Genomic DNA, 72,089 nt, shown 5'->3' on the forward strand with positions numbered 1-72,089 from the left:
GCATTGTTGAGTTCTCAGGGAAGCCAGCTGCTCGGAAAGCTCTGGACAGATGCAGTGAAGGCTCCTTCTTCCTAACCACATTTCCTCGACCTGTGACTGTGGAGCCTATGGACCAGTTAGATGATGAAGAGGGACTTCCAGAGAAACTGGTTATAAAGAACCAGCAATTTCACAAGGAGAGAGAACAACCACCCAGATTTGCACAACCTGGGTCCTTTGAGTATGAGTATGCCATGCGCTGGAAAGCACTCATTGAGATGGAGAAGCAACAGCAGGATCAAGTGGACCGGAACATCAAGGAGGCTCGTGAGAAGCTGGAGATGGAAATGGAGGCAGCACGCCATGAGCACCAGGTTATGCTAATGAGGCAGGATTTGATGAGACGTCAAGAAGAGCTTCAGAGGATGGAGGAGCTGCATAACCAAGAGGTTCAGAAACGAAAGCAGTTAGAACTCAGGCAGGAAGAGGAGCGCAGGCACCGTGAGGAAGAGATGCGGCGACAGCAAGAAGAAATGATGCGGCGACAGCAGGAAGGATTCAAGGGAACTTTCCCTGATGCGGTATATCTCCCATGTGCCTATGATGTGAGAGAACAAGAGATACGGATGGGCCAAATGGCTATGGGAGGTGCTATGGGCATAAACAATAGAGGCGCCATGCCCCCTGCTCCTGTGCCACCTGGTACTCCAGCTCCTCCAGGACCTGCCACCATGATGCCAGATGGGACCCTGGGATTGACCCCACCAACAACCGAACGTTTTGGCCAAGCTACTACAATGGAAGGAATTGGAGCAATTGGTGGAACTCCTCCTGCCTTCAACCGTCCAGCTCCAGGAGCTGAATTTGCTCCAAATAGACGCCGCCGATATTAGATAAAGTTGCATTGTCTAGTTTCCTGCAGCCCTTAAAAGAAGGGCCCTTTTTGGACTAGCCAGAATTCTACCCTGGAAAAGTGTTAGGGGTTCTTCCCAATAGATAGGTCTTCCCTGCTTGTACTACTCTAGGGAGTATGCTTGAAGGCAGAGGGGCAAGGGAGGGGTGGTATTTAACATGTCAAAGTCTGTGGTATAGTGCGTTTTCAAGTCTGTCTGGTGCATTCCTGAAGTATATTGACTGTTGAGGGTCTGGAGAACCATAGGAAAATGGACTCACAGCTCCATTAATCTTGATCATTCCTCTCTCTTTCTCTCTCTCTCTCTCTCTCTCTCTCTCTCTCTCTCTCTCTCTCTCCATCATGTTTTAATTGCTTTCTCATCTTTATTCCCCTCAACCCCAGAGACACTGCCATATATACCACAAAACCTAAACATCCTCCAATGACCTAGCCCCATTCCTCCATTCACTCCCAGGTAAGAATTCAGACAAATGTCCACAGAGGTTACAGCATACATACGGTTCTGTTATATCTCATATATGACCCCCTTCATGTCCTAAGGAAGACATTTTCTCTTAGAGGTTTTCATTTTAGTATATCTTAAACTCTTGTGTTAACTTGCCTCCATTTTTTCCTTGGGTAAGGACTACACTTTCGTGTCTCTGATGTTGCTGTTCACGGCTTTTCTTGATAGGCCTAGTACAATCTTGGGAACAGGGTTGCTGTGTGTTGAAGGTCTGACAGTAGCTCTTAGTCGTGCCTATCTTAGGTAGTTACGCTGTGCATTTTTATTGGTATACTATGATTTGTTGCTGATACCTTCAATTTGAAAATTTTTCTGAGAAATGGAGAAGTAATGCAGCATCATCTTATTAAAATACATTTGAAGCCTTTTCAAACAAAAAAAAAAGAACTCAAGAAGTTAAACTCAAAAAAACCCAAATAACCCAATTTAAAATTGAGATACAGAGGTAAACAGAGAATTCTCAACAGAGGAATTCTGAATGATGGAGAAGCACTTAAAGAAATGCTCAACATCCTTAGTCATCAGAGAAATACAAATTAAAACGACTGAGATCCCACCTCACACCTATCAGAATGGCTAAGATCAAAAACTCAGGAGACAGCACATTCTGGTGAGGATGTGGAGAAAGAGGAACATTCTTCCTTTGGTGGTGGGATTATAACCTGAATTATAGTCTGGAAATCAACTTGGCAGTTCCTCAAAAAAAAAATTGGAAATAGTTCTACCTAAAGACCCAGCTATACCAAAAAGATGCTCCACCATACCACAAGGACATGTGTTCAACTATGTTCATAGCACTGTTATTTGTAAAAGCCAGAAGATGGAAACAACCCAGATGTCCCTCAACCAAAGAATGGATACAGAAAATATTCATTTACACAATGAAATACTATTCATCTATTAAAAATAAGTATATCATGAATTCTGTAGGCCAATGGATGGAACTAGAAAATATCATCCTGACCAAGGTAACCAAGACTCAAAAGGACATGCATGCAATGTACTCACTGAAAAGTGGATATTAGCTTAAAAAGTACAGAATACCCATTATAAAACTCACAGACCATATGAAGTCAAGCAAGAAGGAAGGCCCAAGAGAGGAGGCTTCAATCCCACTTAAAAGAAGGAACAAAATAATCATGGGCGGCAGAGAGAGGTAGGGATCTGGGCAGAAGAGGGAAGGGGGGAGGGAAAGGCGGCAGCATCGAGTATTGTGGGAAACAGGGCAGAAGTCCAGAGGGCCAGGAGAAGAATGGAAATATGTAGCTGTGGGGGTGAGAGTCTAGTGGAACATATAGAAAGTCCCAGAAACCTGGGATGGGAGAAGTTCACAGGACTCATTGAATAGTGACCTTAGCCGAAATACCCGACAGTGGGGAGATAGAACCTGAAGAGACTACCTCTTGTAGATAGACAGCACCCTCCCCCCAGCAAGTTGGGACTAGCCACCCGTATTCATAATTTTTGACCCAGAATTGTTCCTGTCTAAAGGAAAGGCAGGGACAAAAATTGAGCAGAGACTGAAGGAAAGGCCATCCAGTGACTGGCCCAATTTGGAATTATCCCATGATCAGGCACCAAACCCTGACACTACTACTGATGACATGTTGTGGCTGCAGACAGGGGCCTAGCATGGCTGTCCTCTGAGAAGCTCTTCCAGCAGCTGACTGAGACAAATGTTACTTAAAGTTACTTAAAGTCAACCATTGGACTTAGGTTGGGGACCCCTATGGAAGAGTTAGGGAAAGGACTGAAGAAGCTGAAGGGGAAAAATCAACTAACCCAGATCCCTCAGTGCTTCCAGAGTATAAGCCACCAACCAAAGAGCATACATAGGTTGATCTGTGGCCCTTAGCACATATGTAGTGGAAGGCTGCCTTGTTTGGCCTCAGTCAGAGAGGATTGACCTAATCCTTTAGAGACTTGATATCCCAGGGAAGGGAGATGCTGGAGGGTATGAGGTGGAGGTGGGTGCGTTCATGAGGGTGGTGGGTAGGTGTGTGAGGAAGTACCCTCTCAGAGGCAAAGTGGAGGAGTATGAGGTAAAGAACTCTAAAGAGGGGGAACTTGGAAGGAGGAGCAACATTTGGGATGTAAATAAAGCAATTTAATAAATAAATTTAAAGAGAAAGAAAGAGAGAGAGAGAGAGAGAGAGAGAGAGAGAAGAATGTGAGAAACTCTCCTTTTTTTGTAACTCTCCACATTTAAGATCTGAAAAGAAACTACTTAATGTCACCACCTCTACTTTCTAGAATAAATGCTGAATGCTTTCAAAACAAAAAAAAAAAGGAACTAGCAAGTTATAGATAAATCAATTGACTAAACTCAAGTATTTATTTATAACAGCCTCAACAGCTAAGGCCAAGGATAAACACTATTCCCTTCTGAAAAGCAAAGCCCCTCTCACGTTATTATTTTTGCATCAAGATACTAATTGTATTGATTATGTACTTGCTATAATGTGACTGTACCATCTAAACTTCATGTGCTGAAAGTACAACACATCATATGACAGGATTGGAACACGGAAACTAATATTTAAGGACAATCATACATGGATTGTGTTATACAGTGAGCTGGTTATCTTTAGATTAAGTTTATTATAAAAATAAAATCACTTTTCACAAGAGGGGAAATCTCGCTCAGGGAGAGTGGTAGACATGACTGGAGTGGCTGCGTGAGGCTATCTCTTTTATACTCTTTGTCTGAGCAAAAGGAGTTGCTAAATACAAGGTGTTAGGCAGGCTGGGTTTGGACCAGGCTAATCTGCCTCAATTCTAGGTGTCAGGAAGCCATGAAGCCTTATGAAGGAAAACTGGCATCTGCTGGAACATTAAAATTAACCATAAATGTTACCCCTTATTTTGGGTGTGGAAAACTGCACAATTCTTGCCAGAATGAATGCCATCAACAGTCTCAGGGCACTCCTTGGTTTGACCATTCTGTATGTGGTTGGGTGTGAGGGAGACGGGCTAAGCACAATGTCTTTCAATAAAAGGCTCTTGTTTAAAACCTAAGGAGTACTGCACCTTCTCTCTGGGATTCGGGAAAAGGGAATTAAAATAGAAAACCCCGGGCTTTGTGTGAACTACAAGAAATGGTAGGGTTCAAGGCTTTTCTAGTTTCATGAGAACCTGTACTACTGAATTTGCGAATTTTGTTTTTTGAGCTGAACAGATCTCTGGGGGACTATGTTGAGTGTAATGACATTTCACTGTGATCCCCCAAGTTCAAGGCAGTCTTTAACCCAATGTTGGCTTAAGTTTCCCGGGAGCTGACATGTCAACTTTTCTTCAGTGACAGTTGGTATTCCTATTGATTTTGGCATATGTGCTTAATACAGAGTCAGTTCTGTATATGCTGTCCTAACTATTCATTGTATTAATCTTTTTTTGTTTTGTTATCTTGCTTGAAGATTGATTTGTATTGAATTTGTTAGAAATAAATGTTTTTCTGCTAAAAAAAAAAAAAGAGGGGAAATCTCTTTTCTCTTTATCCTTCTTCCTCTCTCCTCTATTTCTCATCTTTCTCTTCCTCTACTCCTCTTCCTCTCATCTCCTCTTTATTATTTTTTTGTTTTTGTTTTAATTTTTGCTCACTTTCCCTTTCTTTCTCCTTCCACTTTCCACCACAGATGATACAACAAAAAGGCCATTTGCTGTCTCATGCAAGCCCCTGATCATGGAATTTTTCCTGCCGAACTGTAAGAAATTAAACTCTGTTTACTACTCAGCCTCATGTATTCTGTTAAGATAGCATTAAGTAGACTACAATCGGCTGGTATCTCAGTGGCACAGCACATGACCACATGCCAAAGGCTTTGGATTTGATCTCTAGTACCACAAAGGGAAGGGAAGGAAAAAACAAAACCTGCAATAATCTTATAACAAGAAAGGAAGAGAATATAGACAAAGGCAATGTTCTAGACTAAAAGAATAACCTATTTACGTATTAACTAAACCTAAGAATATGGTTATTGTTGGCATTTACAGATGAGGAAAAGAAGTAGACAGGTTAAATATGATCTACCTAAATTCAATAATTAATGAGTGGCATAGCCCTGATAGAAATTCAGGCTGTCTACTCCAGGCTCTACCTATTAATAGCTATGCTGCAGTGCCTTCAAAACATCTAGCAAGAAAATGCTATTGAAGAAGTTCTTAAAATACTGCAGAGAAGACCCCCACCATCAAGTTGAATTATAATAAGAATTATGCACCAACAAATTAGTTTTATTAAGAATAAAGGTAAGGAGCTGGAGAGATGGCTCAGAGGTTAAGAGCACTGACTGCTCTTCTAGAGGTCCTGAGTTCAATTCCCAGCAACCACATGGTGGCTCACAACCATCTGTAATAGGATCTGATGCCTTCTGGTGTATCTGAAGACAGCTACAGTGTACTCATATAAAAATAAATAGATCTTTTAAAAAATAGAAATATATATAATATATATTTCTAAAAAGAAAAGAATAAAGGTAAATATTTTCTTCAAATAAATCAGGAGAGATTATAGATAAAATACTATGCTTAGAAATTCTTTGGCTAACAACACAAGAAAAAAATATTTGAGCCATGAGTAATAGCTCACTCTGGTAATCCTAGCACCCAGGCAGGTGAAACAGAGATTGCTGTGAATTCACAGCCAATAGGGTCTACATAATGAATTCCAAGACAGTTGGGGCTAGGTAGAGAAACACTGTCTTGAAAAAAATCATAATTAAAAAAAAGTTATTATTCTAAACTTGTGCCCAGATTAGCTTGCATATTTTATCATTTACATTCATTCCATGATAAATTTTACGAGTCTATTCTGGTTACCAACCTTATTTTAAACCAAGTTTTAAAATTCTTATCCCAAGAGGAGAGACAAAGTTTCTGTAACCTCCACTCTTTCTGGGAAGCACTACAGGTATATAAAGCAATCTCCTACTAAGCCATAGCTCTTTATGACTACTATGTAAAGTAAATTCTGTAATCTGTATTGTCTTACTGTACTAGTTACCAGTGAACTGAACAAAAGAATGTATATAATTTTGATTTTAATAATTTCTCTGAACACTGAGATCCCAACAAATCTCTTAGTTTCATAGAAAGCCTAAGAAAAAATTCAATATTGCATGTTAATTTTATTAGAGAGCTTAAAAATATTTGTGAATGTATATTTAGATTAATTTCTGTTAATATTTAATTTTATATAACCTATTTTGTTTGCCTTCAATAAGGATAGCTAGCAATCTTCATCAAAACAACTCATTCCCTCATCTTTAATTTTGTGAGAAAAATGCACACAAATGTTTTGAAGGCAAAAATATGAAATTCAATTATCACCAAAATGTGATCTAATAACCCAATTTTTCAATTCTGATGGCAGAGTAAACAAATATATTTATTCCCCAAGTGTCTATCAAAATCATATTTTTGTTTCAATCTGTGCCAACCAAATGTGCTCCACTATGTTCATAGCAGCCTTATATATAATAGCTAGAAACTGGAAACAATCCAGATGTCCTTCAACAGAAGAATGGATACAGAAAATGCGGTACATTTACAATAAAATATTACTCGGCTATTAAAAACAAGAATTTCACGAATTTTGCAGGCAAATGGATGGAACTAGAAAATATCATCCTTTGTGAAGTAACCCAGACCCAAAAGGACATACATGGTATGTATTTATTGATAAGCAGATATTATCCCAAAAGCTCAGAATACTTACAATACAACTCTCAGACCATATGAAGCTTAACAAGAAGGAAGGCCAAAGTGTGGATGCTTCAACCCCATTTAGAAGCGGGAACAAAATAATCATGGGAGGCAGAGGGAGGGAGGGACCTGGAAGAGAGAAGGGAGGGGGAGAGAAAAAAGGAGGCAGGATCAGATATGAGAAGAGACAGGAGAGAAGTCCAGAGGGCCAGAAGAATGAATAGAAATATGCAGCAGCGGGGATAGGGAATGGGAATCGGGGGTGGGGGGACCACTAGAAAGTCCTAGACACCAGGGATGCAGGAGGCTCCCAGGACTCAATGGGGATGACATTAGCTGAAATGCCCAACAGTGGTGAGAAAGAACCTGAAGAAACTCCCTCTAGTAGATAGACATGGCCTCCAGTTGAGATATGGGGCCACCCACCCATCTCAAATTTTTTAATCCAGAATTGTTCCTGTCTAAAGGAATGCAAGGACACAAATGGAGCAGAGACTGAAAGAAAGGCCATCCAGAGACCACCCCACCATGGGATCTATCCCATTCACAGACACCAAACCCAATACTATTGTTGATGCCAAGATGTACTTGTAGATAGGAGCCTGATATGATCCTCTGAGAGGTTCTGCCAGCACCTAAGAGATGCAGATACTCACAGCCAAATATTAGACTGATTCTAGGGATTCCAATGGAAGAGTTATGGGAAGAACTGAAGAAGTTGAAGGGGATTGCAATCCCATAGGAAGAACAATAATATCAACTAACCAGACCCCAGGTAGCTCCCAGGGACTAAACCACCAACCAAAGAGTACGCAGACTTTGGTAGCTCCATGGCTCCCACTACATATGTAGCAGGGGACTGCCTTAACTGGCATCAGTGTGTGGGAAGACACTTGACCCTGTGGAGGCTTGATGCCACAGAGAAGGGGCATGCTAGAGGGGTGAAGCAGGAGTGGTGGGTGGGTGAGGGAGCACCCACTTAGAAGCAAAGGGGAGGTTGGTGGGATGGAGACTTCATGGAGGGAATACTGGGAAGGAGGACAGTTGATATGTAAACAAGTAAAATAATTTAAAATTTTTTTCTGTGACTTTGACCTGGGTTTTTTTTTCTCTTTCTTCTATTCGTATTACTTTTAGATTTGGTTGTTTCACAGTGACCCAGCTTTTCTGAATGTATTGTGCCAGAATGTTTTCAGATTTAACATTTCCTTTGACTAAGGATACATTTCTTCTACTGTGTATTCAATGTGATTCTCTCTTCCATCTTTTGTCTTCAGTTGAGTAGGCTTGCCTCTAAGGTTCCTGTTTATTTCACTAAACTTTTTCCTTTCTATATTTCCCTCAGGTTGGGTTTTCTTCATTGATTCCATTTCTGCTTTCAATTCTTGACCTATATTATTCATTTCCTTCCACTCCTTGTGTTTTTACTGAATTCTTTAACGGGTTTATTCATTTCCTCTTTAAGGACTGCTATTATATTCATAAAGGCTATTTTAAGGTTTTTGTCTTATGTGTCAGCTCTGGTGCAATTCTCAGGGCCTACTTCAGTAGTGCTGCTGGGCTCTACTGGAGACATGTTGTCTTAGCTATTCCTGATTTTTTTTTAATGCTGTCAACTAGAAATCTGACTTAGGAATAATTGCAATTCTAGGTGCTGATATTTTGTCTTGGTTTGTTGGGTGGTTGCTTTGTTCATTAGATTCTGTTGTCCTCTCTGGTTCTTAGGATGGTGTGGTAGCTGTATGTTGTCTCATAGGAAATTCTGGGATCATGACAGAGGTGGTTACTAGGGTTTCCAGATATCTAGGTATTGGTAGATGACCCTCAGGATGAGTTAGGAGGATGAGACTGATGGAGTCTACAGAAGGGAGGAAAGCAGGATGTTCCATCAGGATCTTCTTAGTTCCCCAAGAATGAGGACAAAAAGTAAGGAAAGGCCACACAGTCTACTACAGAGCTGGGGATGAGACTGGGGAACTGGACTTGGAGAAAAGGAAGATCTGAGGCTCGCCTTCCTGCTTAGCTGACTGGCCTACTTGTTTCTATGCCAGGATTGGCTGACAGGTTCCCAGGGAATACCTGCTAAGTTGGTGGCTTAGGTAACAGGATGAATATGAAGGAAGTTTGGAGATCTTTGTGCTCAACTAGAGACTGGAGAAGGGTAGTTTGTTTGGGGGTGAGATTTGGAGATTGGTTTTGGAGGAGAAGTAAGATCTACTGTTAGCCTAACTGCTTCCACAGTGGTACTGGCTCAGCAGGATGCCATAGAACACCTACTGGTGTTTGTCACTAGGATAATGAGATTACTGAAAGGTTAGAGGAGAAGGTTTGCACGATCCAAAAGAGGCTGGGCAGAGAGGAAGGGGAGGCTGCAACAGGTAGTGTGCTACAAAGCTGGGTATAAGCCTGATGATAGAAACACAAAAGAGAAACTGAGAGAAACTATTCAAAATAAAATGAAGCTGGAAAGATGGCTCAGTAGTTAAGAGCACTGACTGCTCTTCCAGAGGTCCTGAGTTCAATTCCCAGCAATCACATGGTGGCTCACAACCATCTACAATGGGATTTAATGCCCTCTTCTGGTGTGTCTGAAGAGAATGACAGTGTACTCACACAAAATAGAAAAAAAAGAGACTAGAAAGTGAGCAGAATATCAGAGAGCTGTGGGGCAATTTCATTTATATACATATGGATAAAACTAAAGTCTTTAAAGAAAACAAAAAGAAAGTACACAAAAACTTTTAAAGAAACCCTGAAATATTTTTAAAATTGTAAACTACAAACTCAAATATCCGGAACAGCCAGGGCTGCACAGAGAGTCCCTGTCTCAAAAAAAACAAAAAAACAAAAAAACAAAAAAACAACCTAATTATTAAGATCAGAACTGACTTTAATACTTGCATGTAATTAAAATGGTATAAAAGCAAAAAAGAGGAGGGGGGATGGGATAGGGGGATTCTAGTGAGGAGAAATGGGGAAAAGGGATGGCATCTGAAATGCAAATAAATAAAATATCCAATTAAAAAAAAGAAAAGAAAAAACCTAATAACTAATTCAATACTATGAACCAAATAAAATAAAAAGATTTCAGTAATTAACAGCCATAAATGGCATTCTACAGAACAGAGTCTAGAAAGCAGTGACTGAAATGATGGCACATAGAACTATAGTCCAAGTATGCCACACCTCAACTCAGCTAGGAGATGCCCTGAAGAAAAGCAGGTTTACTGTGATCAGATAGCTCAGTTTTCCAGAAATTGAAAAATGAATTTGTCTGTATAAAAAATTCTCTACTGTTAAGTACTTGCCATTAATCCCACTTTCCAGAACAACCCACACAGACCAAACAAAATATACCTTCAATCATGGGTTAACAATTAAATTGGCTATCTAAAATTTCTACCCTATATTTCTGTTTGACTCCTGTATAAATTTAGGAATTCAGGATCCAAATACCCAGATTAATACAGCTCCCCAAATATCTGAAATGTTTGAGCCTACTTCTTTGAACTGTGACTTTCACAAGAAAGAATTCCTTTACTTTATCTTGTTTTTCTCCCTTCCTATCATGTGGTTCTAAGAAACACTAGATGACAAATACTTCTAACCTTAAACTCCACTGAAATAGAATATACTCTATTAGAAACATCCTATCAAAGGTGACCATCATCAGGTTTGTGTAATCATAAATGCTCAAAACAGCTGTTCTAAGGTCTACACATTTTACAAGATTGTTTTGAAATGCTTTTAAAAACCATAGTTTCTAAAAATAAATAAAATTTTGAAGGGGTTATAATTATGGAAACACAAGGAGAAAAGAAAAAATTTTAAATCTCAGTTATTCAAGAGTTGATAATAAATGCTCTACTTTTTATTCTGTTATCTTTCATTCACCGCAAAATAAATATAGCATTTATGAAATAAGGAAATATCAGCCTATTTGTTTAAATAAGGGGTTATAACATTGGGATTTAGCATCACAGTGATAATCAAAATTGTCTATTATGCACTACCCATAGCTGAAGAAATAAGAGTCTTGAGATGAAAACCTACTACTTCCATTTTCCTAAACCAATATAAGTTCTAGCTGTGCTTTCAATGCCTACCCTAATACCTCAGATAAGTGTAGCTCTCACCTCTCATCAAAGAATCTTCTGTTCTCAATAGATAGAGACTATTACAGAGACCCACAGCTGGTCAAAATGCAGAGAGTAAGGGACTCTGGGATGTAAAACATCAACTGATAACATTTGCAACCCAACCTCTACACCTGAAGCTCAAAATATATACGTGTGTGTGTGTGTGTGCGTGTGCGTGTGTGTGTGTGTGTGTGTGTGTATCATGTTTATATATAATATATAATAATATTATATAATATATATACGGAAGGAGTGAGGGAGTAGGCTAGTTAAGAGCCAGAGACTCAGGACAGTACTTACTAGATACTTTCCCCTATGCATTTCCCTAATTTCATGGAAAACTGTACCTACAAAATCTCAACACTATGGTTGTCTGAACAAGACAAACATAATAACAATAATAGTTAATGTGTGTAAACATGGAAAAGGAAAATTCCATGTGATTCCACCCCTAGATGAAGAACCACAGATGGTCATGGCTTCTGAGAGAGAAATCATCTCCAGAGGAATGAGCTCCTGCATAGGAAGTCCAATCCTAAGTAGTTAGCAAACACTGTTTACATCATGAAAAGATTTTTTTAAGCATTAAAATAAAAACTATTTTGTTGGTCTCCTAGGCTCCTTAAACTCAAGAATGTATGAAAACTCAAGAAAAGTGGGCTGGAGAGATGGCTCAGTGGTTAAGAGCCCTGGCTGTTCTTTCAGATGATAGATGGTGACTCCAAACCATCAGTAAGTCAAGAGGATTCAATATCCTCTTCTGTCCCCCACAGGCACCAAGCTTGCACATGGTACACACCCATAAACATTAAATAAATAGATTATGGATACATAGATGATAGATAGGTAGGTAGATAGATAGATAGATAGATAGATAGATAGATAGATAGATAGATAGATAGTTTTTTTAAGAACTCCAAAAAGAAAGTTAAAAGAACAAATTCTCCAGACAATCAATGCAAGAGCCAACTCTTGATGAAGAAAATTTTCAAACATATTGTGGAAAGTGGAATAAAGTTTAAATGTTACCAGAACATTTTCTGTTTTCAATGATGTGTTAGTTTGGGTTTCTATTGCTGCAACAAAACACCATGACCAAAAACAAGTTGGGAAAGAAGGGGCTTATATGTTTACACTTCCAGATCATAGTCCATCATTGAAAGAAATCAGGACAGGAAATCAAGCACAGCATGGCAGGAATCTGGAGGCATGATCTGATTCAGAAATCATGAAAGGGTACTGTTTACTTGTTTGCTTCCCCTGGCTTGCTCAGCCTACTTTCTTATAGAACCCAGAACTACCAGCCTGGGGATGGCACCGCCCATAGTGGGCTGGGCCCTCCCCCATTGACCACTAATTGAGAAAATGCCTTACAGCTGGATCTCCCAGAGGCATTTTCTCAACTGAGGCTCCTTCCTCTCTGATGACTCTAGATTGTGTCAAGTTGATCCAAAACCAGCCATAAAATCGCAATGCAAGATGTGGATGTCAACTGAAGGGCAGGGTGGTGTAGAGCTCCTTCAAAAACCATTGATAATTTGTCTATCTTCCCCAGTAGACAAAAGTTCTGTAAGGGTAGAAGCCGGGACAGTTTTATTCATCCTGACATATTCAGCCCCTAAAACATAGTTAGGTACACAGTATTTTAATAAATGAATAGAATAAAAAGGTACATCTGGTACTGGGACATATACTATAAATCTACTAAATATTATAAAATGAAATTTCTAGTTAAATAATAAAAAATACAGAAAAAAAGTCTTTATCAAGTAGAGGCAGTTTTAAAAATGAAAGGACTTTGAAAGCTGGCTGATCAGTTTCCTTCCTAGATGTTCTTGGGGGATGCACATCCCCCCTTCCATTTCTCCACTTAGTTGTGATACATGATGAGACCCCTTGACAGAAACCAAATAGTGGCTGACTCATGCTCGGGAACCTTTGGAACATAAGATAATAAACTTTTTTCCCACAAATCATCCAGCCTCAAATAATTGTACTAGTCCAAGAACTTGCCACAATGACAGTGAGCTGTTTCAGAAATTACAAGTGAAGCCCATGGCATACCATGTGAGCAAAATGGTAGTCACTGTAATTTGAATAAGCAATAATTTTAATAACTAAAGTATAAAATCCATATCATCAATCTTTTTGGCTCACCCTTTCATACTTCAGAGATCTTCCAGGGTTTTCAGTTTGAATTGCTAAGAAACACAATGGTAGCATAAGTAGCTGTTACGAAAAGACCTAACTGCCAGTTATGAGGATCCTTGTAACACACTGGAGTCCTATGAACCAATCTACATAAGGACATTAGGCAAACATCCTTTTAAAAATTTGTAAGTGGAAGAATGAACTAAGAACTCAGATATGTACTATATGACATCATGAGATCACAGCTACTCTCAAAGAGAACAGATGCACCAGGGAAGTTTGGGAGTCCAGTGTGAGTCGGGGGTAGAGTACAAGCATCCTTGCAAATCAGCAATAAGAGACAATCTCCTGAGAAGGGGTCATCAAGGGGCACAACAAAAGAAAAGAAGGAACTTGGCCATATGAATATCATTCTGCAAACAAATGTGTAATTAAGATTGTCAATTTGTTAGTTTATAATTAATTTTAGTTAATCGTTCAATAATATTGATCCTATTTTCACTTAGAGCAAATTTTTATAACCTGAAAAAAAAAAAAGAAACAATAGTCAAAAAGAAAGCTGAAGCTGAGAAAGGGTAGTGCCAGTGTCTCAGGAGGCTGAGGCAGGAGGATGGCCTGAGCACAGGAATTTAAGTCCAGCCTGAGCAGCATAGTGAATAAAACCCCATTTAATAAAAATGCATAAAAATTTACAACTGTCACTTAGTGAGCACTCAATTAGTATGTTAAATACATACCTTTAATGAGGCAAATTAAATTAGCATGCTTGAATTTCAGAGACCACCCTTCACCAGCTTCAATGTCTTGACAGAGTTCATATACCAATGTTGTTTTTCTAACATTAGTTTAAAATGTGGTCACTATTTTTTACCATAACATAAAATATGCCTATGACTCTAAATAGGCTGACTAGCATATTTGTGGTTCTTATGAAGCAAGGCACATACACTGTAGAGTCTCTATTAAAAAGTATAATTAAAAAGAACTGACAAATAAAAGTATTGGGAAAATTACATGGATTGTTTTCAGTACCCAGATCTTGATATGTGTTCCAAAATAAGAAACTAAACTAAACTAATAAAATAATAATTTAAAAAATTTCAAGAGAAATCGAGAAAGAATAAAAACCACATAAGACTAGAAAAGTTCAAGAAAGAAAATGAATCATATAACAGAGCTCTGAACTCTCAACTAGTTCTGAAAAATGTTCATGTTGGATTGTAAAATAATATTTTAATATCCTCCCTAGCACATTTTAGTATTTCCCTGAACCAATTTTATTCATGTGTAATTTATGTTTCTATGTCAAACACCTGCATGTTATAAATATATTAGTACAAAAACCTATTTTAAAGTTTTTATTAAATCAGAAGTATGTATGAGCGCACTTACAGCTGAAGAAGTTAATGCAAGAGTTACTGGCTAGTTATGGTACAAAACTGAGCCAAGAAAAACATTCACTTATTTATATACTGCAGCACTTAAAAATGTCTCATTTACACTGTGCCCAGAACCACAAAATTTATCAAATAAATTTCCATATCCCCCAAATCTAAGCAAAAGATACTGTGAAACTGGCATTACACTAAAAATAAAATACTAGTACTATGCAGTCCTATCCATATACAGGAAGAAAAAAAGGTCATATTCTACAAATGATAAAAATAGTAACTTGCAGAAGATTTTTATATAAAAAGTATCTCAAATAAAAAGTAGGACAGTAATGAACCTTATGAGTATTTTATGCAAAAAGTGAAACACCACATAAAATAAAACTTAAAACTAAGGGGGGTCCAGTTATTAAACCAACTGATGTTATTGTTTTTTTTTTTTATTTATTTATTTATTTTTATTTTGGTTTTTCGAGACAGGGCTTCTCTGTGGAGCCCTGGCTGTCCTGGAACTCACTCTGTAGACCAGGCTGGCCTCAAACTCAGAAATCCGCCTGCCTCTGCCTCCCAAGTGCTGGGATTAAAGGCATGCGCCACCTCCGCCCGGCTATTGTTTTTTAAAAAATGCTAGAAACATCTTCTGATTAAATTAGTTTATTTATAATATCTACAACCAATCTTTTATTCTAGCATGGAAAAACTAGAATGTCTGACTGCTTTTATCAACTCCATTAGCATACGGAGATAAAGTTCAGCTAAAGGTCATTTCATGATAATTCAGCACTTTGGAACTCTATGTAACCTTGTCCTTTTCCCTGGGAGACATTTATCAACATCTAGAGGACATGTTGAGTTGCCATACTGGGGTGGAAAGAGGAGATACAGCAGTCCCACTGGTAACTAGTCTCTTGTTGATATAGAGTAGGACTAGTGCCAAACACTCAACAGTAATCAGGACAGTCTTCAAAAAAAAAACAAAAAACAATAACACCAATAATTATCCAGCTACAGATATTAACAGCAACAAATTTTGGTCATCCTATCTCTTAACTTTTCTGTTACCATATAATAAAATACCTTGACAAATGCAGGGAGAAAGTGTTTATTTGAGCCCACAGTTCAAGGCCACACTTCATCATGATGCGGAAGACATGACAGCTAGTAGAAAAGACATGGTGGCAGGAATAGGAGGCTGGTTTGATAACATTACATTCACAATCAGAAAGCATAAAGTGGACAGGAAATGAGGTTGGGCTATAAGAACTCAAGGTCCATCTCCAGTGATCTACTAACTCCAGCAAGGCTCCGTCTCCTAAAGATGTTATACCTTTCCCAAATAGCATAACCAGCTGGAGGCCAAATATTCAAAACATCTGAGCCTATGGGTGACTTTTCATATTCAAACCATAATGTCTTTGTTTAAAACCCAATCCCTTGCCTGGAACAATCAACTACGACAAGAATTTCAAAGTAAAACAAAGGTATAATCTTCATAAAGAAGTTCTAAGCAAAGGACAATATATAGAAAGTGCACTAGCCTGGATATTTCAGGAAAACACAGAGTGTGCTGCTTTTAGCCACTATCCACCCTTCCTACATGACTAAAAGCTAATATGTTCAACTCTTCTCTCTGTGTTTTTTTTTACTTTTTATTTGAAAATTCCCATGTATTCACAAAATAAAAGAATATATCTACCATCCAACTTCAGCAAGTTTCAACACTGTATCATTTTTAAATGTATGCTTCTTTCATTCAGAAAATTGGTTTTTCTTAGATATTAAAAGCAAGTGCCAAAGAACATTTTTTTTTTTACCAGCTGATATTTAAGATTTTTGTTTGTTTGTTTCATTTTGGTTTTTTTGCTTTTTGTTTTTTTGGTTTTTTTTTTTTCAGTATTTACCCTTGAAGAAAGCTGATCGGGATAAGCTATTTACAGTACACATGAAATGAAAGCTCCAGTAAAAGAGGGTTAATTAGATCATGTGAAGAAGGGATGTTAGAAACCAGAAGAGACATCTCAAATGCAAACAAATGGTAAGAAACGCTCTCTAAGGATTCACCACATAAGCACAGGACTGGACAGAAGATTGAAAGGCACTGGTAGTAGCAGGTGCACTTAGGTATAAAGGCAACACGTAAGGAATCTGGACCGAAAGGCAGAAGTCAGATGATGCCACACAGATGCAAGCAATAAAGGTTCTAGATCAGGAATGTTAATAAATCCTAATGTCCCAGCTTTAACAGTTTGACAGCTATGTGGAGTAAGATGATAAAACTGATACTCAGCAGAAAGAACAAAAATACAGGTGAATGCAGTACAGGGAAATGGTCACGCCTAAACTGCAAGAAACCAGTTGGGGTTTATTATTTAGAAGCTAAAATAGTAAAACTGGATATAGGACATATAGTACTCCCCTACCAGACGCACAGATAAAGGGGCAGAAAGAATGTAAGAGCCAGAGGAAGGGTCTGTTATTTCCATAGCACTTGTTTTAGTCAGGGTTTCTACTCCTGCACAAACATCATGATCAAGAAGCAAGTTGGGGAAGAAAGGGTTTATTCAGCTTATACTTCCAATTGCTGTTCATCATCAAAGGAAGTCAGGACAGGAATTCACACAGAAGAGGAACCTGGAGGCATGAGATGATGCAGGCCATGGAGGGATGTTACTTATGAGCTTGCTCAGCTTGCTTCCTTATAGAACCCAGGATGACCAGCCCAGAGACGGCACCACCCATAATAGGCCCTCCCATCTCTGATTACTAATTGAGAAAATGCCTCAGAGTTGGATCTCATGGAGACATTTCCTCAAGGGAGGCTCCTTTCTATGTGATAACTCCAGCTTATATCAAGTTGACACACAAAACCAGCCAGTACAGCAATCTTAACATCTTAAACAGCCTTAATGAAACTTATTTACACACACACACACACACACGAATAAAAATAAATTAAAGTAAGGGAATAAATGGGAGGTCCAGGAGGAGATGAGCTTTAATGTAGTTTTTCATCACAGTGCATAGTACCTTGGACTTACTTCATCTGGCTTCCAGGTTTCTTGGATAATGTTCACCTTTTTCACACATACCCTCCTGTAAATAAAGTTTTAAAGCCATTGAGAATGTGATTTGGTGCCCCCATGCCAGAAAAAAATGTATTTGCTTTTTTAACTTGTGTGTGTGTGTATATGATGTGGTATATATGGATAGCATGAACATGTGTGTGAATGTGGGCATATGCATGACATAGCATATGTGCAGGAGTCAGAAAACAACCTCAGTTGTGAGGCCTCTCCTGTCTTGTCTGAGACTAGTTCTCTTTCTAATTCACTACTCTATATGTTATACTATGTCTATACACTCCGTTCTCCTCTTGGGAGTATTGGGATTATGGGCACACGCTAATGTGCCTAACTTTTATGAGCTCCAGGGATTCCAACTCAGGTTTTCACACTGGCACGACAAGTATTTTACATACTAAGCCATCTCACCTGCCTCAAACCACTTATTCTTAACTCCCACAGCCAAAAGAAAAGAACCTGTACACTTCAAAAAGCAAGATGAGACTTTATGGATGTAAGTATTTACTGACATTCCTAGGAGATACAATTTGAGAACAAGTTCGTTGACCCTCTGACTCTTATCTTTCTGTTCCCTCTTCTACAATAATCTCTGAGCCATACCTACAGAAGCTATGTTGTGTAATCTATCCCTTGGGCTCCACAATTCTTGAGTTTTGATTGGTTTAGGCTAGGATTTGGTTTTGGTTTTAGTTTCAGTTTGCTTTGTTTTTGTTTTGCTTTGTGGTTTTTTTTTTTTTCTAAGACAGGGTTTCTCTCTGGAGACCTGGCCTTCCTGGAACTCACTCTGAACACAGGGCTGGCCTTAAACTCAGATATTCGCCTGACCCTGTCTCCCGAGTACTGGGATTAAAGGCAAGCACCACCACCACTTTGCAGGTTTGGGCTTTCTGTAATGGTCTCTGCTGATGCAAAGAAAAGTTTCCCTGATGAAGAGTGAAGACAACACATATCTAGAAATAAGAGCAAACATTTATAATGTAGTTAGGGATTATCCTAGTTTAATAAAGTAGTGGTTGTAAATTCTCCCCCAAGACCCACAGCCTCATTAGCCATGTGTAGTTGACTAGGTTTCCAGTACCAGGTATGATTTCTCTCCTGTTGATCAGGTCTTAAATCCAATTAGAGAGCTGTTAGTTAGAACATATACTCAAAAAACTTCACCAACATGACTGCTAAAAATGAGCCGAAACAAGAACAATAGACATGCTAAAGTGGATGGGAGAAACTTCATGAGGCCTCAACCCCACACAATGAACGACAACTAATAAATGCTGACAGCAGGAAAAATAGTCTTCCCCAGGGAAAAATGAAGAGCACACCATTTGGTAATGGTCTGGCTTGAGAATATACATACAAATAACATTATAAAGACTGAGCAGGTTATATTTAGGAATAAATGTATATACTTATATGGAAAAACAGTATGAATTTTAAAGAAAGAAAGAAAGAAAGAAAGAAAGAAAGAAAGAAAGAAAGAAAGAAAGAAAGAAAGAAAGAGGGTATATGGGAGGGTTTGGAAAAAAGAAAAGGAAGGGGAAATAATGACATTATATTGTACCTCAAAAAAATTAAAAATTATATATATATGCTGAATATTGTTTTAAAAAACACAAACCTGATAATATCACACCTTGCTTAAAAGTCTCATCAATTTCCACTTTAACCCAAAATAAAGATATTCTACCATGTGCAGATCTGCCTCTTATCTACTTTTCCTTTCTCTGATAGCACAAGGTTCTGGTTCATTCTCTATCTGTGTTGGTCTATCCTTCCTTTCTCAGATGAAAAGCTGTGAACCTGTGATGCCCAAGACATTGTTTTAAATACTTCACATGTGCATTCCATTTAATCCCTTCAAAATCTCACAGAAGAGGTACAATCATCTCCACTACACCATGAAAGATTCACATACAGTGCACCCAAAAGTATTCAAGATCTGTACTTTATACTCTTCTACTTAAGGATGTAGACAGTATTTCTAAAGATACATCTGAGCTTTTCATACACACACATCGCATAAGCACACTCACACAAGCACACAAGCACCCATAAAAAAATTTTTTTGTAGAACAAAAAAAATTCTATTTGTAGAACAGAAGCTTCATCTGATTTGTATGGGTGTTAACAGGCAAAATAATCTATAATATACAATTAAAATATGAGTATTGTGTTTTAATGTGTTCGGATGACTTAATGGATCAAGAACTCTGTGGTAGTTAGAATGAGAATCAACTCCATAGCTCATAAATTTGAATACTTAATCACCAGGGAGTGGCACTATTTGAAAGGATTAGGAGGTGTGACTTTTTTGGAGGAAGTGTGTCACTAGGGATGGGCTTTGAGGTTTCAAAAATCTGTTCCGTGCCCATAGTCTCTTTCTCTCTTCCTACTGCCTGCATATCTAGATGTAGAACTCTGAGCTACTTCTCCAGTACCATATCTGCCTGTGTGCCCTGATGAAAATGGACTAAACCTCTGAAACTGTAAGCAAGCCCCCCTTAGATGGTTTATTTTATAAGAGTTGCCATGGTCATGGTGTCTCTTCACAACAATAGAACACTGACTAAGATAAACATTAATGTTGACATTTCTCAACCAATTGATAATCCACAATTGTAGAAACAAGAATTCTGTTCTGGGTTTCAACACACAATGATTGAATTGCTGAATGTAAAGACTGCTCATTTGAAAAACAAAAATAGCTGGGCAGCGGTGGCGCATGCCTTTAGTCCCAGCACTTGGGAGGAAGAGGCAGATGGATTTCTGAGTTCGAGTCAGCCTGGTCTTCAGAGTGAGTTCCAGGACAGCCAGGGCTATACAAAGAAACTATGTCTCAAAACAACAAAAACAAAATTAAAAAAAATGAATAGCTACAGAATTCTGGTCACACAGAATTATTGATAATGGATCCTCTATGAGGATTGAAAGGTCAAAATTCACTCAAACACATAGAATAAGAAAACATATAGATTATAGATGTTTTGAAACTTCTGTGCTTTGAAGTCATTTTAGACTTGAGGGAGTGTTACACATAAGGTGCCACTTCCTATAATCTCCCAATCTAAAATTATATCAGCGTGGTCTATTTATCAAATTGAGAATTTACAGAGATCACACAGGAACAGGAAAGGCAGTGAAAAGGAAGTAAAAAGAGAATAACTGCCAAGCCAATGGGACCTCAGTTAGTTCTCTAGCTACCTAACATCGGGTACTGTTGACGACATGGTTCAAATAAATAACTATGAGGATTAAAAAGAAAAGACAAAGAATAATGATCCAAAGTTCAAATTTCACCAGCTTTTCTAGCAATATTCTGTTTGTGTTCCAATATTGTTTAGTTCTGCTGTCTCCTTGCTCTCCTCTCATCAAAGAGAGCTCACATTAACCAAATATCTTACAGCATGCTGAACTCATTAGTTCTGATATGTCTTTTTCCTGTGTATGTGTGCCTTGGAATTTCTGCATATAAATTATGTCATCTGTGAACAGAGATTCTTCCTGGTCTGGATGCCTTATGCTGCCTTTCTTGTCTAATTGTTCCTGTTTTATTTCTGTGAAGCTGAAAGGAAGCGTTTAGAACTGGCATCTTTATTTTGTTGCTATTCTTAACACCAAAGCCATTAGTCTTTCACCACTAAGAAAAATATTGGGTGCTCAGTTAGGATGTGGAAATTGGTTTGCATAAACATTTTGACCATGAAAAAAAGAGTAGAGTTTTCTTCATATGCTTTATCTGCATCTTTTAAACTATCCTAACTGCAGTTTGTATATCCTAGTTCACCCTCATTATGACCTTCAGGTACCAGTACACAAAGTCAGTGGTCCTCTCCCATGTTTGCAATGACATATTTGCATAATCAGATAATGATCATGCCTTTCACAAAATCATCTCCAAACTTCTAAGAGTTAACTCAAACAGTTTTTGTGTGAGTGATGAAACATGGGACATTGAAAACAAACTCTTCAGAAATCCAGAAAATCATAAGAATATACTTTAGAAATCTGTACTCTACCAAATTGGAAAATGTTAAAATAAAATGAAGAAATGTATTGATATATACTATTAAATACTTGATATATTCTATTAAAGTTAAACCAAGATCAGATAAGCAATTTAAACAGAGCTATAACTCTAGTAAAATAGAAGAAAAAGTCTCCCAGCCAAAAGAAGCCAAGGACCAGATGGATCCAACACAGAATTCTACCAGACTTTCAAAGAAGAATTAATACCAGTACTCCTCAAATTATTCTCCAAAATAGAAACAGAAGAAACATGACCTAATTCTTCTTAATGAGGCCACAATTACCCTGATATCTAAACCACACAAAAATCCAACAAAGAAAAAGAATTACAGAGCAATTCCCTACAGTATATGTAAGCATATATGCAAAAATCCTCAATAAAATACTTGCAAACTGAATCCAAAAACTCATCAAAAACATCATCCATCACAATCAAGTAGACTTCATACCAGAGATGCAGGGATGGCTCAACATATGTAAACTGATAAATTTAATCCACCATATAAAATGACTGAAAGACAAAAAATGCACGGTTATTTCATAGATGCAGAAAAGGCCTTTGACAAAATCCAACACATCTTCTTGATAAAAGTCCTGGAGAAACTAGGGATAAAAGGGACATACCTCAATATAACAAAGTCAATTTACAGAAAACCAATAGCCAACATCAGCCAAAACAAAAAGAAACTCGAAGCATTTACACCAAAACCAGAAACAAGGCAAGATTGTCCACTATCTCCATACTTATTTAATATAGTACTTGAAGACTTAGCTAGAGCAATAAGACAACTGAAAGAGATCAAAGGGATACAAATAGGAAAGGAAGAAGTGAAAGTATCTCTATTTGTGAATTTCAGGATTTTATACATAAATGACCCTAAAAACAATAGGAAAGTTCTACAGCTTATAAAAATTTACAGCAAACCAGCATAATACAAAATTAAGACACAAAAATTAGTAATCTTTCTATAAAAGACAAATACTGAGAAAGACATAAGAAAAACAATAACTTTCACTGTAGCCTCAAAAAAAAAAAAAAAGCTAGGAGTAACTCTAAGCAAGCCTATGAAAGACTTGTACAACAAAACTTTAAGACACTGAAGAAATATGAAAGAAATCTAAGTGATCAGCAAATAAGGAGGAAAACAAATTCACAACTAAACATCCTCACAACCAAGTGAAATCTCCAGTGCCAGGAATGGGCTATATCTAATTGAGTTGGCCAGATGGGCCTCATAAAAATCCCCAAACAACCCAATCTATTGCCAAGGCTATTGGTTGCTCTCCACATAGTGATGGTTGTGCCCTTTTGCTGAAGACAACACCTACATTACTCATTGAACGTGGAGAAGTCAAAGTGGTGCCTACCTAGATCCTTCATCTCTACTGACTAACGTAGTACTGAAACACACACTGCATGCTACCAGAGGAAAAAGGCTATTGCTTGGCCATTCCCTCAGCCTCTGCTCCCTCCTCGATGCCTGCATTTCTTATAGACGAGATACATTTTGAGTTGAAAGTTTTGTGGGTGGGTTGGTGTCTCTATTGCTCCACTGGGGTTCCTGTCTGGCTACAGGAGGTGGCCTCTTCAGGTTCCATATCCCCAGTGTAGTGAGTTACATCTAAGGTCACCTCTATTGATTCTTGAATGCCTCCCTTACCCCAGGTCTCTGTCTCAACCTATTCTTGTTTGTTTGTTTGTTTGTTTGTTCGTTTGTTTGTTTTAGATGTCTGTCTTAGGGTTTTCTGCTGTGAACAGAGACAATGACCAAATATTCCAGAATATCATTAATAGTGTTAGGGGTAGTGTCTTAGTTAGGGTTTTACTGCTGTGAGCACACATCAAGGTAAATCTTATAAAGGACAACATTTAATTGGGGATGGCTTACAGGTTCAGAGGTTCAGTCCATTATCATCAAGGTGGGAGCCTGGCAGCATCCAGACAGCTATGGTGCAGGCAGAGCTGAGAGTTCTACATCTTCATCTGAAGGCTACCAGAAGACTAACTTCCAAGTAGGAAGGGTTTTAAAACCCAAACCCACAGTGGCACATCTACTGCAACAAAATCACACCTCCAAATAGTATCCCTCCCTGGGCTAGGCATACTCAAACCACCACAATGTCTGTTTTCTTTCTTCTTTCTTTTCCTTTTTCTTTTCTTTTTTTTTGTTTGTTTGTTTTGTTTGTTTTGGTTTTTGGCTTTTGTTTTTTTGTGTAGTCCTGACTGTTCTAGAACTTGCTCTGTAGACCAGAGTGACCTCAAACTCAAAGATCCACCTGCCTTTGCCCCCTAGAGTGCTGGGATTAAAGGTGTACACCATCACATCCAGCTGTTTTCTAAAGAGAAAGAAAGAAAAGGTGTGGTTCTTGGGTTAACAAAGAGGATCTGGGGGAGTTGAAGGAGGAGAGTCTAATCAGAATATATTGAATTAAAAAACTATTTGCAATTAAAAATTTATATCAAATCTAACAATCTCATTTATACTAGTGATATGTAATTATTTTCATATAGTCAAAGACTCCACAGTAACACAAATAGAGAGCCTTTCTCTTTCTTGTGATATTCAGAGTAAGTAGGTAGAGCAGAATGTGAAGAAAGCCTTAGTCTATGAGGTTCCCTAGGGATGAGAGCCCTACGGTAACTTTTTTTTTTCTTTTTGAAGATTTATTTAATGTATGTGAGTACACTATCACTGTCTTAAGAAACACCAGAAGAGGGGCTGGAGAGATGGCTCAGTGGTTAAGAGCACCGACTGCACTTCCAGAGGTCCTGAGTTCAAATCCCAGCAACCACATGGTGGCTCACAACCATCTGTAATGAGATCTGGATGCCCTCTTCTGGTGAGTCTGAAGACAGCTACAGTGTATACATAAATAATAAATAAATAAATCTTGAAAAAAAAAAGAAAAGAAACTATAACTTTCATACACTGCCTTAGACTACTGTTGTCAGCTGCATGGTTGAAGCTGGTTCAGCCTACCTAAAGTTAGAATAAAAAAGAGGAAAATGTATGCCCAATTTTTTTAAAATGCAAGATTCATGCCGTGTTTTAGAATTTATATAGGTTATGCACTTAGTAAAAATTTAAGTACACAACCCAGAACTTACTCTAATAAGACTGGAAAAGACAGTCAGTCACTGGTTCAGGGAACCTGTGTCCAGCTGGTATTGAGTAACTGTTATTGAAAATAAGAAAAACAAAATAATCAGTATTTGGGACAATTAGCAGATTCTGCCAACATTCATGAATTAGTTCAAAATAAAAATGAATATTAAAAATATTTAACATGAAATGTCATCTTATGAATGCATTTTTCATTAGTATGTATTCATTGCACAAAATAGTAACTTTTACAAGGAAATTTTCACATATGCATTTTATATATGTTAATTACATTAATTGCCTATTACTCTCTCTTATTCTCTCTTCCCTCCTGTCTTCTTCCCTAATAGCTCCTCTACTCTTACAAGGTACCTGAAGAGAAAAACTCCCAAGAGGCCTGAATAAGCAGAATGGAGTCTTCATTAACCACCAGTCCCAAGAAGATTAATAGGAAGCAAACCTGACTTCCATTTGGTTTAAGTTTTTAATGGTAAAAAACCCACAATTATAATGTATATGGAAAGCAAGCATCATTTGCAGAAGCTGTTTACAGAAGTGGAGAGGTAATGGTTATATGGTCGGGCAGTTAACCTTTAGTTCAAGGTAATATTGCACAGGACTGTAGGACTAGGCCAGAGACCAGTTTACCCTGTGAATTTGGGTCTAGTACAGAGACCAGTTTTACCCAGGATAGTTTTAACACTTAATGTATTCTTAGGAATATTTTCATGAGATGGAATAACTATAGTTCCATAGCCCACTACACTACTTCCATGATATTTTAAAACCCAGATTCAGCATAAGTTATGTTTTTCTTCTTGAATCTGGCTTGTTTTGTTAATGTGATGACCTCATGTTCCATTCATTTTCATGCAAATATCATGGTTTCATTCATCTTTGTGGGTGAGTAATATTCCATTGTGTAGCTATAACATTGTTCTGTATCCTCTGATCCATTGTAGAAATGTAAACTTGTCCAGCAACTTTGAAAAACGATATAGAAGTTCCTTAGAAAGCTAAAAATAAAATATGATATGAATTACAAGGGTAGAAAGCTGACCAAAGCAGCCACGACAGCAAAGCCCAAATGGGTTCAATTTATTCACAAACTGAACAAGCAGTTGTTTCAGTGACTTTACAAGAGGTACAAAACGTACCTCTTATACCACCACTAATATTTGTAATAATATTTGTAGTGAAAGGTCTAAAAACGGTCAACAAGAAGCTATGTTTTGATGAACTCTAAAAGCTTTTATTTCATACAGGCATATGTTATATTTGCTTCTGTAAAACAAATCATCTCAACAAGAACTAAGAGTGACAGCCATACATCAATTAATGCCAACCTTTGACTTCCTTGGCAAGCATGTCCCAGGTTCAGAAATGAGTTAGGGGTTTTGGGGGTAACAGTGACATAGGAAATCCCCTTAACTGTTTTAAAAAGCTGATTCCAACAGATTTAGATGTTCTTTGACTGTCTACAGAAACTTAACAAAGCTGAACATTTGATGAGAACTAATAATTGCATTCACTGAAGACCTGTGTGAAAGAGTAAGTCATACTCAAAGAAAAGTCATATGAACCTGTCTCAGAAACAGGGGCTTCTGAAAACTAGCATGAAACATTCTCAAGCCTAAAATTGTTGCTAAATTGAGAAGACTGCTTAAACATAGGTTTAAGCTAATAGAAAGTCTTTATTAGTTGGCCAGTAACTGCACTGAGATTTGAGACTCCAGTGTAGCACTGAGCCTTTCTTAGGACGAACTTTTAAGCAAAAAAAAATAAAAAAAAAAAATAAATAAATAAAAATAAAAAAAAATAAAAAAAAAAACCACCACATGTTCTGATTTGAAATACTTTAGTTAAAAACAACAGTTAGCCAGAAGTGAAATTATAAGAGCTAAAAAGCAAAGTTAGTACACTTTGATATTTTCCCAGAACTATATGGACTTTGATGGAGTAGGCCTTTGTTTTAGTTTTGGCAGGTAGTGCTTGTCTACCTGCTGAGTTTTACAGCCTGAATGGTATTTCCATCATGGAGTCAGTTGTGCTAAGGTCTAGGGGCTTACTAAGGTCTGGGGCCCTGTTACAAAATTTTCTAAAGCATGTTAGAGTTCCAGCAGATATTTTGAAGCATTTATAAACTTGTCTGTGGGGAAAACTGTAATATTTGGAGGTTTGTCATGGTGACTACCTTTAATTAAATATAGCTAGAACCTATTTTAGGAATTTAAAATGTAAAAAGTATATTTGAACCAGTTGTATAAAATAAAAATAAAATCTGTTTCCTTTTTTTTGGGGGGGGGGTTGGTTTTTTTAGTTTTTGGAGACAGGTTTTCTCAGTAGGGCCCTGGCTGTACCAGAACTGACTCTATAGACCAGACTGGCCTGGAACTCAAGAGATTTGGCTGCCTTTGCCTCTCAAGTTCTGGGATTAAAGGCATGTGCCACCACTCACCAGCTAAAAGATTGTTCATAGATAATGTCTAAGGGATTTGCATAAGAACAAATAGACATGATTACAACCTGATTCAAAAGGATGATATAGATTGTTAAATACACTGAATTCTAAACTAAAAAAGTCAGAGCTTTAGACACTCAAGATCCTTACTTTATGAGAAGCAATGTGTGTATGTATGAGCTTGACTACCGTGGAAAAGTCTGGGAAAAGGAAATTCAACATCCTGAGTCCTTGGCTTTCCTGTTACATCCAGTGTTGTTTTTGTTTTTGTTTTTTTTTTTATACACATCTTCTTCCAATAAGTTTGTGTTTTAAGACTTGGAATTGGGGGCTGGAGAGATGGCTCAGAGGTTAAGAGAACTGACTGCACTTCCAGAGGTCCTGAGTTCAAATCCCAGCAACCACATGGTGGCTCACAACCATCTGTAATGAGATCTGGATGCCCTCTTCTGGTGTGTCTGAAGACAGCTACAGTGTATTCATATATAATAAATAAATAAATCTTTAAAAAAAAAAAAGACTTGGAATTGAGTTTCCCCAGGACCTAGCAAAAAATCTGGTATCTACAGTTGATAAATGTGAATGAATGAAGAATAGGCTGTTTAAGTCAGCAGTTCTCAACCTGTGGGTCCAGACCCCTTTGTTAAGCCTCCATCTCCAAAAATATTTACATTACAAACCATAACAGTAGCAAAATTACCGTTATGAAGCAACAAAAATAACTTTATTGTTGGGGATCACCATAACATAAGAAACTGTATTAAAGGATCACAGCAATTAGAATGGTTGAGAGCCACTGGTTTAAGTCAACATTAAGTGTGGTGAGAAAAGAAGATTGAATTTGAATCCTTTACTCATAAATGACTTAATTACTAAAAAAATTTTACTTTAAAAAAAGACACAATATTGAAAAGATGAGAAATCTGGACTCTCATTACCCTGATGTTCCAGGACCCACTCAATTAGTGGTGGCTCACTGAAGGGAGCAATGCTGAGAAGAAGCAGACAATCAAAGCTTCTTCAACCTTTTTGTTTTTACATTTTCTAATGTTAATGTAGAAAGAAAAATTCCATTAAGCGGTTAAGTCCTAATTAGATAAGCTTAGACTCCCGTATTCAAGTATACAAGACCCCAAAGGCAGGAGCACCACAGAGATGACAAAGAATTGTTCTTTTGTTTTGATTCGATGATTTTAAAGTACCAACTACTTTAGCTGGAAAGACATCGGACACTACAGCCTGCTGCCTGCCCCATGCTTTATGAAAGAGGATGGAGCAACATACTCAGCACCACTCTCCTAAAGGAGGTAATGAATACATTATTTCTTGGAGATCGGAAGGAGTGGAGGATGGAAAGATCGCGAATGTATCTTAATCCCATTCCGTAACGTTAAAGTTTGCACATAGTATCTCAAATATTAATAATAATACACTAATTGTTGCCAATCTCTCAAGGATAAAGTAGATAATATTGGACACTAATATATTGAACCCAAGCTTAACCTAAGAGCAAACCAGGGAAGATCTGCAGCTTAAAGGGCTGAAATATAAATAATTCGTGAAATGAGAGACACAGATACTTGTCACATGAGTCACATTGTTGTTACTATGCTGCTGCTGTCGTGATGAAGGTACGGTATAAACGTCTTTGTCTTGGGTACATTCTCTTCGTTATCTGTGAGTACGTATTGCGAAGATCTGTAGGTCCAGTATGGAAAACTCCCATAAAGCCTCCCAAATGCTCTTAGACCCCAGATATATCGAAACGCGCGCCTTCTTTGGAAGCCGGCACTGGACAGTACAAGACAGCAGCTCCGCCTACTCGGTCCTAGGATCAACCTCCCAGGCCCGCGGGTCAGCCCCTAACCCGGTCCTCCTCCGAGAGACCGTGCATGGCGCTCTAAGGCCATCCTTCCAGTGGCTTTGCTGACCTAAGGTCTCCCTTGTTCATTGTCCTCCCTGACTTCACAGTACACAGAAGCTGCACTAAGAGTAGAGGCAGCCCGGAACGGATAAAACACGCCCCTCTCGTGACGTAAGCACTGATACAAGCGGAAGCCCGGCCTTATTTCGGATCAGGTCCTAGCAGCTCTGAAAACTAACGTGGCACATTACGTAAAACATTTGCAACTTGCCAAGTCAGTCACATGTAAAAATAGTTATTTAACGGCTGGAAAATCACTTCTGCCTGACTTTTACCTATTAAGATCAGAAAATATAGCATTTTCCAGTGCCAGTCGATCACGTGTTCTTACCTAGCGATAAGCACCTTAAATACAGAGCGCGTGCGCGGGCAGGCCGCCTCGGAAAGTGTGCGAGATTACCCAGCGACTTTGCGTCCTCCCAGGGAGCGTCCGTGTTGGAACTGAGCAAGCATGGGGAAGGTAAATGTGGCTAAGCTAAGGTACATGAGCCGCGATGACTTCAGAGTTCTGACTGCGGTAAGGAATACACCTTTCTTGCTTATCCATTCGGTGACGTCCCCTTCCTGCTATTCTAAGGTCGCTGGGAGCTAAGTGTGGGCTCTGGTCTGTGGCTTGTTTGCCGAGGCTGAGATCTGGTTGAAGAGCACCAAGGTCTGACTTCCATAAAAAATTGCGGAAAAAGAATTCTCTTTTCCTAAACATGTTTCTTCTTTTCAACTTCTTTTGTTCCAGGCATACTTGCGTGTCTGTGGCCCGGGAAATTTCATTAATCTTTGGCTTCCAAACTAGAGAAAGTTGGGGGGTTAAGTCCTCGAAGGAAGCTTGTTGGGCCCCCAGTAATAGACTCAGCCGCGTAATGTTAAAAAAACACATTTGTCAGCTGACAAATTTAGGCTGTTCAGCCAAGTGCAAAACAAAGGAGGAAAGGAGATGCCACTTTGTCGACAAGCAATTCACTAAATATATTAACAATGTAATTGTCAAGTAATAAGTACCGTGAAGGTAACAAAGGATAAAAAAAAAGTAGAAAGTATCCATGTGTTGGAATGTGAGGGAAGAGTACTGTCTTTGAGTTTTGATTGAATCCAAGAATCTTGTCTTTACTATTTATCAAACTACGAAGTGTGTTCCCAACCCCGAACCAAGGGAATATTACCTACCGTAGAAGAGGTGTGTTTTTTGGAGAGAGTTGGAGGCAAATAAGAGCAAAAACCGAGAGATGGGAGGGAAAGTCTTCATAGAAAAGAAAGGCCAGTGTCGTTGGGGGAACGTACGTTGAAAATCTGATAACCAAACCGTATAAACCCTTGCAAGCCTAGTAATCGATTTGTATGGAAGCCCGTGAATGTTTTAATTAAGAAAACAACAAGATCTGATTGTGTAGTTTTAGTGTCGTGGCATAGATCAGGCCATATATCTAAGATTAGAATAAATCAGTCTTTATTTAGGAGTTTGGTAAAAAGAAGGACTGTGTTACATAATAGGATGTGTAATGTGAATTGTCTGGTTAGTGTATTATTTTAAGTCTTTGTAGCCAAATTAAGTAGGTATCATTTACAAATTAATCAAATGCAAGGTCCGTATGAACTTTAGCATGCACTTCCTTTTTCTTAGAGCTTCCTTAAGTAACCTGGGCTTTTTCTTTAAATAGTATTTTTAAATAATGGCTTTCCTTCTCAGCACACTCACTCATTTCTCAGCATCTTGACATACATAGGGTAGTCAAGAAATGTATTGGAGGATTGGGGAAGCAGGAACAGAACATAAAAATGAGTTAAAACTCAGTTAAATGCTCAGTTATGGTGGGACACCATAGTAAAAGATTTTTCTTCCAGAGTTTTTAAGCTCCCTAAAGAATCACTTAGTCGCTGAACTTAACACTCTAGGCTCAGATGGATGCTGCCTACCACTGTTGTCCTCCCGTGCCAATCCTTCTTTCTGTGAACTTTACCTCTAATCAGTTATCTTTTTTTTTTTTTTTTACTTACTACACATTTAATGTAAACTCTTCCCCTGACAGTTTTTCACATCCCTATCTTGTTTATATTTTTAATAAACCTTTTTCTTCACTTCAAAATTTTGACTCTTCATTCCTTTTACCCTCCCATACATTGTTGTCTGACTCTCCCATACTACTTCCTAAAGAACTTTAATTCAATGGGGAACAGTCTAGGAAAACCCCTGACATGAACTTCAGGCCTCCACACAATGCACACACATGGAAAACATTTCATATATGAAGGGGTGAAAATCTTTAATCTTCTATCATTACCACCACCAGCTGGCCCTTGCTGCTTACTGTTTTCATAACACAGCTAGAGTGCCATATTAATTCTCCACTACATTCCTTCCAGTTTTTGTCAATTTTATTTTTATATATTCCTACTAGATTAATGTCCTAAATATAATTTATGTTTGTCTGTCTCTCTCTCTCTGTCTGTCTCTGTCTCTCTCTCTCTCCCCTCCCCCCGCTCCCCCTCTCCTCCCCCCCACCCTCCTCCCCTGTTTGTTTCTTTTCTATAGCTCTGACTGTTCTGGAACTCTCTCTGTAGATCAGGCTGGCCTTGAACTCAGAGATCTGCCTGTCTCCGCCTCCAGAGTGCTGTGATTAAAGATGTGTGTCACTATGCCTGTCTCTCTTTCCAGATCTCTTTTACCAGTGCATCTTTAAGAGTTTCCCTGTCTTCTTGGTATAAAACTCTTCCCCTTTTGTTTCTTAGGCTAAAGTGTTTTCTGGCCTTAATTACCTGGACTCTACATGCCGTAACTTGTTAACTACTTCTATGTCAGTTGTCCCTTCTGTTAGGTAGATACCATTTCTTTTTTTTTTTTTTTTTTTTTTCTTTTTTGTTTTGGTTTTTCAAGACAGGGTTTCTCTGTGTAGCCCTGGCTGTCCTGGAACTCACTCTGTAGACCAGGCTGGCCTCAAACTCAGAAATCTGCCTGCCTCTGCCTCCCAAGTGTCCTTTCCCTGTACTCATTCTCAGATATCCCTCCTTTCTTGAAAGTGATCTCTCAGCTAGAATTCTTGTTCTGTCCTGAGCTGCTACTTCTGATTCTCCAGGGATAAAAATTCTCCCCAGTAGTTAGCAAAATTCATGCCTACATACTGTGCTTTCTTATTGATGCTTGATATCTAGAATATCTGTAGATAGTTAAGACAGGTGTTTAGGTGTTAAGCATTTTAATATCAGCCGTGTGTCATTAATTTTTCAAGAACTGAGTTTTTACTCTGGAAGTTGAGAGGCAGTATCACCATTAAGTGTATTTATCAAGAATGAATTTAACATGGTCTAGACAAAAATGACTGTATTGTAGAATTATAGTCATATGTTACCTTAACCTTTTTCTTTTGCCACAGGACATGTGTTCAGCAATAACCCCCTAAGATCATGCTGTCTAGTGACAAAATAGCTATGCTAAGTATCCATTAGTACTGTGTACCCCACACTTGCTTCACAGTACATTTCTCACGATCTATGCCTATTAGGCTACACAGCTGTGGCCAGAGATCCACTTAGTTAGGAGCGTTTCAAGAGCCTAATTTCTTAGCAAGATTTTAATAGACAAGGCTTTGTGTTACCTACACATCATAATGATTCCTTTAATTTCAGGTTGAAATGGGCATGAAAAACCATGAGATCGTTCCCTGCAGTTTGATTGCTTCTATAGCCAGCCTGAAACACGGTGGCTGTAATAAAATTTTAAGAGAATTGGTGAAACATAAACTTATAGCATGGGAACGTACTAAAAGTAAGTATTTTATGTAGCATTTATCAATCTTCAGCTAATTGGCTTTCTGTAGAGCTGACCTTCAAAGAGCTGCTTGACTAGGCAGCCAAGAACTGACACATTCTTCTGCCATTGAAATTGGTCAAAACAATCACAGAGTCTACTCAAATCAAAAAGGGCAGCAAAAGTGTCAAGAGTGTGCTGCAGAACAAATCAGATAGTCATACAGTTAGCACCACCTTTGGAAAATTCAGCCTGTCACAGGACTCTTGAGTGTTGCTTCTCAAGCCATCTGTGATGAGGATTGAAGGTTTGAAAACCTGTCTCAGATCTTTTATAAATATAAGATAAAGTAGTTACTGGAAAAAGTAAAGGGATAATGGTTATATACAAAAACAGGCATAAATTCATTGTCAGTTCAATATAAAATATTTTGAACTTCAATACTTTTAGTTTAAGTGCATATCTTGTCACAGACCCTCAAACCAGTATCCATACATGAATGACACTGTAATAGAGAAGAAACTGCAAATTTACAAGTCTAGGTAAATCAGTTTCTCTAGCTAATACTTCCCAACTTTAAATGCTTACCTTGTATTAATATGTCTTGTTGCTACCGTATAACAAATACTCTTACCTAATTTTGTCTAGCTGTCCAGGGCTATCGGCTGACAAATGCTGGCTATGATTACCTAGCTCTGAAAACACTGTCTTCTAGACAGGTAGTTGAGTCTGTTGGAAACCAGATGGGTGTTGGCAAAGAGTCAGGTACGTACTAAGAATATTGTTGAAAGCATTGTCTTTACGTAAGTTTTTATTTTACTTTTGAGAAAGGATTTCTCTTTCATTTTGTTTCATAGTCCAACAAAAATGGGAAGTCAGAAACTTGGCTATAAGCAATACAGATTAGGAACATAGTTTGCTATATTTATTAAGAGTAATTTAGTAAGTTATAATTAACTTCCATAAGTCCATCACTATCATTTTAGTAATACCAAAAAATGATTTCCATCTGTGGCTTTGTTTTTTGTTTGTTTGTTTGTTGGGGGGGTTGTTTTGTTTGTTTTTTGTTGTTTGTTTTTCTTCCACTTTGGTGCTCTGGATTAACTCAGGGTTCAGACATAGTAGCATATGCTTTACCACTCAGCTACACTTTGGGCCCTAATTTTCTTCTGATATTTAAATCTTTGGTGAATATTATATTTGTTCTCTATTTTATATGTGATAAGTTATGCATTTGTAGTAATTAAAAACTACCAAAAGGAGATGGTAAATAACAGTACCACAGGCACGTTTTTCTATCACAGCAACACAGCTAATAGCATTTAAAAAATATAATTTAAAAAAGGAAGAAAGGAATAAGAAATAGGAGATGATTCTTTTTCAAATTGTCACCTGGAATAGATGATTCTTTTTGAACCGTAGCTTCCTTTATACAGTTTTTGTCCTGTGCAATTTTTCCTATCTAATTGACATTGTCTAAACTAAGGAAGCATGATTAAACTTGGAAATAAGATCATTGTCAAAACTGCCCCCAAAAGTTCCCTGTGGACTTTGATATGGTTTGAGTGCCTTCTATGTTTATATCTAAGTTATGGTATGCATCATGCTCAGCAGTTAGAGTCCGGGAGAGTGTGTGCACATGAAAATGAATATGAGTGTATAACCATTGTAGAATATTTCCTTTAGAGAATCTAACTTTCCTGTTAATTGCTTTTGTCCATTCAGTCATTTGAATTTAAAATTATGAATTAACTATTGTAAATACCTCAATTATATGAAAACCAAGTCCTTAGGAAACAGATTCTATTTAAAGTATTCTTTAATTTTTAAGAAATTAGTTAAATGGTAAAATGATAATAGAAAGTACAATAAAATGAGTGTTATTTTAAATCTGCATTAAATTTTTTTTGTTGTTGATTAGATCCCATAGCTAAGATTATTTATTTAATCTGAGAAATTTTCTGTATACATACAACTATAGTTGCATGTATTCAGGATTATTTTTGTGTTCATGTGATTGTAACCAAGAGTGAAAGTAAGTATTACTTGGGATTTTATACTTTAATTTTTGTCTTTTCACACTTGCTGATACCTGCTCAGTGGCTGTCTGTTTCATAATTGCACAGTGTTTCGGTGGGTGGGTACTTTTCAGTTGATTTTTTTTACCAGTTTCTGAGCAGTAATGATTTAGGTTTCATTCATTCTTCATTGTGAATAGTAATGGAAGTCCCTATCTTTAGATATATACATTAAAATTTAGTGCTTCAGTGTGGGAATTTTTGAACACAATTCATTCAATAATAGTAAAAATATATAAATTTTGATATTTCCAAGTTTTAAAATGTGTTCTGATTTATGATATATATTCTGTTAGTAAGATATGATAGCCTATTTTTAATAGAAATACAATTAAAATTTCTTAAAATACTTAGAATGTGTTCTAAATGTCAGCATTACAAATAACTTACTTTGATAGTTGGCAAACTACTTATTAAAGAGATTTACTTACAGGGTTATATTCTAATGCATTGGTCATAAAAGCAGTTGAATTGAACGTGTTGAAATAGAAGGTATTAAATTAGCTTCTCATAGACTGAGGATGTAATCTCATGATAGAGCAGTAACCTGCTATATACAAGGCCTGTGTTAGATCCCTAGCACAGAAAATATTCAGGGTAAGTCACTTTTTTAGCTAGAAATCCTTTCTCAATGAATTAATGCTTAGTTTGACATATTGATAAATGTAAACAATGAGCATCTTTGAAAGCAGAAGTACCCATTGGCTAAGTACCTCTCTGCTTTTTTTGACAATTACAAAATGAACAAATTCTGGATTATGGATTATTTAGGATATGAAGTGTTTTGCCAGAGAGTAACTACCAGTAACAAAGATACTAGATACAGATGAAGTTAGAACTATTTAACCAATTGTAGCAAAAGTATTCTAAGAATGCTTTTACAATTTTTGCTCTAGATATTTACATTGTTGCAAATGAAGAAGGGCAGCAATTTGCACTGAAGCTTCACAGACTGGGAAGAACCTCCTTTCGAAATCTGAAAAACAAACGTGATTACCATAAGCACAGGCATAATGTTTCTTGGCTTTATTTATCTCGTCTCTCTGCCATGAAGGAGTTTGCCTATATGAAGGTATTTTTTAATGATTTTACGTTTCTCAAAAAAAGAAAAAGATAGTCAGTTTTAGCCAAACATTGCAAAAATCTTAATGACAAGTATCTCTCTGACCCTAAACTCAGTCCCTACAATCAACTTGAACTTTTTGATTATACTCTTTTCCCAGTGGCTTCCTCTTAATAAAGACATTTATTATTATGCAAATTTATGTGTGACTCTGAATATCTTTTTATTGAAAATAGTATCTGGAAATCTTGGTGTTTCCCAACTAAATTTAACAAAATAGCATAGTTATGTATAGTAGTATTTGTTAACTGTACTTCATTGTGTAAGAATTTACTTTATTATTTTTAGTGTGTGTGGTGTGTAAACAACTTGGAGGGTTCACTTATCTCCTTCCACTGGGGGCTTCTGGGATGGAATACAGGTCATTAGGTGCCTTTACCCATTGGACCATCATGGGTTTTAGTTTGAGTGAATAGTTTATTTAATCTGGTCCTTAAATTGTTACTCGTAGGAAGTTTCTTAAAGCAGTATAAGTAAGTAATTCTGATATATATTATTTTCTTTTATACTAAAAGGAAACATCTTGGCATAAATCATTAGATGTTCCCTCCAAACTGTAGTGGGTTATTTTTAAGTGATCCAGTTGAAGGTACAGAGAGAATCTGTTTGCAAATAAGTACTTTCCTTAAATGCACTGATGTTTTCCCAAGACGAAAAGAGTAATATAAAGATTAAGCTGTGATTTGAAAGTTGCACTATCACATAAAGTCTAAACCAGTGGTTCTCAATCTTCTTAACCTGAAACCCTTTAATACAATTTCTCATGTTTTGGTGACCCCCCCCCAACCATTAAATTATTTTTGTTGCTTCTTTATAACTTCATAGTAATTTTTTTACTGTAAATGTAAATATCTGTTTTTCAGTGATCTTAGACAACTCCTGTAAAAGGCCCATTTGACCTCTAAAGAAATTGCCACCCACAGGTTAAAAATCACTGTTGGAGACAACCATTTATAGTCTTTTAAGATTATATTATACTGTTCTACTGCTGAGACATGTCGATGCACAACTCTTTAAAAATAAACAAAAATTTCTAGGAAGTAGAAAATATTTCAATTCCTGTCTTCAGAAGGTGGTGGTTAGGTAGAAAGCTTTTAAAATTAAGTACTGTGGTAATGCAAGGTAAAGGAATGAATAGCAAAGCACTAGCCAGTCTAGACCACTGTAAAGTGAGGAAGATAACAGACACAAAGAACAGTTTATAGGTTAAGGTTAAACTAAAGAAGACGATAGTATGAACTGAATGGGAGTTTAGTGGATTCATAAAGATGGATATGATTTGACTTTAAGAAAAGGACTTTGCAGAAGATAAATACTGACCAAGACCTGAATGGATGTGAGCCCTATATGTGTGTATAGGTAGTACTAAAGTAGCTGTCCTGGCTGTACTTTTGGTACTTACTGATTCAACTGTACTAGACAGTTGAATTAAAGAGAATTTTGAAAACTGGTCCACAAAAATACAAAAGTAACCCAGACTGAAATAAAATATCTGCATCCATTGTAGATACTTTTAAATTATGAATTGACGTAGACAGCATCTGGTCTGATATTGGTCCGTCTGGCTTAGACTGTCACATGCATCATACAATGTAATATGAAGAACAGCATTAGTGATTTACATACTAAAGTGCCTGACCTTCAAGATAACTTACTTCTTATGCCAGGAAACGTAAACCAAAATTTGTTGTTATTACACTATTGTAAGCACATATCAACAAGTGACAGACTTAAAAATATAGAAAGGAAATATCCTAAGGGACTATAAGATTTTCTTTTTTGCATTCATTTTTGTGACTTGATGTACATAATACATGGTAGTTGTATATTTTAAGGAATAAAGTTAATTCAAAGAAACTTAAATTATCTTTATGTATAGCTAATTCTTATAGTAAGTAAACCATGCATTAAATACCCTAAGGTAGACTAAATTTTGTAAAGCCTTGTTTTAGGAAGATACATTCTTTTGTTCTTTTAAAAACATGATTTTATTAGCTTCTCATATTTTTCTGTTTTAGGCGTTATATGAGAGGAAATTTCCAGTTCCAAAGCCAATTGATTACAATCGCCATGCAGTGATTATGGAGCTTATTAATGGTTATCCCCTGTAAGTATTCATTAAGCTTGAAAGCATAGGTCCTAGTAAATGAATTTAAGATCCATGTTTTTTAAGTACAACATTCAATTGGAATGCTGCTTCTTAAAGGTTAGAAATTTCTAAAGAGGTATAAAAAACATTGGAAAACCAATTTCATCCAGTTTGTAATCTCTGCCATTTGTTCGTTGATTTGTTCGGTATTTATGAAGAATGTGTTGCATACCAAACACCTCCAAGTCCAGCAGTGAAAAAAAAAAGTTCCTCCTGCCCTCAGACTAAACAATACATATTTAGTGTATCAGTAAGTACTATTGATAAAGGTCAGTAAAGAGGGTAGAGGTAGGAGATTCCTATTTAATATAAGATAGTTGGGAAAGTGCCATTCACAAGGTGAAATCTTAGGAAACTAGCTAGGGCAATATTCCAGGTAAAGGAAGTGTATTGATCCTTGGGTGCTCACAGCCATGGAACAAACCAGTATTTAGAGCAGAGTTACTTAAGTGGACTGGGGCCAGAGGAAGGGGAGCTGTGAACAATGTAGATTGAGTTTGGACTTTGGCCTCGGTAATGGGCAGCAAGGAAAGAAAATCTGAAAGGTGTGGTCCCTGATAATTCACAGAAGAAAGAATTTCAAGGAGAAGAAAGAAGTCAACTGACTAGAAATGGAAATGACTAAGAATTTAGATTTAGTAGCATAGAAGAAATTAAGTCTTGAACTGTTTTGTTTAAATAAGGTGGAAGGCTGTTAAAAGTGGATCATTGAAAGTAGAAGGAATGAAATTAGAAAAGCCTAGGTAAAAAAGGGTGAGCTGTAAGGAAGATGTGAGAAAGGACATGGTTGTGGGAAGCAGACAGTATTGGAACAGCGTGTGACCTTTTAGTAATTAGGACATGTACCTGTGATGAGAATAAGGAGGAAACTGGCAAGATCGGGAATGGAAATGACACGCTCATTAAAATACTGACCATGTCCACATAACCTATTCATACTTTCAGGTGTCAGATACATCATGTTGAAGACCCTGCATCAGTGTATGATGAAGCTATGGAACTGATAGTCAAACTGGGAAATCATGGTCTGATTCATGGAGATTTCAATGAATTCAATCTCATGTTGGATAAAGATGACCACATCACCATGATTGATTTTCCACAGATGGTTTCCACTTCCCACCCGAATGCTGAATGGTATATGCTAAAACTGAGTCTAGTTGTAGATGTGTTTGTATATCATAGAATCACTTTTTATTTGTGTTTTTCCAGTTTTCTATTTGGATCAGTAAATGTTTTCAGTCATGGAGATTTGTTTTTCAATTAAAGAATGTCTAACTACTAGAATTTTCTCTGTAAGAAAATCTTTAAAAAAGAATTTTTAAAAGAAAAAATATACTTAGATCCAGTTTTAAACCTAATCATTATGCTAGTCGTTTTCTGGAACTGACTGTCCACCTATCTTATTTATACATAAACTGCAATGTAGATATCACTAAAAGAATTTGGACTTAACACTCAAATCAAGCTTTCTTAGCCAAGGAGCCATTTATTCAAACAGCTCTTTAAGAAGTCTGGGTTTTAAAACCAAAGCTTGTTCATATATGGAAAGAATATGTGTCCTGTATAGAAGTAGATAAATAAACACTAAATAGAAAAGAATTTAAAATGAATGTTTACTTTTACAGGTATTTTGACAGAGATGTTAAATGCATTCGAGAGTTCTTCATGAAACGTTTTAGCTATGAAAGTGAGCTCTACCCAACCTTCAGTGATATCAGGTTTGTAGTACTGCTTATAATGATAGATTATTTAAATAGATTATTTGCTTAACTCTAAAGCAAATGTCCAGATAACGTATGTCTGAGTATTCTGTGTATATATGGTGCATGCCGGAAGAAGGCATCAGATCCCATTATAGATGGTTGTGAGCCACTGTGTGGTTGCTGGGAATGAACTGAGTACTTCTGGAAGAGCATCCAATGCTCTTAACCACTGAGCCATCTCTCTAGACCCTGCAATTGTACTTTTGGATGTTGAATTTATTTTCTTATTTTGAATGCGGTATCAAATGTTCATAACCCATTTTTAAGAAATCAAGCATCAAATATTAGTGACATTGGTAGTTTTCTTTTTTTTTTTAAGTTTTTGTGTTGTTTTATTACATGTATCTCTGTGTCTTAATTAGGGTTTCAATTGTTGTAATAAAACTCTGTGATCAAAAGCAGCTAGTGGGGAAGGGTTTATATGATTCACAGGTTACAGACCCTCATCCAGGGAAGCTTAGTCAGGAACTCAGGACAGGTACCTGGAGGCAGAAACTGAAGGGAAAGCCATGGAGGGGGTCTGCTTCTTGGCTTGCTCTCTCATGGCTTTCTCAGTTTAGATTCTTAAACCTTCCAGGAGGTGGCACTACCCACAATGAGCTGGGCTCTCCCACATCAATCATGAATCAAGAAAATGCCAGCAGGCTTGCTTATCGGCCAGTGTGGTGGGGACATTGTCTCAATTGAGGTTCCTTCTTCCCATATGAGTCTAGCCTGCATTAAGTTGACAAAACACTAACTAACACACTGCATAAGTACACAGAAGTGTGAGTGCCAACAGAGGCTTGGAGATAGTCAGTCCGATGGAGCTGGTGGTCATGAGCCAACCAGAGTAGGTGCTAAGAACAAAACCCCTCCTCCACTAGAAAAGTAGCATATGCTAGGCCATGTCTTCAGCCTTATGTTTTTCTTTTATTTATATTATATATATTTTTTGAGTTAATCTTTATTGGTTTTATATATGCTTTTAAGATAATTCCTGTTTTGAATTTTATTGCTGCATACTTTAAACAGCAATCTTTAGCCATTTTTGAAAGTTAATTTACTAAGCTAATAGGAATCATTATTGTGTTATTTTTATTTTAGTCTTCAAATCCCATCTTTTATATTTGCATAGTTAAGTAATTTAAATAACATGTAGAAGATTAAAATATGGAAGGTGGACTGAACTCACTTCACATTTATTAGAGTGGTGCTATTCATCTTGGATATCTTTTTTCTGTGTTATTTAATGCTGATACCTTTGTTTCCTAGGAGGGAAGATTCTCTTGATGTGGAGGTCTCTGCCAGTGGTTACACAAAGGAAATGCAAGCAGATGATGAACTGCTACATCCAGTAGGTCCAGATGATAAAATTACCGAAACAGAAGAAGAATCTGACTTCTCGTTTTCTGATGAAGAAATGTTAGAAAAAGCCGAAGTTTGGAAGTCAGAATTGGAAAATGAACCAAACCCAGTAAATGAATCAGGCAGCTCCTGTTACTGCTCATCTACAGACAGCAAACAAATAAAGGGAGACAGTTTACCAGAGGAGAGTGCTGATGTGTCCAGTTTTGAAGTGACTAAATTAAGTCAAGCTGTAGAAGAAATGGAAAGGCAGGTTCCTACCCACAGGTCTGTTACTGAGTTTTCTGAGGAGAGCAATAGAACTGAAAATGATACCAGGGAAGATAGCCAGCCAGGTCAGAGAAGCCCTGCTGGCTCTGAGGAGTGTGACGATGAACTCCCCCATCTGATTGCCCTGTCATCATTGAACAAGGAGTTCAGGCCTTTCAGGTATAGAATTTTGTTTGCTTTTTACCTTTAATCTTGAGATCTTTGATTCTGTCAAGGGAAGATATTGAAGAAGAAAAAAAAAATACTGTGGCATTGCGTCCTGCCATAATTGTGTAAAAATGAAAGTTAACTTTATCATATTGAAACAAATTTGTCTTTTCAGCTAATCTGATTCCCAATACTCTATTGACTAAATTTCACAGAATGCTACCTTGAACTAAGACTCATTGAATTAATACAGGTTTCTTAATAAATAGGTCTGTTTTTAGACAGGGTAAATTATTCTGTTTCATTGATACATTTATTGTATGTTTAAACTATGAAGAGGCGTGTAAGTATGTAAGGCATGCAGTAAATGTTATTTCTATGTTAATTATCTACAGAGCATGTTTCCTGAAGCTTTGGGGCTTCTATCATTTTGTTTATTTTCTCATGTGCACGTAAACCCACCTAGTAGTATTATGTTTTAACTTTGTTTGTTTGTTTGTTGTCTTGAAAATGTTAAGCTCAAATTAGCAAACAAACTAAAACATAATTTTTAGGTTTGGAATAGTTTATCCAGGAACAAACAACAGTTTATTGCAGTAGGTATTTTATTTATTTCAAAACATTGATACAACAAAACTAGGTCAGCAGAGTATTGTTAAGCATTTTCCAGTGCATGTTCAGGGATGCATCCCTTATTCCTTTTGAATTACTTTATTAAATTTTAAGTGTATAATGGCTTAACTAATTTTTAAGAAAAGAAAATCTTTGTCTCCTTATATCAAGATCCCAACTCTTACTTTTCAAAACCTTGAGAAACATTTTTTGTAAAGTTTCACATCACCTGACATCTATAACCTTAACGTTACCAAAGAAGGAATGCTTCTTTCTACGCTCTCTCAAAAGCCACTAAAAAGATAGTTAAGAAGCTGAGAACCTGGCTCTCTGTGTCCGCTCTACTGTCCTGTGCCTTATCACTGCAGATTTATGTATGATGGAGATAGAAATTTCCTTACCATTGTTTTTTCAATAACCAGAAGTTGTTTTGTTCCTCTGGGTTCTCATCCTATTCTGAGTGCGCAGTGGAGCCCATGGCAAGTAAGAAGCTCTGTGTTAGCCCTTCTCTTCATATCCGCCATTTCCTCGACTACCTGCAGTACCTATTTCCTACACCTTGTGATCACCTCGTGTTCCTGCTACCACTAAATTTTCCAATGTTCACTGGACCATCTTTCCAGTGTCGCTGATTATAGTGTTCAGATCCCATAGTTACTTCCTCCATAGTTGCCATAACCAATTCTCTGCTCTGGTTGCTATATTCGGTTCATTTTCTTTTTTTTCTTTTTTTCTTTTTTTTTTTCTTTTTTCTTTTTTTTTCGAGACAGGGTTTCTCTGTGTAGCCCTAGCTGTCCTGGAACTCACTCTGTAGACCAGGCTGGCCTCGAACTCAGAAATTCGCCTGCCTCTGCCTCCCAAGTGCTGGGATTAAAGGCGTGTGCTACCACTGCCCAGCTCGGTTCATTTTCATAACTAGGGCCAGCTCCAAAATTACCAAATCCTCTTCCAAACCAGTTATATCTATGCATCTTAAAGACACCTTTATCTTTGCAGTCACTTGCTACCAAGCTTGACCCAAGTTCAAGTCCCAGGACCCACATGGTGGAAGAAAAGAACTGACTCTTGCAAATCATTCTCTGATCTCCACATCCACGTTGTGGCATGTGCCATCTACACAGAAAGATAAATAATAGTTTTTAAAAAACATGTTTTAGAAAAATACTGGCTATAAAAAGTTAATGTTTTCTAGGTTTATATACATGTTTCTATTAAAATATTGAGCACTTAAATATCGTATCCGTGATGATAGTATTTATTCTGACTAACAGAGCAGTTTCAGAGAACTGTCTCTGACTGGGCATGGTGGTATATACTGGAAATCCTTGCACTAGCACTGGGGGCTAGAGGCCTAAGGTAGGAGGATCAATCTTGGATATAATGAGACCTTGTCTCAGAAAAAGAATGAGAGTATTATATCTGTACTATGTCTGCTTTTGTTCAGAAGGTGGCAAGAAAGATATAAAGAGTGTAAGAAATAGATTTTTATGATTTAGTGAAAAGCACAAATTAAATGGATACATTTCAGTTACAAAACATTCTGTTTGGAAAGTTTGATGGTGACATTGATCAGAACATTCTATGAATGTTAAAATTTAGTAGACTAAGTTGGAGGTAGTTTCACTTTGGTTTTCATAAATACAATTCTGAGGCATTTCATCTTTGCTTTACTGCAAAAAATACACATTAATTTTACATTATAAAAATTAACTAGATAACTTGTTTCTTAAATTTTATTTATTCTAGAGATGAAGACAGTATGAGTAGTGTTACTCAGCGTAGAACAAGAACGTTGAGTGTTACATCTGCAGGCAGTGCCCTGAGCTGTTCAACAATCCCTCCAGTAAGTATTACACATGTGCCAGCTGGTAGGGCCAGAGCTGTGGACACAAGGTGGCCTCGGGTACTGTGAAGACTTCAGGTCATTTAGATAGTTGGGTCTCATATGTTAATGTTATAAAATGATCAACACCTAGAAGTTTTAGAGACAAGAGGGTTCAGCTGGAATAAGCAGAGCTTCTAGGAATAAGGCAGCATATAAATTAATTTGAATTTTAGAGATGAAATACTAATGTATTTTGCATCCAGATGAGATTCTTTAGTTTCCCATGTGATTCAGTCTTTGATTTTTAACAAGGAAGGTTATATGACTTTGCACAAATGTAGCAATATGGCTGAAATATAGAGGTATGTCACCCTCACTACTATCAAATTTTTGTTGGTCCCTTGGGCATTTAGCATTTGTATCCAGTTTACAAAGGAATATTTTCTAGACAGGACAGTGAGCAAAAATATTCTAGCCCCAACTGAGGTTCTGGCATGTAAGCCAGCCTTTGTTCTGACCTACCCAAAAGGAAGAATCAGTGTAGAGATTATCACACCCCCACAAAGCAAACCCCTCTTTGTGGCCTGTGGAGGAGTGTTTCTCAAACTCCCATGTACATTTGGATTATAGAGATAGATAGGTCTCATTCATATCTGACATTTGGAAAGAGCAGGAATTTACAAGTCATTATTTCTCTCAGGAATCAAGCAAAATTATGTTAGTATGTTAGGTTTGCTTAGTTTCCTGATTCTTTGGCAGTCAACAGAAGCCATTATGAAAGGTTACAACCCACTCACCTACGTCACTTTAGGATTATGCAGTGTTTTGAAGACTACTGTTTAATTGTGCTTCCTACAATTTTTTTTTTGTCTAACATTAAGAAAGTAAACTTGGCAATAACCATGCATCAAAATAGAAATATATCAAATTTTCCGTACATTAAAGCCAATTTTGTTGTGTTGATTTCTTGTGTTTAAGTAAAACTGTGTTATTAAAGCTAGTTTTTTGAGATAATTTTCTCATAGTGAACAAAGAAGGGAAGAAATGAGAAAGTGAAATGGCTGTATACAAAATAAACTCAAAAGATAAATGACTTCATTTTTTCTAAGCTTATTAAAATGCAGATGTCATTAGTGAGTTAGAATGTTTTGTTTTGGGTAGAATGAAATTCTGTAATATTAAATGAGAACTATTCAGAATGAGATTGTATCCCCAGTGCACACGTAAAAAGCCAGAAGGGGGGGGGGGCCGGGGAGGTATGTCTGTAATTCATTCAAACAAGTGGAGACCAGAGAGCTCTGGGAGCTTGCTGACCAGGTAGTCAAATCAGTGAGCTCCAGGTTCAGTGAGAGACCCTGTCTCAAAACAAACAAGATGGGGAGTGGTAGAGGAAGACAACATACGTTAACCTCTGGCTTCAGTACACACATGTACACACGTGTTTGCACACAAAGAATAAAGTAAAAAATAGTTAATGGTAGTTTATATTACAGTTCTGAGGCTTTTCAGAAATTTAGGATTTGCCAGACCAGTAACGGTGAAATTCTCAAAACATAATTGCTTTCACATTTTCTTTCTAAGGGTTGGATAATTTACTTGATTTTTCTAAATATAAAATTGAAATCTGTGAAGCATATATTATGTTAAAAGATAAAAGTCTTCATTATAGATATCTCACAGCTTATAATAACCCTTTTGCTTTTCACTTTTATACTCTCTGTTCTTACTGGGATTTATTTGACCCCCTTTCTTTAATTTCGCAGTATCAAAACAAAATTTGTATCAGATTCTAACTTGTGCTGCCTTCTCTGTGTATGGCTCAGATACAATTGGCTGTGCCTATTTAAATAGGAGTTAATATTGTGTGTTATTTTAGCACTTTACTCTTTACCAGGCAGAGGCTGATCTTAGAAGTGTGTTGTGGTTTCAGTCTTCAAGTTTTTGTCTTGAGCTTTGTGAATTGTAGTATATGAGCCTGTATCCTAAGGAGGGAATAAGGCCATCAGCCTAAGTCCATGAACAAAAAGATTCCTGTCCAGACAAGACTGGCCTTGAACTTTTTTAATTGAAAATAACTTTTTTCATACAATACATTCTGATCACAGTTTTCCTTCACCCCTGATCCTTCCTAGCTCGCCTCCCTTTCATTCACTCTTGCTCCTCACTCCTCTTCCTCTCAACTGCTAGGACTGCAAGCTGTACACCAACTTCTCTTGATATTTTTCTCATACTCTTTCTTTTCTATTTTGTCAACATGAGAGGAGAGAACTGTTTGTTACCTCAATGGACTTGGTGGTGATTGTTTTGGAATTTGTACAAAGACAAAAGGGCTTAAATTCCTTGAAATTATAATCATAAAATCTGTCTCCTCTTTAATTCCTTTATTATTTCTATGTATTGGCTATTATGCTAAACATAAACTTTTAACACAATAGTAATTTATAAATTCTGTTCTTGAAAACATAACAGGACTAATTAATGGTTGCCTTTTAATAAATACATGTGGCTAGATCTAATGGGAGAATGTTTTTACTTTTAACAACAAATAATGATTTTCACTCATTTTTATGTTCTTGCTAAAATAACACATAATATTTTACTTCATGTTTTAACCCAGGTTTTTCTTACACACCAAAAAAAAAATTATCTTGTAGGATTTGTGCATTGTTAGGAATTTGGCTATAGAGAAACAAAAGGTTATTATGAACTGAATTTTAAAAAAAAAAAGTTTTTAAACTTTTCAGTCATGTGATTTGTACGTATGACATTTGTGGTTGTTAACTATGAAACATTGTTCTGCATCTCTAAAAAACCCTGTGAAGTCTTCCCATGAGTGACTGCCACCCTCAGTCCTCTTTTCTATCCCAAGCACCACAAACAAGGTGCTGTTACGTAATTCCAGCCTTTGGAAGGGAAGGCAGGAACTAGAAGATCGAGGTTAACTGACTACATTCCAGTTAAAGGCTAGCCTGGGCACCCAGGCCACATGAGAGTTTACCGAATGAATGAATGAATGAATGAATGAATGAATGAATGAATGAATGAATGAATGAATGAATGATCGATTGATCAATCAATCGAATGAACAAGAAATAACTAATTACAAAATCATGTCCTAGCCGGGCAGTGGTGGCACACGCCTTGGGAGGCAGAGGCAGGCGGATTTCTGAGTTCGAGGCCAGCCTGGTCTACAGAGTGAGTTCCAGGACAGCCAGGGCTACACAGAGAAACCCTGTCTCGAAAAAAAAAAAAAATTATATCCTTTACCATGAAAGAACTTTTCATCTTGGTTTTTCCCCCTCAGTGTTCATGATGGTCACTAGGTGGCACTCTGGTTTGTAATTTCAGCTGACCACTTTTGCTACATGATCTGTATTTCTGCAAAGAATATAAATTTATAAATTTTACAGCGGCTTCTCCTGGTTTATGTACTAGTTCATATAGTGTCATTAGTATTTTAAAAATTCATCTTCAACATAGAAATTTGAAAGATACTAGCAGTGTAAATCTTTGTTTTAATGATCTCTGTTCCTTATCAAGATGGTTAGTAATGATACTAATTTTAAAAATCTTTTCAGGAACTGGTGAAGCAGAAGGTTAAGCGTCAGCTGACGAGGCAGCAGAAGGCGGCTGCCAGACGCCGGCTGCAGAAAGGAGAAGCCAATGTCTTTACCAAGCAGCGAAGGGAAAACATGCAGAATATTAAATCAAGTTTGGAAGCAGCCAGCTTTTGGGGAGACTAATAAATTTCTGTTATGTTAATTTTTTTTAGATACTATAATTCTATTTTTAGCCAGTATATTGGTCTTTTTTTGAGCCAAGCCGGTATTTATGGAAATAAACCCTCTTTAGACTCATGGTTTCCAAAGACTAATTAATAGTAATTCTGCTAAGCACTCTGGTTTTTTTATGTTTTTCCAATAACTGATTTAGATCTAAAATAAGTTTTGTGAAAAAAAAATCTTCATTAACAGTAATTGCAAAACATTGACATACTTTTTACTTTATTGTGATGTTTAGGCTCTGCCTTAAACAGGTAGATAGATGACTTGCCTCAGATCCTGGCTTTATATGTAATAAATAATAGAACAATTTAATGCAATCCGTAGTTCTCTCTCCCTTTCTCCTTCAGTCGCTCACTGTTGGGTTTTTACTACAGCGGTGAGTTGGTTTTAGGATTGCATCAGACAGTACACAATTATTTGGCCTCTGGAGTAAAACTGATTGCCTTTTGTTTCTTTAGACTTCTGTAGTAGAAATAAATCAGTAATGGGTAGTTAGGCAGCCTTCAGTCTCGTTGTTGCTGATCTTATTGGCTGTTGGTCATGAGGAAAGAAATTTTACAGTCCTACCAGGATTTTTCCCCAGGTTTGAGCAGAAGTGTGGCTAATGGAGGTGGGAGAGTGAAATCAGAGAGTGAAGAGTGTATGCATGACTCCAGAATGTGTTCTTACCTCAGAATTAACAAGTATCTAGTACAGGAAAGGAAATAATGCTTTGTTATGGTTCATTTCTCAAGCACATTCTAATTCAGTAAGATGGAGATGAGTGAGTGTCTTTCAGCTTCCCTGAGCAGACCTCTAGTAGAAGATCCTCTTCATCGAGAAATGACCACCAGATGGCAGTGTCTGCCAACAGTGACAGGATAAGAACAACAGATTCCCATTTATCTAAGCGAAATTAGTTCTTCTGGCTATTTGTAACTGATAATTATCTAAGTTCATTAAACATTTGGATATATGAATATATCAGCTGTAGTTTCTTTGAAAATTAGACTGATTTTGGATGTGTTTTTATAGTCCTACTTTAAAATGTGGTTGTCTCTTTAAACTCAGATACTCATTTTTTTATACTCTGCTAAAAATGTTTTTATAACATAGCCTAATGTTGAAGACAGTTTAATAAGACCACAGAATGTTTATTTTGTAATACATTTTCTTATATCCAAAGTATTGAAAGCAAATTGGGAATAAAAGTGTTTGACCTCATTTTTCTTGGCTTTACTTCACAACTACTACATAAGAAGCTAGTTTCTATTTGATAAAATTAGAAGACAGATTTACATGATTCTTACCCTTAATAGCCTAAGATTTCAAGTGACCTGCTGAACAAATTTAAATCAGAAACAGAATTCAACCTAATAGGACAAAGATTCTTAGTAACTACTAAAGCTTTAGTACTAAGTGATAAGGAACTTGAATTTGGGGGGCTTTATTTTGGAAACTAGGATCTGATTGCTACAGTAACTTTATTTTGTAATAAAGGTTTTTTGGATGGTATCAGTTGGGTGAAAAAAAAAAAAGTTTATCTTTGCAGACAAGTTCTAACCTACATTCAAAATATCCATAGTCAACAATGAAAAGGCAAAACTAACCCTGTTCCCAATGCATTACATCTGTGTGTTTAGAGTGTAATTATTCCTGGGGACGAGGATGTTCAAGGCCTGCACAAGGAAGATGTGATCATATCTATTATAGAGTTATGAAGACTAGATGAAAGAATATTTGTAAAAAGGACTAGACATGTAACTCAGTGGTAGAGTGTTTTATTTTTGTGATACTTTTGTATACACACACAACCCCTTACAAAGAGCCAGGATGATGGTGCTTCTTTTAATTCCAAGCACTCAGGAGGCATCCTGATCTACATACATACTTCCAGGATAGCCAGAGCTATGTAGAAAGACCCTGTCTCAAAATAAGTAAATAGCCAGGCATGGTGGCATTCAGCAGGTAGGTTGGAGTTTGAGGTCAGCCTGGTCTGGAGAGTAAGTTCCTGGAAAGCCAGGATTACACAAACCCTGGCAGGGGCCCGGGTGGAGGGACACCAAAGACCTTAATGTAGTATTTCAAACATGGTGTGGATTTAGTTACTAAAGAAAATTAAATAAATGAACCATCTCTTCTATTTCATTTAAATATAAGCTGTGATCTTTTCTAGTATTACAACTCAGACTGGGTTAGCATAGTTGAAACGCTAGGTCAGTATGCACACAAACCTGCACCTACCAAAACATGTGTGAGAGAAGCTTTGCTTTCCAGTTTCTTTAATAGTTGACTTTGTTCCCGTTAAACAAGCTTTTTTTCCATGCAACATGTGGCTTTTATTTGTACTAACCTGATATTGGTAGCCACTGGTCTATTCAGCATGCAGCTAGCTTTGAACTAGGTCCAGAACCATAGAGTGTTTAGAGGGTACTAATCATAGGGTTAGTGTAGCTTAAAATAACTATTCTTTCTGTCAGGTACTTGGAAAGATTTCTGACAAATAGCAAAATTATCTCTCTGATGCTATCTCCAGGTTAGCAACCACCTCCAGGATGGGCAGAGGTTCATTATCCATGTCCTCTGTCCCTCAGAACATCTCTCAATAGAGCATTAGGCTACATCTTAATTTGCCATTGGTTTGATCTGAATAGTGCCATTAAAACATGTCAAATTGTTATTTAAAAAAATAAAATTATATAGCAGAAGGAGTTGGCTCATTGGTAAATTGCTAGCTGTGCAAGCATGAGGACCTACATTTCAGTCCTCAACACCCTTGTATAGAAAAGCATACACTGTGTTGCATGTCTGTAATTCGAATGCTGGGGAGGTGAGGACTCAGAAGTAGGTGAGTCTCTGGGATAGGCTGGAGAGCCAGTTTAGCCAAAACAGCAAGCTTCCATTTCACTGAGAGGAACTCTCAGTAAGGTGAAGGGCAGTATAGGAAGACAATGTTGACCTTTAGCTTACACACACACACACACCAATTACCTAACAAATTAGTGTCAAAGCAGTTTAGGTATACTTCACAATGTAATACTTCATAATATAAACTTGTTGCTTGGTATGATTATCACAATATATGCCTTTCCATCCCCTTTCTTTTTTAAGGAAAGTGACCACTTAAATGCTATTATAATTGTCCTAGATTAAAAGGTAAAATTATATATATATATGTTATTCCTACATCCATTTTTCAAAACCTTGATAGTGTAAAGCTACCATGGGTTTTTAAGATACAATTTGTAATTGGCGCATCACCTCAGACAAATTACAACTAAGCAGACCAACCTTATGACAGGAGAGCCTGATACCAAACTGATGCAGATAAACAAAGGGTGCAGGGCAGTGTTGCTGGGGGAAGTAATCTGTGGAAGAGGGACTTGATTGAATAAACAGACTGAGAAAGACAGAATGTAAAAAGAGGAAGTCATGCAGAAAATTTGGAAGACAGAAGTATAGTGTGATTTGCTGTAATCAAAAGGAACCACACCACAGATGGCTTCAGTGGAATGGACAATGTTACATTAGTGAAAAGCAGCTAGGTTTTGAGCAGCACAGTGACTTGATTTTAAAGAGGCATAGGTGGGCCTCAGGGATACTTGTCAAAGTTAAAAAATTATTTGAAAGGAATTTGGACTGAAATGTAAAAGACAGAAACATTGTGGAACAGGGTGTATTCTATCATACTAGAGTTACTGAGATTCTTTATAACCTCATTTTAATTGTAGTTGTAAGCAAACACTTTTAAATGTCAACTCTCTTGCCTCAAGTCACAGAATGAGTAAGGTTGAGAGAAGGTTGATGACAAGATGGAGCTAATGAATGATAGCAAGGTGAATTGCAGGACAGTCACATTTGGGGTGGTGTGGAGCTCATACCTGATTGAGGTCTCTAGAGTTCCTGGCCACTACCTGTTTTACCTTACAGACACTAAGAATTGCTAAGGAAACAGTTCACACAACCAGATTTTGGTATCTATCCTGCCATGCTTAACTTTTTAGAAAACATGGCCTTTCTTTCCTTTAGGTGTTCAAGAAAATCCATCTCAATAGTTAAGTCCTCAATGAGAACATTCTTGGAGTTTGGGGAAGAAGGGCATAGAAGGGAGCACTTTGTCCTTGAACTCAAGGTTACCCAAGTATTTTTTTAGAGGAGTATATTTACTATATTGTACTTTGGGCTTTCTCTGTTTTACAATTTGTGGGAAAATAGGCCCCCTTTGTGTGCTGTTTTCTATTCCTCAAACAAATTTTTAAAAGACATAGTTCTTTGTCAGCAGAATGCTCGCTAAGTGCAGTCCTCTGGTCATGACAGCTTAGGAAGTACACAGAAATTATGGTTTAGAGTGTGAAATAGCAGGGCATGAGGCTTTTATCTTAACATAAGCATATCCATAAGTAGTTGGAACTGAATTAAGTGTCTACTGATGATGCAACCTTTACAGGAAACTTCATCTAAAATAGATGAAGCTGTGAAATTACTGGTTGCTGGAACCTTGCATCATCAGCTAATCTCATGCTTAAGTCATTTGTTTGTAACCAATAAGCATTCCCTATGTTTGTTTTAAGCTGATACTTTTTCTTCTAGTCTCTCTCTGTGTGTGTTGGGATATATATATAGGGAATATATATATATGTTCACTTTAATTTATTATTTTTGCAAAATTTAAGCATTCTGCACAACCTTACCTCCAGAAACATGACTATTAAAAATGTTCAGCCCCAGCACACTCTGTAGAAGATCCCATCTTCTGCATTTGAGGAGTGGATCAAACACTACTGGAGTTCAGTAGCCTCTCCACAGACAAATCTCAATCTACACCTGTATCTTGTGTCAATTTTTTCAAACAATCACCTGTATAAATCCCAGTTCTGAAGGAGGAACTTTGAGAGAGGAGAAGAAAAGGAACTAATAATTGGTTAAACTTTGAAGGTAAGTATCATTGTTTTAAAAAGTCATTGACAAAATTACTCCATGAGCCAAAATTTTTAAGCAATCCTTTTCAAAACATGAATTGCTTGGAAGTAAGCCAGTTGTCATTAAAGTATCAGATCTGTGTTCATGGATCCATATCTAACAACGAAATGGCTTGACATCATTATCTTCAATCTTAAAAAATGAAACAGCCAAATTTTTCCAGCTTTGAACAATTCCAAGTTTATTCTAAAAATGTTAACCTGTGGACAAAACCTTCCACAGGTATGATTGACCTGTAACATAGTTCTTAAAGAATAAACTGTGTGCTTCTCTTGGAGACCAAATTCTAAGACAGAGCTGGACAATTGGTCATGTAAGAGACAAAGTAATATGTATCTATGCAGGAACCCCAAATTTATCAACCAAGGGGCTCCAGTAGGTGAAACCTTTATTCTTATCATGTTTTCTGGCTAGGAGGGTAAATTCAGACATCCCTAGTAAGGATAAATGACAGTTTGTAATTGCTTTTTAAAAATATTTTTTATAACAATGAAGAAACATACATTCCCTTCCTGTACAGATGGCATATTCACTGTTTTTTATCATGTGGTTCAATGAATTACTTATTGAAATTTTCCTAATGTAGACAAATAACAATGTATTAAAAAGTCTAGAGTAAAATTCTACCATGTTACTTGTGTTTTTAAAACTGTTGTTTGGAGAAAGTGTTGGCAATTCCCTTTTCAGCTGTCTCTTATAAAAGCCTTTGTCCAAATACCACATTGGTCTCCTCCCAGGAGGCAATAAAACTCTGAGCTGTCCATTCACTTCTTTTAATTATTAAAGTGGATGCTTAAAAGCCACTTATTCCCCTTTCTAGCTTCTTTCTTGCTGAAGTGACACAAAACCTCAACATCAACTTCCGAGTCTCCTTTCTCCTCCCACCCTTCCTGGGAAATACTACTGATCCGTGGCTTTGACCTTTTTTGCCAGTTCCCCCATTTTGCCCTTCCAGTACACCCTGCCCATCTTCATTGGAATCTGTCAAGGTCTGTAACACTTTAACTCCATGCCTTAGATTCCTCATTTCATCCATCTTGACATAAACTTAGCATCAAGGAAAATGAGACATTATTTCAAAGAGATAGTATTCCCAGCTCTCCCTAGGGTCCCCTTTCCTTCCTTCCCTATCATCTGATTCACTAGAAATAAAAATATGTCAGTGGCCACTGAGATGGCTCACTGAATAAAGGTGTTTAGCAATACAAGCCTGGCTACCTGGGTTGGATCAGCAGAATCCCTGTAAGGAAGAGACCCAACTCCCCAAATCTCCTTTGATTTCCATGTGCTCCAAGGGATGTGCACCTCATAGTCACCATTTACTCTCTTACACACAATAGGAATAATTTTTTAAAAGAGTGTATGCTATTTGAGGCTATGACTACAGCCCTATCCTTTGGGAGTTCCCTTGACAATGTTGGTCACCTTCTCCAGAATATAGCATGCTGTTGGCATGAGGAGAAGTTTTCTTTTTCATTTTTAACTAATGGTGACCCTCTGGAATACTTAGTGTTTTCTAAACTTCAATTGGTAGCCCTCATGCTCATACCATTTTTATAAATTTATAGTGAGTTGTTATTTCACACTAAGCATGCTACTGTGAAACAAGCAAAGCTCTTTCCTTGTATTCCGTGTGAACTTCTGGAAGCTTGGAATGTGCATCGTCTCATTGAAGGAGCCCTCTCTTACCATTGGGTACTGAGTTTCCATCACTGAGCGTGTCATTTGGATGCCATTTCTCATCCTTTAAATTAGTACTCTCACGGTGTGTTTGTTAGAACATCATTTTCTTTACTGTAGTCTTACCTCATTTCCATATTTTAATTGTGCCCGTGGCATAACCTTCAGATAGTTAATGCTCACAGTGGAAGTTCTGAACTTTAAAATAGACTCATTGAATAGGCTCAATGTTTCCTTGACTCTTCCATCTTTGTTAATTTAATTGCTTTTTACATCAAAGAAAATAAAGAAACCACATAGTAGTTTTTCTAACTGCTAGTAACATAAGTTTGACTTAAGAAATTTTTGTTTGTGTTTTGAGACAGAGTTTCTCTGTGTAGCCCTGGCTGTCCCGGAACTAGCTCTGTAGACCAGGCTGGACTCAAACTCACAGAGATCTGCCTCTATCGCCTGAGTCTTGGGATTAAAGGTGCATGTCATCACTGCCCAGTAGACCTAAGACAGTTTTATAAGCATTTAAAGAAGAATGTGTAAACAGAGGCTTGGGAAAACTTTTATTGAAAGATTGACATAATGAGGAAACAATGCTCTGATGTTGTGTAATCTGCCTTCATTTTCATTTATTAAATGGGACTCATAACAGGCTATAATGTTTCTTTGAACTGTCTTGGTAAATTTGCTCTGAAGGTCTTGTGAAGATGTTCATAGTTTTCTTACAAATTCTTATGTAACTGTGACAGTATCTTTGAATTTATCATATTGATATTTGTTATGTTCACTACAGATGAATTGTTAGGTTGAATGGGACTAGAAGTGACTTTCTGAATATCAGTCTAGCATTTGTGAAATGAGTATATGACTTTCTACATGTCTAGAAAATCTGTGCTAATATTTGTGTTTATTTATAACCATTGAATCACAGGGTTTTAGAACTTCCAGGGAACATTCAGATTAACTCCCTTATGCATAAGAAATGCAAACTCAGAGATGAATCGCTTTTCACAGTTAGGTGACAAAAATATAATCCTAAGTCTGTTGAACCCACATTTATTGTTCCTTCTAACACGCTATTTTTAAGATTAGAATTTGAGTCTCAAGATACGGCTGCTTTTCCAGAATATCCAGGGTTAAGTCCCAGCATCCACAGACACCAGGTATACATGTGGTGCAGATACATATGCAGGCAAAACACCAAAACACATAAAATAAACAAAATGTTTTAACGGATTATTGCATTCAATTTGAATCTACAGGAAAAAGCCATTCACTTATCGGACTCCAGGCATCAATCATTTCTAACTTTTCTGTTTCCTATTATCAGTATCACTGTTTTGGTAAATTTATATTATTTGTCCTGGTTCTATAATGAGAACATTAATTGTCTTAGTGTCCAGTATTGTGTTACTCTCAAAATACTTACATTCATTCATACTATGTGTCTAATCGCTGAATAACAGAGTTTTTTTTTTTAATCAACCAGTCATACAGGTTATTTTTGAAATTAAGAACTTCTTTTCCCAAAATAATAAATAAATTTTAAATTCTTGAACTACAGACAGTAACATTCATATTTTTCTGCCCTGAATTTATTGCTCAATGATAGATTGATTGTCTTGCCTGTGCAGGTTTCTGGGTTTGGTCTTCAGCAAAATACAACACACATACACACATATGTGCATTCACACCCACACATGCTCACAATTTGATGCAGGCCATATGTAGTACACTTTGTGACCCAAGATAAGTTTCTTCGCATCAGGTGCAAGCATATATATGAAATATACATAGATCTATATATCACTTCATTTAATGTTTTTGTCTATATTACAATCCTGAACTTCTTCCATGAGTGGCCTATAGTTCCTGTGAGTATTTGCCAGGGAATAGTCATTATAACAACATTTACTATCACTGCTACTTTTTCCTTCTCTGTTTTTTATTAAGCCCACCTTTCTACAACTAGCTGAAGAAATTGATCACATGAAAGACATTCTATTTATACAGTCTTTAAAGAATTAGTTTCATAATAATGGAATGTTAAAATTGGAAGGAACATGAGAAGACAATCTGTGGTGAGTTCTGTGTAAAAAAGACTAAACGAAGCAAAGAAGTCCTTCACAGCTCCTTAATAACAAGAGCATACAGCCTGTAAAGTCAGTTCTTTTATTTCTGATATTACATATTATTGCAGTATGATGTGTGATCACATGACATGTTTGTCTCTTGTCAAAGTATTATTTTACATATAAATGTGGGTACTATAGAGAGCACAGATAGCAAAGAATTAGATTCACTGAGTTCTAATAACTTTCTATTAAACTTTTTTTAAAAGGTATTGCTTTTCGCTCTTTGTCACTAGAAATTCTTGTCACTGTTGTTACTGCTGTTCTTTTTGGTGGTGGTGGTGGTGGTGGTGGTGGTGGCAGTGGTAGTGTCTGTGGTGTGTGCAGGTGTGTATGCAGGGACATTCCAGAGGACAATGATAGATGGCTTCTATCACTCTCCACCTTATTTTTTGAAACAGCATCTTTTAGAGACTATGAAACTACCCATTCCTGCTAAATTGACAGTCTACAGGTCCTGGGATCCACCTGTCTCAGCTTCCCTACCCTAGTGTTACCTGTACACACAGCCAGGTGCACACAACCATGCCTTGTTTTTACATACATGTGGGGGATTTGAACTAAGATCCCTTGCTTTCACAAGGAATCTTTGCACTGTTAGAGTATGGCTTTGATTTGATTTGATTTGATTTGATTGTGACTGTGTTCTAGTTCTTCCCTCTTATTTAATTTATTTTGATTTTATAGGAGCCCATATATTCGAATTTTAAAAAACTAAATTTTAAAGAGATTGGCTATTTTAAAGGAACTGAACTTTTACACACTGAGCCATTTCTCCAGACCTTCATCCTGAAATTTTTAACAGAATAAATTATCAGGATTAATTAAAGTCAATCTTGGGAATGATTTGTCTTGGACAGTAATAGATAAAGAAATATGGTCAGGCAAACTATAAAATAGTCTTCTAGGTATTGCTTGCTACTACTCACCAGAAGTGCCTATCATTGGAGGGAGGATTCTGATTTCAAACATAATGCATAATTTAACTCCAACCATAATCTTTATAGTACCTCTTTTCCAAAGGGGAATTTAGATTATGTTGGTTGTAGTGGTTGTTCAATGATGGCAGTCCCAAGCCTTCCTCTTGTAATTTAAACTGAAGAAAGATGCTTCTTGAGTCCATATTCTGGGGCAGCACATTTAAAGATGGAAGGCTAAAAGAAATGCCCAAATGGGAAGGCAACGCAGCATCCAGGCAAAATCTGGTTGGAGAGATCTGTTCTCATGATTAGTGAGTTTCCCCAGCCTGCCTGTAGGTGGGTGTGTTTAACAGAATGAAGCCATGGGAACCAGCCTGTCAGCCAGCCTTTCAGGCTAATTAGCTCAGCATACAACAAAGATAAGTGAGCCCGAGAGGAGGGCCCTGGGGGGTCTTTAGATTCTGGGAAATGTCTGATTGGCAGATGTTAAAAGGGATTCTTTGGTAATCCAGTGCATCAATGAGCTGCACAAATTCAGTCCAGAGCTGCAAGAATTCAGGCATGAGGAGACTGTGCAGGAGGCTTGCACAGGCAGACCCGAGATGGACAGAACCTTGGAATCTCTGAGGCACATCATTGCCCAAGCCTTGCCTCACAGAGACCCGGCTTTGGTCTTCAAAGACTGTAAGTACTGAAGGAAAAAAAAAACTTTTTTTTTCCTGACTTTTTAGAAAATAGTCCTAAGTGTCTAGTCACATCCTATTTAACTACGATTGCTGCTAGATCTTTGTAGTCGTGTGCTGTGGGCTAGGCGATATTTAAATTGTTCCCGACTTCAGTCAGAAGAATGATTTCCTTTTACCTACATCCACAAGACTCTGGGCTATTTTGCCAAGACAATACTGTGTAGATGACTCTTTTTCTAAAGTCTAAAACCTGCCAAATCTTAATGAACTTTTCCAGATGCTTTTTAAATAAAACAAAGCTGACTGGAACTCAGTGAAAACTAAAAATAACTTGGAAATTATAATAAAAAAGTGCACTGCTCGTTGTTAGTCTATTTAATCTTCCACAACATAACTACTCATATTAAGTCAGGTATTGTTTTTTTACCTAGAATTATTTGTAGCAAACAAAATTGAATTTTAACCACTGAGCTCCTAAATTTTAATAACAATTATAATACCAATAAAATGAAATGCCTTCTAACTTAAACACCATTCCTGACATCCCCACTCCCATCCCACATGGCATGGCAAAGTTATTTTTAAATCTTTTTCTAAAATGATTATGAAAAATAATTCAGTCAAGCTTTACAATTCCAGCAATACTATTAAACCATTTGTCATAAAAGTTCGCTTCTGGAACCAATTTGATTTCTCGCTGCTGCAAAACAGACTATCTTCATAGTGTATCTTATCTACAGTGGGTGTCAGATTACAAAGGGCTTCTGAAATAGAATTGCACTTTGGATCTGCCCAAAAGGTGAAAATGCATATGGAATGTTTTTAGCCTGCAATACGTTACAGCTTTCCTCCTTGTGACTCTAGATGTGTGTCTCCATCAAAGTATCAGTGGTTTGGATTTTGCTTTCTGATTAGTGAATAATGGTCCTTTCCAGATGTCTCTGCAGCTTATATTTCTCATATGTGTGATGAAAAAAAGAGAGAGATAAAAGTCTGGCCTCTTTATTCTATAAAATTTCCCTCTTAGAAATTAAATTGTAACCAATCTGTCCTCTAAGACATAAAATAAAAGCTACTTTCTTATTTTAAAAAGAATATTGCCTGAAAGCATCTGTTGATAGCTATGTTAGAAATAATAAAAATCACTCCATCCTCAAGCTTAGCCTGGTGTCTATTCTGGCTTGGTATATTTCTCTCAGTGAAAGAAAAGGAAAGAATATCTTTCTCCTTCAATGCATTCAATTCTTAGTGAAGGGTAAAAGGCTTTGGCATGTCCAAAGCTTTGGATAAACTGTAAGAACTTACATCTAAAATTTGGAGAGCAGAAGCAGTAAAAGGAAATGGAGGGGAAAAGTTCAAATCTGAGGCTGTATGATGTTCTTAAGCTGAACTAATTTCTTCCAATTGCACACAGCTTAGAAGAGAGACTAGGAATTTTTAAAGAGACGATGTTCTGTCACCAAAATTTTTGCAAGGACGCTACATTTTTTTTGTTGTTGTTGTTTTCTTCTGAGACCCTGGTAATCCACACAGAAGGTTTCTTCATATGGAAAACCTGTGTCACATTTCATATATTTTATTCATTAACAACTACAAAAATCCCAACATTAGCATTTGTCATTGCGGATTTACTCTGGAATGAACCGCTTACTCTGCAGCTGCTCAGCTCACTGGTTGTGACTATGAGAATGTTAAGTCCTCTCCTTTCTGGCTTCTCTAACCTGTAAAAAAAAATGACTAAGCAACATAAGCTAAATGACAAATGTTTCTACCAATCTTTGTGGAAATGGGTTTGCTTTCTGAGTCAGGACATCAGACGTCTGTTTGAGGAGCAAGCCATACATTGGCAACTGTGGATGCTACACATGTCAGTCTGGCTCATGAACTTTATTACTTTGGCACAACTTTAAATTGCTGCCACCACACTCTTGCTAGAAATCTAAAAAGCTGCCACCAGCCTTAATAGCAGTTCTTAAAAAGTCTTCTTCCTGTCCTCTTAGCTCACTCCAGACTCCTCCCCTGCTGCCACCCATCTGGTCTCTGCCCTGAGGAACACATAAAAAGAATTGCTTCCTTGCTTTCCTGGAAGATGAAAAGGGACCCAGAGAAATCATAAGACACAACTCAAGTGAACAAAGGAAACTGCTTCATTGTTTCTAAACTTTTCTTCTGTGAATGCAAAGTGGTGTTTCCTGTACTCTTTGGACACACAGTACAGAGAGCAAAAATTGGCCTTCTGAGTCATTCATCACCCTCGGTTGGCTTTTGATTTGCTTACAAACAAACAACTATGGGTAAATTTTCTCTTCAAGTTGATTAGGAAAAGCACTCAGAGTTTTCTGGCCTGAGGTAGAACCATGTGGGAGCAGTTACAGTCGCTTAAGGAAATAATGTTGAATGCATGGTTCAGCCTTCAGATGGCATTTTACAATATGTTCAGTCTGTTATAGTTTAGATAAGCTGTTCATCTATGATAACTGTGATTTTTAAAGGTATTATTTTCTCTTTTGAAAGGAAAGAACTCCCACAGCATTTTCCTTTACTTCCTAGTGGACATTCAAATGAAAGAAGTTTGGGATAAGGTGGGCTCCCAATATGAAGTTTGCTTCTGAAGGCTGACATGAAACTGATCTCCACAACAGGAGCATCTCTGCAGCAGCCAGCACTGGATAGCTCCACACGGCCAGACAGAATCTGTTTGCAGAGAGATTATGACATATGGCCATGATTCCTTCCACTCTGAGCTCTCTGACATCCAGTTTCATTCCATGGGTCATGAATCACAAGCAAGGATGAGCTGTCTTAAGAGCAGTCCTGTCCTCTCTTGTGGAGCATGTACTTGCTCTTTGTTTGCTACTGTTTGGCCATTTCTTGGCTTTCTCAAAAGGAACTACTACATGATTTCAAGATGGCTGTGTAGCAGATCCTAACTCGGGCACTAATTTTTCAGGTTACCAAAGGATAAGATAGTTACCTATCTAATCTGTAGAGTGTTACTTCACTCATTTTATAGAAACTAGGATGATAAATTCTCATTGTATGACAGATACTATGGCAGAAACATTTATTCTTCTTAGCAAACCAGTAAATGTAGATAGTGTTGTAGGTACTGTTGTTATAAGTGAAGAAACAGAAGCAAATTGACTAAGTCCCACTGTAGTAGGAGTTGGAGGCTAGATACAAATACTGTCTTCCAACTCCTTACCTTTAGTCACTCACTACATGACACTGCCTCTTAGACCTTCCAGTTTCCATATTATCTGGGCTGTAAGAGAAAGCAGAAAGGGGAGAAAAATGAGCTTGTCTGCAAGGTAGGGAAGGCTAATAAGTAGTTGTATCTAAACAGAGTATGACAGAAATACAGAGGTGGGAGCATTTTTAGAGGGGGGGAAGCCACTTGGCCAAAGGCTGTATACAAAGAGCATAGACTGAATGGGAGCTGAATAGAAAGAAGCAGGTTGAATCTTGTTGACACACAGGTACTGGAGTTAAACATGATCTTAAACTATGCAGAAGTTTATGGCTTTATGTGTCCTGGGACAAAGCATAGATGGCATCTGCTGGAGGTGTGTGTATTGATATCTATGCTAGGAAGAATTGTAGCTTTTATCAGTAGGAAACCACTGGCCAATCCAGGCAAAATATAAGGTGGGAGAATGGTAAATATGTCTCTGGAAAGAAGTTACTTTCACTAACTGAAAGCCACATCAAAATAACTTTCTCCAAGAGATAGTTTAAAAGCTATCTTGATTGTCATTTCAGCTACAAGAGTTAATGGGTGACGGGTTAGCTTTATAAAGTCTTATGTTAGATTTCGCTAGTATTTTTTCTGCCCTCTGATGAAAAGATAAGATGGAATCTTTGCTAAATGTTGCTCAGTTAGATGCAAATTTCTCACATATTTGAGGTGCATTAACTTATTTTTATTTGAAAAACATTTCTTTGCATGGAAGGTTTATATATATATATATCTCAGATAGGTGAATACTTAACTTCAAAGAGTACATTTCTACACTTTGGAAAACTCAGACCAGACTACAAGGCTATTAAAAACATTTTAGTAATCATGAATCTGGCAGTGTATAGCCTGGGAGAACAAAAAATCTCCCCAGTCAAGTATTTTTTCCGCTCCATTCTCTTTAGTGTAGTTACTTGAAATCTATAAATTTGATGATACATTTATAGTTTTCACATTTCAAAGAGAGGGGTGGATGTAAGAAATGTAAAATTCCTGCACATGCTGCAGTGTATTCCACCATATAAACTGCCCTTGAAGGAACTCCATTTCAGGACAGAATAATGATTCCATCTTAATTGCAATAGAGTAAATGTTGATACTTTTAGTATTAAACTAGAAATGCATGTGTTTATGGAAGCCTGTTCAAATGCCAATTTTATTTTATTTGTAACAGGATACAATGACTTTTATATGAATTTAGACTGATAAAATGCAAACTTCAGCTCAGCTATCAGCAGAATAAAAGACATTCTCTTTATCTTTTATCAGCAAATGCTCATTTGACAGTTTAAATATTGAAAGACAGTCCAAGGAGAAAATATTTCAAAGTCTTTTAAATAGGGGAGTAACTTCTCAGTCACTTAAGGGCCATATCTGTCCTAATACCTTTTTCCTCATATATAAATACATTTAACAGATCAAAATAAAATACGATAGACACTTATCCCATGGGACCTCTTCATAGGCTGCTGCCCAATCTCACCAGAGGTTTTTATTTTATTTTATTTTATTTTATTTTATTTTATTTTATTTTACAGTTGAGATTTGTTAGCTTGAACTCAATTTTAACAACTTCTGAAAGTCATGTGCTAAGTTACAGCCCATAATAGGATACAGCTGCCCAAGGGTGAGGTTCTAAGTTATGATCTTTCTGTTTAAATGATATGGTTTTACTGATTACGTGCTACAGATTGATTTAAGAAATGTTAGACAACTTTAGAAGCCTTTCATAAAGGAATTTTTATTTAATATATTTCATATTCAAGTTTTAACCCCAAAGGCTTTTATTTCTTTTCCTCCATGTTCAAATGCCCACGTAAGTTTAGTCTGAAGAGGTATTTCAAATAATACCATTTTAAAAGCAAAAGAATCCTATTGAAAGTTTAAAGCTAACAGAAGAGACAATGACTCTGTTCCACAGTTATCCCCATTGTCTCTCTGGAGTCAATGGAATGTTATGGTTCTAATTTTTTGTTGGCTTTATTTTTATCCACTAATGCGGTGATAATCAGTTGATCCCTACTTCGATCTCATCCTGTTGAGCAGCTGTGAGAACTCATCACTAACCCGCCACTCTGTTGGTACTTATTGTCTATGCTTTTCCATCTACATGTCCTGACCATGCTTCTGAAATACCTGTTATAATTTCCACAGGGTGGTTTTGTCCATAACTTAGTTGTAAGTCCCAGGGCAGAGACAGACCTTGTATTTTTGTCACATGCCAGAAACCTTCTACAGGTCCAGGTACCTGGAGGGTATATGGCAGACATATTTAAACTACTGGTTGGCTAATTTTTCTCCCCCATGAAAGGGGAAGAGTTTTCCCACCATCAAGTAGTCTCCTTAATGGTGAAATAAACTTCCCAGCTCTATTCTAAACCTTCCTCAATTGACACAGTTGTCAGTGAATAACTATGTTTAGGAATAAGTTGACATAAAAATAGGCGGGAGAGACCATGAAAGAAAAAACCCTAGACAAAAAGCCACTTTAGGCAGTTCAGCCAGGAAGCTGCCTCAAGCCAGCCTCAAGAAACACTCCACAGTATCAGAATTTACCATCCCTCCACTCATCCTCGGAGTATGACTCCAGCTATGGGTCACTAGAACATTCTTCTGTGACCCAATTCTATGTGTGTCTTATACACTGACCCTGTGGCAGATACTAAAAACCATTCTTTAAATCATTATTTGCAGGGAAATACATTATATACCTAAGACCATATTTTTACAGAGTTGATCATTTCCATAAAACTAAATTGTGTGTCTGATCTACAGCTAGTTATCTCACTGTATACAGTGTCTTATTACAGCCCAATAGAATGTGGGGAAGATAGATACCCATGGTTGGTAAATAGGTCACATCTATGCAGCCTTTAAAATCAGATGACATCATCTGGCCCATGCTACACATATACAACACACATGTGAACTCTAGCATGCAGCTGTTGCTGCTGTTTAAGTGTGATACATACAATTTAATTAGCCTTTGTGGTTTCCTTTTGTTCCTTCATACTTTCTCTTCTCCCCATATCCATGCAAATATATATAACATGAATGCTATTTAACTTTTCTCATAAAAGAATTTACAGTTCAGCCTTTTTAAATTCTAAAGGCGAAAAGTAAAGCCTGCCCCCGGGGTGGGGGTGGGGGAGGATATTACTTTTAAGTTTTTTGTAGACCCTCCTGAAAGGTTAACTCTGTAAAACAACTGAAAGTAGTTCCATTCCTTCAGAGAAATGTTTGGTGGAGAGGTTGGAAGTGAAGGAAAAAAAAAAAAAAAAAAGGAAAGAAAAAACAAAAGCCAGCCAGCCTCCAGCCGCTGAAGGAGCTGGGGCCCAACCCTTGAAGACTGCCCCTGCTGGGAACAGAGAGCACTCCAGCTGCCTGTCCCACTGGGTCAGAGCAGCTGCCTTAAAAGAACTTTTACATAAAAGGAACTGGGCCAAGGCTGGCCTTTTGCTGCAGGACACAGGGGCAGTGTCCTGGACAAAGCCAAAGCCTGTAAATGCCTGGGCACCTGGCACAGCTGATCAGTTTCTGGGACCCAGACATGGCCAGCACAAGATCCAGAGGCATCCCATTTTTCAACCTATTGTGCCTGCACTCTAAATTAATATATCACGAGTTTGCCTTCTACATTATTTGAGAGTCCTTTTCCTGTTTTTTTTTTTAATAAAATTAGAAAATCACACTAATGAGAACAAGTTTCTGGAATAGTAAATACTATTTAACGTTATGTAAAATGTCACCTGTTAACAGGTTTTTAAATTAAAGGTGATATTAAAATATCATAAACATAAATCCATCTGTTTAAAAGCAGAGAATCAATTTGAAAATAGGTTGTTTTGAAAGCTGCTTAATGATTTGTAAATGGCAGCCTTTCCAATGTGTCTTAATTGTTTTTGGCAAGCAATATTTTACTTAGCTAGAAATTTTTCTGATATAAGATGAAAGAAATTGATTCTTTTTTGTAGTAGATTTATAACAGATTGTTACAATCCTTTGTGTATATGTGTGCGAACAAATGGCCTCTTCTAGGACTTGCATCTTAAGTAATTGAAATGGGTCATGAAATATATTGTTTCTACTTCTTGAGGCACATGAAGTTATTAAGTATTAATTTAAAATAAAAGTTTTTATTTTTTAATAAAAAATAATTTAAGAAATACTCTGTAGTTTTTGCTAAGAGCAGATCCATTGCCTGAAGTATCAGAAAGTGAAAATGTAGGATACTAATATCTCTAGATACTGAGACATGAAACATTTCATCCACCTACATTTTGGCTATTCTAAATTTTTGACTTGACCAATGAATGTTCATAAGAGAGCTTGCTCTCGTCAATCTCTTAACTCCTCATGTATTTGGGCAATAAATAGCACAATGTATTTAATAGGAGTCTCAGACATGCAGACTATTTTTAGAGTATTTAATGATAAGGTTTCCAAAATTCTATGAGCAATTAGCTTCAAAGATGCAATATGCAAACATATAATTATGTCTTACTTCAACATCTCTGATCACAATAGCTAAGGCACTAGTACTTTGTACTTAGCATGTGTGGAACCCTACTCTAGGCGTTCTCTCTCTCTCTCTCTCTCTCTCTCTCTCTCTCTCTCTCTCTCTCTCTGCCTGTCTTTTTCTTTTTTTCTGTCTTTTGTTGTTGTTGCTGCTGCTACTGCTGCTGTTTTGTTTTGTATGACAGGTTTCTCAGTGTAAATTTGGCTGTCCTGGAATATTCTCTGTAGACCAGGCTGGCTTTGAATTCACACAGCTCCATCTGCCTCTGCCTCCCAAGTGCTATGTGTGCTACCACCACCTGGCTGCATTTTCTTTTTAAAGACACATTCCTTTCCTCAGACGAGAAACTTTAGTTTGGATCAGTTAGATATCTAACTATGGTACAAACAGGATTCAAACCAAGGCTTGTCTGATTCTGGAGCTCAGACTTCTAACTATTTCAGCAACTGTCCATCTCTTAATGATAAATGGAGAGACAAAATGCAGTAAACATTTTAATGTATGTCAATTAGTACTTATCTTTCAATGCACATATAAAACACATTTTATAATCCACAGAGCACATAAAATCTCACACTTCCTATTTTTTTCTCTCTTTCTCTGTGTATACATGCATGCATATGTCTGTATATCTGCATGCATCTGTAGCCTTGTTTTATCACCATGGTGATCTGGCTTTGTAGCATGAGTGTGAGAATAACCCCCTTTCCTACTTTATGGAATATTCTGATGATCATTGATGTATGTAAGGAAGGGGCATATTATTTCTTTTTCTCCTTCTCCTCCTCCTCATTTTCCTCCTCCTATTATATCTCCTATTTTGTGATACCATATGTATCAGACAAAGGTGACATACATCAACATCTACATCGTATACATCATATACACATACATATATACATATACACATACTTATACACATACACATCATATACATATACACATACACACACATACATATGCATCATATTCATATACACATCATATAAATACACATACACATTTACATCATATTCATATACATCATATACATATACACAAATGTATATATCATATACATATACATCATATACATACACATACATATACATCACCAAAACATTCCCAGACCTATTTGAGATAGGATGTGGCTTGAACTTGCTATGTAGCCTACTCTAGTCTCAAACTCATAATCTTCCTGCTTTTGCCTCTATGATTACAGGAGTCCAACATTGTCTTAGTCAACTGTTCTATTGTTAAAGAGACATCATGATCACAGCAAGTCCTATAAAAGAAAGATTTAATTGGGGCTTGCTTACAATTTCAGAGACTTAGTTCATTATCATAATGGCAGGGAACATGGTGACATGCAGGTAAACATGGTTGAGGAAGTAACTGAGAGTTCTACATCTGGATCTGCAGGCAGTAGGGAGAAAAAAACTACTGAGCTTTTGAAACCTCAAAACCCACCCCCAATGACACAGTTCCTCTAACAAGGCCATACCTATTCCAATAAGGACACACTTCTTAATCTTTTCAAATAGTGCCATTCCCTGATAACTAAGCATTCAATCTATGAGCCAATGGGGGCCATTCTCATTCAAACCACCACAGACAACATATCCTTCTTAATGTTAGTTTTTCTTTAAGGATCTGGTAGAATTTAACAGAGAATATATCCAATCCAGTCCTGGGCCTTTCTTTATAGGACACTCCTCATTGGCTATTACAGATATTCTTGGGCTTTTTGATATTTTTCTGGTTTAATTTTGATATGTTAAATTCAAATTTATTAAATAAGAATTTTTCAAAATATTTGCTATCTATTGTTTGGGACAAATGATACTTGCTGTAATTTCTGTCATAATTTATCATGCCTAATTGGAGAGTGAGTTTGTCAAAGGATTTGTTTATTTATTTTTAAGGAACCAACTCTTTCATCAGTCATCTGCATTATTCTTTTTATTCCCATTCCATTAGTCAGCTCTGATCTTTGTTATTTCTTCCTTTGAGTTTTCACTGAATTATTCTTGCTTTTATAAGACCTAGAAGTATATTATGGAATTATTTAATTGAAATAAGCTTAATTTTTATAAGTTTAGGCATTCATGGTTACAAACCTCCCTCTTTAAACTGCCTTCATTTTGTCCCACAGGTTCTACCTTTTGTGTTTTATGAAAAGATAAGAGAAAAGGAATATATTTGGTGGATGTGCAGTCAGGTGTGGGCGATGGGGGTACCTCTGCAGGTCCATGCTGAGGCATCCCTTCCCCTTTGAGGTACCAGCCCCATGAAGGTATAATAATATAATAGAGTTTATTCAGGGCATGTGGGAGGGGAGTTGAGAGAAAGGCAGAGAGAGACATGGAGAGTAAAGGAGTAGAGGAATAGAGGAGTGGAGGCCAGCCATGAGCATGTGGAGAGAGAGCAGGGAGGGGAATGGGGAGAGAGAGGGAAAGAGTTGGAACAAGAGCAATAGAACAAGAGGAGCAAGAGAGAGAAGAGGGGGCAAGCAGCCCCTTTTATAGTGAGTCAGGCATACCTAGCTGTTGCCAGGTAACTGTGGGGCAGAGCCTAGACTAAATGCCAACATTACCATTTTCATTTGACTCTAGGAAACTTCAGATCCCCCTCTAATTTCTTCAGTTATCTACTGATTTCTCAAAAAATATATTAGTTGATTTAGGAGTATTTGTATATTTTGTGTTTTCCCTTGCTATTGACTTTTAGTTTTACCCCCATTATCACCTGATAATACACAGGTGATACAACAACAAAATGTTACAATTTTCTTGTAGTACGGTTTAATTCTGAAGTTGTTTTAAATTAACTTTTTTTTTCTGAGTGGTCTATCTATTGATGACAGTGACACATTAAAATCACTTACTGCCCTTTTATACCTAAGTATTGTGGCATTGGGTACATGGGTATTTGGTTAATATACATTGACAGTCATTATATTTTTTAATGATTTTTCTTTTATTAGTACTGTCTTAGTTAGGGTTTCTATTGCTGTGATGAAATACCATGACCAAAGCAACTTGGGGACAGAAGGGCTTATTCTGCTTACACTTTACATCACAGTTCATCATCAAAGGAAGCCAGGACAGAAACTCACACAGGGTAGGAACCTGGAAGCAAGAGTTCCTGTAAAGGCCAGCAGGAGGGATGCTGTTTATTGGCTTGCCCCACATGGCTCGCTCAGACATTTTTAAAAATAGAACCCAACCTAGGAATTCCATCAAACACAATGGGTTGGGCCCTCCTCTATTGATCACTAATTAAGAAAATGCCCTACAGCCATATCTTATGGAGGCTCCCTCCTCTCTGATAACTCTAGCTTGAGTCAAGTTGACATAAAATTAGCCATTACAAATATGTAATGATTCTTCTCATTAATTTTGTCTTAAACTGTGTTTTGTCACTTTATACAGATACTCCATCTTGCTTTCATTTTTTGAAAAATTATTTTCTGCTGTTTCATTTTCCTTCCATGTGTTTTTGTCAAAGGAATGTGTTTCTTAGACACAACAGATGGATGAATTTTATTACTTTATCCAAAGGCAAATTTTTATTTTAATTGGAGAGTAAACTTTACATTCCGAATTATTTAGGAGATATGTGCTAATTCTATATAGGTTTTTTGGGGGGTATTCTTTGTTCTTTTCTTTCCTTCATCATAGTAGAGGTTTCCTGTTTATTGGACTAAAAATGTTTGAATCTTTGACAATTATCTTTGATTGTTTATTCTCCTAATTAAATTCTTTCTTTCTCACGCTCATGCAATTGTGAGCAACTTTCTTCTTCATCATCATTTAGGCTATGTTAAATGTCTTCTGAAATGATAGCTTAGTGGTTGTAAATTGGTGTATTTTGAGTTTATGCCTCTCAGCTTGAAGTGATAGCTTTGCTGGATACAGTGGTGTTGATCACCAGCTATTACTCTCGGGACTTAACTACATCGGTTTATGCTTTTCTGTTTGGTCTTAGAGGTTCTGCTAGGGTTCTGAGATAAATCTGAAGAGTTCCGATTTAAAGATGGGTTGGTATTTTCTTCTTTTAGTATTCTCTCTTTTTTTTCTTGGCATTCCATCTTTGGTATATCGACATATCTATTTAAGGATTCTATGTATCTCTTTTCCTTGACATCCCTACCTTTATTTTGAGAATTTTCTAACCATAATTTTATTAAATAGTTCTTCTATGCCTTAGTTTTACATCTCAATTACTTTTTTTATACCAGAGAGTCTTAGGATTGGCCCCTTGTTAATCTCCCAGAACTCTTAAAAATTATGGTCATGATTTCTTCTATTTCTTTATTGTTTTCTGAATGCAATAATCACTCAGTTTCATCTTATTCAACTTGAAGGATTTTTTTTGCCCAAGTTGTTTCTTTTGTTTGTTAGTTGTTAGGTTTCTTTCTTTATTTCCTTTTTATAATTATTGTTATATTTTTAATGTAAAGTCTCTGGTAGCCCAGGCTGGCCTCAATGAGAATGATGCTTGAACTTCTAACTCCCAATCCTTATGCTCTCATCCCAGTTCTGGGATTAAAGGCATCATCAGCCAAGCCTCACTTTCATCCAAGTCTTAAAGTCACTTCTTTGCTTCACCCTCTATCTGCTTTTCTAAATCCTCTTTGAGGTAAAAGATGATATCTAAAACTATACTTTTGAATTTTTTATCCATAATTTTAACCATTTCAATATTATAGTATTTAGTTACTAAAGAATTGTGAATACTTGAAGAAGCTCTATTGCCTAATTTTTTCATATTTTTGTTTCTAAGTTGCAATTTCTGTATATTTTAGGATATATACATATTTATATCTCCTTATATATGTATAATTTTATTTGAGAGACCTCTTGGTGAACATTTTTTGAAGTCTGTATCTTCATTACTACCCAATGAGTAAACACAGACCTCAGCAACAGTAATTTTTTTTAAAAGATTTATTTCATGTATGTGAGTACACTGTTGCTGTCTTCAGACTCACCAGAGAGATCAGTGAGAGAATTGGATCCCCATTACAGCCATCATGTGGTTGCTGAGAATTGAACTCAGGACCTCTGGAAGAGGTGCTCTTAACCACTGAGCCATCTCTCCAGCCCAGCAACAGTAATTTAAAGAGAATTGGACTAACTAGGAATTTAAAAATTAATGAGTGAAAATAGTGTTGATAATTGATAAAAAAATCAATAAGCAGTGGAGGCAAGAATGAAGAATCGGATAGGATAGTGGATTCGTTACTTTTTTCATTTCTGTGAGAAAGTATCTTAGAGAAATAATTGACGAAAAGGAAGAGTTTATTTGGGATCATGTTTTAGGGTGTAGTCACATCAAAGAGAAAGCATGATGGATGGAGGGTGAGGGAGTTGGTCACAGTGCATCTACAATTGGGAAGCAGAGACCAACAAATGCTAGTGCTCAGCTCATTTTCTCCTTCTATTCAGTCCAGGCCTCCAGCCTATGGATGGTGTCAACTACATTCAGGTGTCTTTTCTTTAATTAAGCCTTGCTGGAAACAGCTTCACAGAGATACACACAGAAGTATAGTTCCAGAATGGCTATAGTCTAGTGGCGTCAACAATGAAAATTAAAATCATGCAGAGAGAATGAAAGTATATAGGATGAAGGTATGAAAAATAATGCTAAGGGGAAAACACAATAAAACCAATACAGAGCCAAATGATTAAATAAAATACTGAAAAACATAAAAGCTGATGTTCCTCTTTGGCTGAGGGATTAAGCCATTTTTGCCCTAAAGT

At 37.0% G+C, this 72,089-nt stretch overlaps 2 protein-coding genes and 1 pseudogene across 2 annotated transcripts in view; all 3 read left to right on the plus strand.

The window, feature by feature from the left end:
- LOC114634891 overlaps window positions 1–1,520 on the plus strand; it is a 2,226-nt pseudogene extending 706 nt beyond the window's left edge.
- A 28,255-nt stretch (window positions 1,521–29,775) lies between these two features.
- On the plus strand, window positions 29,776–49,420 carry Riok2 (RIO kinase 2). Its single transcript, XM_028783489.1, has 10 exons — window positions 29,776–29,896; window positions 32,995–33,133; window positions 33,764–33,880; window positions 36,090–36,265; window positions 38,335–38,423; window positions 39,411–39,602; window positions 40,094–40,186; window positions 41,486–42,007; window positions 44,354–44,450; window positions 48,011–49,420. The coding sequence occupies exons 1-10, from the start codon at window positions 29,831–29,833 to the stop codon at window positions 48,173–48,175; spliced, it is 1,656 nt and encodes a 551-aa protein (XP_028639322.1). The 5' UTR covers window positions 29,776–29,830; the 3' UTR covers window positions 48,176–49,420.
- An 8,656-nt stretch (window positions 49,421–58,076) lies between these two features.
- Window positions 58,077–72,089, plus strand: part of Lix1 (limb and CNS expressed 1) — a 53,625-nt gene continuing 39,612 nt past the window's right edge. The window contains exon 1 of the mRNA XM_028783502.1: window positions 58,077–58,583. Within this exon, the coding sequence (XP_028639335.1) occupies window positions 58,502–58,583 (82 nt within the window). The 5' untranslated portion in view covers window positions 58,077–58,501. The remainder of the gene's footprint in view (window positions 58,584–72,089) is intronic.

The sequence above is a fragment of the Grammomys surdaster genome, unplaced genomic scaffold, assembly GCF_004785775.1.
Source record: "Grammomys surdaster isolate TR1022 unplaced genomic scaffold, NIH_TR_1.0 1136, whole genome shotgun sequence".
NCBI classification, from domain to species: domain Eukaryota; kingdom Metazoa; phylum Chordata; class Mammalia; order Rodentia; family Muridae; genus Grammomys; species Grammomys surdaster.

Excerpts from the sequence above, each read along its gene's own strand:
- Riok2 (XM_028783489.1), top strand. The coding sequence starts at position 29,831 with ATGGGGAAGGTAAATGTGGCTAAGCTAAGGTACATGAGCCGCGATGAC. Across the intron at positions 29,897-32,994 it reads ACTTCAGAGTTCTGACTGCG|GTTGAAATGGGCATGAAAAA; the intron begins GTAAGGAATACA and ends CTTTAATTTCAG. Across the intron at positions 33,134-33,763 it reads AGCATGGGAACGTACTAAAA|CTGTCCAGGGCTATCGGCTG; the intron begins GTAAGTATTTTA and ends AATTTTGTCTAG.